Genomic DNA, 72089 nt, shown 5'->3' with positions numbered 1-72089 from the left:
TAAATAAATGAATAATAATGACAAATAGCCTGGTTATATGGCATATAGAAGTTACCTTTAAAATTAATTGGAAAAAAATAATGTAAAAGTGAAATATCTGGAGTGACAAGGCACTGCACAATATAATTCACATCAAATTGCCTTATTCCACTTACTTCTAAAGAATTTGTCAGCTCAAGTTGATCTAAGGGCATTACTAAATTTGAATTCAAATGTAGTTTAAGTTCTATAGCTTAAAATGAAGTCTTTGGGGTCTGAACTCATGATGTGGTTCTGTACTTAAAAATGGTGATCTAAACCAAACTGAGCTATATTGCTGTAAGATTTTTTATTTGGTGTCGCAGCAACTTCACATGGATACTGCTTGATTCACTAAAATCCAAGGAAATTCAAGTCCACAGGAAAATAAAAGAGTTGTTTTGCTAAACATGGCTGTGTATCACGCATGATACATTTGACATTGACCAGAGACACAGGTTTAATTTTACCCTGAAAAGGCTTACATAAAAACATTTTTAAATATAATATTAATTGGATTACATTCATATAAAGTACATATCAGTTAACTGGATCACATACTTAAAATAATAAAGATACAATTTATCCTGATTTACATACATAACACATATAAGTTAATTAGATCAAATATATATATACACATGTATATAGGTAAGTCCGTATATAGAGAATTGCTTTATAATATTTTTCTAATTATATTATAAACATTGAGCCTAATACAAAAGTGATTGAAAAAAATAAAATGCAACAAAGGAAATGGATTTTTATATAAAGGATACTTTTTAGAATCTGATTATAAAGCAACGAAATAACAATTTCTGCATGAATTTGGAATTTAATTATTTTTTAATTTTTATTTTATTTAATTAAAAGCATTTTGATTTACAAAGTCCTTTATAGTTGGGTTTCAGACATACAATAAATCAGGACCAATCCTACCACCAGAATTGACCTCTTTCCACCAATGTTCCCAGAGTGTATTGCATACCATTACTCTAGCCCTAGCCTGCCAGTATAACAGGCCCATTTAAAGTTTATATTGTTAAGAGTTTGAGTTTCTTGATTACATTTTTGTTGACTTTGGCTTGTATATTTAGTTCTGTCCTATTATTGTCTCCACCAATACACATGAGACTGCACCCTAGCCCCCAACTTTCATATTGCATTTTATTCCTCCTCCATTCAGTTTCTTTTTATTTATTTATTTTTTCCCATTCAGTTTCTTTCTTCCTCCTTGCTATACTCTGGAGCCAAGTGTGTTTGGAACAATCCCAAATTTTTTTTATTTTTGGTTTTGGGATACACCTGGTGATGCTCAGGGATTACTCCTGGCTATGTGCTCAGAAATTGCTCCTGGCTTGAGGGACTATATGGGGCGCCAGGGATCAAACTGTGATCTGTCCTAGGTCAGCCGCGTGCAAGGCAAACACCCTACCGCTGTGCCACCACTCTGGCCCCAAGACAACCCCAATTTATACCATTGCATTTCTTCATGCAGTTATTCAAAATACCACATACATGTGATATAATTCTGTATTTATCCTTTTTTCTTCTGGCTTACTTCATTTAACATAATACCTTCCAATTTATCCATGTTGCTGCAAACTGCATTATTACATCATGTATATATACACATTATATATGTATGTGTGTATGTATGTATTACATCTTCTTGGTCTAGTAGTCTATTGTTGGACTTCTATTTGTACTGAGTGATGCAATGAATAATGGTGTGCATACATCCTTTTCGATGAATGTTTTTCTGTCCTGGGGATAGCTACCCAAGAAGGATTTCTGGATCATATGACAGGTCAATTTTGAGAGTACTGAGAACATTCCATTCTGTTTTACATAGGGTTGAACCAGACAAGCATTTCCACCAGCAGGTTCCTTTCTCATCACATCCCCACCAACAGAGATTGTATTTTTTTTTCAAGTTGGACACTCAACTTGACCTTTATATATTTTTTTTACAGTTCTTTGTCTTTTTGTTCTTGTTTTGTTTTGTTTTAAGAAACATTTCCATCACCAATGTCCCAAGTGTCCCTCCTCCCCACCCCACAGTGGCCTGTACTCTAGACAGGCTTTCTACTTCCCTCATTCAGTCACATTTTGTTATGATAGTTCTCAGTGTAATTATTTCTGTGACTGCACCCATCACTCTTTATGGTGAGCTTCATGACATGAACTGGACCTTCTAGTCCTCTTCTATTTTGTCTCTGAGAGTCATTACACGAATGTCTTTTGTTTTTCTCAAAACCCAAAGATGAGTGAGACCATTCTGTTTTATCTCTCTCCCTCTGACTTACTTCACTCAGCATAATAGATTCCATATACATCCATGTATAGGATAACTTCATGACTTCATCTCTTCTGACGGTTGCATAATATTCCATAGTATATATGTATCACAGTTTCTTTAGCCATTCATCTGTTGAAGGGCATCTTGGTTGTTTCCAGAGTCTGACTATTGTAAATAGTTTGGCAATGAATATAGGTGTGAGGAAGAGATTTTTGTATTGTATTTTTGTGTTCCTGGGGTATATCCTTAAAAGTTGTATAGCTGGATCGTATGGGAACTCAACCTCCAGCTTTTGGAGGAATCTCCATATCGCTTTCCATAAAGGGTGGACTAGACAGCATTCCCACCAGCAGTGAAGAAGAGTTCCTTTCTCTCCACATGTAGATGTAGAGATTGTATTTTGATCTGTGGTATCCTCACTGGCATAAGAGGATATCTCATGATTGTCTTGATTTGGATTTTTCTAATGATAAGTGATGATGAGCATTTTTTTTCATGTGTCTGTTGGCCATTTGTTGGTCTTCCTCAGAGAAGTGTATGTTTATTTCCTCTCCCATTTTTTTGATTTTTTTTTATAGGTTTGGGTTTTGTTTGTTTGTTTTTGAGCCACACTCAGTGATGCTCAGGAGTTACTCCTGGCTATACACTCAGAAATCACTGCTGGCTTGGGGGACCATATAGGATGCTGGGGATAGAGACGAGGTTCGTCCAGGAGTCAGTCACAAAGCAACTGCCCTATCGCTGCGCTACTGCTCCAGCTGTGGTTTTTATAGGTTTTGTGGAGTTAACCTTTGTGAGTACTTTGTATGAACTAGATATCAAACCTTTATCTGATGTGTTCAGTGCAAAATTTTTTACCATTCAGTTAGGTATCTTCTAATTTTATCCCGTGTTTCTTTTGCCATACAGAAACTTTTTAGTTTGATGTAGTTAGTCCCATTTATTCAGTTTTGATGTTATAGCCCTTGCATTTGACATCCTATCATTGAAGTTTTTTTTGAGGTCTAAGTCTTAGAGTGTTTTGCCGATGTTTTCCTCAATAAACTTTATGGATTCGGGTCTAATCTCAAGATCTTTAATCCACTTTGAATTGACTTTTGTGTAAGGTGTGAGATATTGATCGATCTTTAATTTCTTACACGTGGATATACAATTGTTTCAACACCTGAATTTTAATTCCTAAAGCTTATTTAGAGTATAAAAACGAGTACAGTCATAGCAAAGAGTGTATCAAAAGAGAATCTGAAAACTTTGTTTTACAGATGCTGAAAATTTGATTTTTGATAAAAAAGAAGTTGTCTTTGGATTTTTGGTTAAATGTAGAATCCTAGGAGATCTATACAAGAATCTCACTTTGTTGGAAGGTGTAAGATGACACCCAGCCCTTAACCAAAACAAAGGCATTCCCTCAATTTTCTCTTTCCTTTAAACTTACCCCTTGATATGTAAAAGCCCACCTGGATAGGTACCCCCCCCTCAACATTCCCCCTCCTGTTGAATTTGTTTAATAATGTTTAATAATTTGGTTTAATAATGAAAGAGAACTTTGACTTTGACTGCAAGGAAACCACAAAGTGTAGACTGACTCCATTATTTTCTCCCAACTGGCTTGATTCATTAATTCTTTGCATCTACCCTGCTTCTTCAGACCCATCTGTGTGAAGGTGGAAATATGGCATGTGGGGTGATTTCACAACGTGGGTATATATTTTACAGAAAGTTTTTTAGGTGGTGTGGTGAAAAATGGGATCTGGTGATCAGGGAGCAGAGAAAAGAGGTAAGCTAGTAAGAAGTCTGGTAGGTGGACTATAAGCAGGGTTATAACAAACTGATTTGTATTACTTCTACTAATACAACACTTAAAATAAGAATATTGAAAAAAAAAGAAAATTGAAAAATAAGAGCAGGGGAGATGGCTGAAAGGGGTAGCAGGGTGTAAATCCTGACTTACTGGGTTGGATCTGAATTCTGCATGGTTCTCTGAGCACCAATGAGTGTGACCCCAGAGTCCACCATAACAAAATATTAACTGTTAGTATTTAAAGATAATCTTTGATTTTTGGCAGGTGTTTTTGTTTGGTTTGGTATAGGGTTTGGGGTCTTATTCAGCAGTGCTCAGGGCTTACCCCTGGCTCTACACTTAGGGATCACTCCTCGCAGGGCTTGGGAGACTATAGGAGTGCTAGGAAATTGATCCTGGGTCAGACATGTGCAAGACATACCCTGTTTTACATATCTGCTTTACTATTTTTCAGGCCCTGATCTTTGGCCACTTTAAGATTCCCTTGGGAGGAATTAGGGAGGTAGCTCAAAGGTAAGTAGACAGCCTGTGTTAACTAACTATAGCCTCAAGATCTATCCCAGATAGCCCACTAGGAGATGAACACTAATGCAACCACAAGGGAATTCACTCTAGCATGCTGGGGTTCCCTCTTGTTAAGCAATGCCCCTTACTGAGCTCTTAGGCTCCTTTTATTGACCATTGAGGGGATTTCCACCACACAGTTGTTGACCTTTAAGTTGATTGGCTATTGTCTAGGGTGTTTCTAAGGTGTTTTATCATGTCCTTTTATGACTAGATATCTAAAGTGGTATATTGTGTTGGGCCTTGGGGTCTGCATTGCTGTTGGGATAGAAACTTGGCATTTATATGGAAACAGCCTTGTTAGCCTTAAATGGAAACTTAACACTGGGTTAAAAAAATGGAGTCTTTTCTGCTTTGGCTTCACATTTCCTTCCAATTTCTAACATTCCCTTCTAGTTTTTTCCCCTTGTAGTTTTTAACATTCCCTTCTTCTTGTACATGTGGTCAATCTTGACCACACTCATACGTTTATTTCACTTAGAGATTGATATTGCTGCCTTAAGGTCAGAACTTGGACCATATTTATTCTATCTTTAACAAAATTCATTAACCTGTTCAACATTCAGGGTCCAAGGGTTAAAAATCAGGATAAATATGAATAGTGGTACTATTAAGGATGAGAGGAGGGTAGTCAACCAAGGGGAGATATTGAACCAGAACCTAACCATGACATTCTTGCTTTCTCTTTGCCAGCTCCTCTAACTTTGTCAAGAATTCCCTTACCACTCCTGATTAGAAGCAGCATTCTTTGCCTAAAGCGATGCAGAGCTCTCTTTGCAGATGAGATAAGGTCTAGCCCCCTCCTTTTCTGGAATACTACTTCTGTTCCTAAGGCTCTCTTCTATTCCACACTTTTTTTTTTTTTTTTTTTTTTGGTTTTTGGTTTTTGGGCCACACCCAGCGGTGCTCAGGGTTTACTCCTGGCTGTCTGCTCAGAAATAGCTCCTGACAGGCACGGGGGACCATATGGGACACCGGGATATGAACCAACCACCTTTGGTCCTGGATCGGCTGCTTGCAAGGCAAACACCGCTGTGCTATCTCTCCGGGCCCTCTATTCCACACTTAATAGCAGGGCTTACACCAGCACATTAGGGCTAGATGTTAAACTACTGGCTTCCCCTGCAATTTCTTTCCTGACACATTCCTATACCCTGCAGAGAAAGTCAGCCTCTGCTTCACATTTCAGCGTGCTTCCTTATGGACAAGCATAAAATGAGAATGCTAGGTCAAAGTTTAGGGGAGGATTTTTTGGGTGACAGTTTGACCCAAAAAACCCTCCATCTATAGTTTGGGTAGTCCACTAGCAAATTGGGTGTTTGTACTTGCCAGTCGTCCTGCAGTCACTGCTGTGAGCTGGAGCATCAGGATGATCTGCATTCTGCCCTGGAGAGAGAGCTGGTGGTCTTGGGCTGCGAAATCCAGCAGCAGAAAGGCATGTCCTGGGATCATGTGTGCTAGCAGTACTGGGAAGTGAGTGGTGATACTAGTGTCTGCAGTGCCCCAGAACTGTGTTGAGCTAATTCTTTGTGGTGGGGTCATAGCTGGGTTATGTCCCCAGCCTGTATGTGTCTGAAGTGGACCTAGAGTTGGGATTTGTTATTTTCAATCAAGAATCCAATTTAGCATACTTTCTAAATAAGATGGCAGTGCTTTCCAGAGCTTGTTAGATGGTTCTAGAAGGTAGCTGGTACACCAACAGCTGCAAAATAGGTAATCTTTGGGGAAGCCTGTCCTTAACTGATGGCGCAGCTTTAGAAGGCACACACTTGAGTCAGTGAACTTAGAAGATCAAACCTGCAACCTACCAGCCAGATTGGCCTCACATCTGAGTTGTTGAAATCTAATAGAAAGCCTCCAATGTCATCTGATTTTAACAAGAGCTGAAGCAAGTTTAAGTGAACAAGTGGTCATTTCCAAACTGATCTTGGATTTGGTTCTCATTTCTATAAATGATGCTTATTATTTCCTAGAAAATTGGTTGGGAGGAAAACAACCTATCCTCAAACAAACCTGTGGCCAGAGCAGGTAGGGCACTAGTTTGCATGTGGTTGACCCTGGTTTGATCCCCCAGGACCCCATATGATCTCTTAAACCTGCCAAGAGTGATCCCCAAGTACAGAGCCAGGAGTAATCCCTGAGGACAGCTGTGTGTAGCCTCCAAATAAAACAAAACAACCCTCAAATTCCTCCAAAAATCCGAAACTAAGCTTGACCCCTTTGTCTATGCAACTCAGTGGGTTCTTGTTCCATTTTTGTTTTATCTAAAGTCAGGTCAGCTTTCCTAGGTGGAATGTTCATGAAAGCAAAAGTCTTGGTTTTTAAGAACATTTTCTTTAAGGGCAGGGTAATTTACAGTCTGTGGAGAAGCTCCTAGAGATGTAGAATGTGATGTGGGATGTGACTGCAATCTACAATGCACTCTCATTATCCTTCCCTCCTATTAGAAATTGATTCTGGCACAGTTCCTTCAAGTGGAAAGAGACTCGGTCAGCATTTACTGTTTCTTTTTTTCACACTAAGGTGCCTCCTCCCAAAGTATTAAAGTCTTTTTAATGCTCCTTTAGAAAAGGTTAAATACAACTATCACCAACATTTAGAGTTTCATATCTGCCTGCTATATCTACTGGAATTTTCTGCTTGGGTTATTAGCAATCCCGTGAAGTGGAAGATCCTCCTGAAGCAGGAGCTTCCTCCAGTTACCTGGTTGCCAAGGGACCCTAAAGGAAAGCAGCCAAATCAGGTATTCAGCCCTGACCAATGACAATATCTGAGTTTTTTCTTTCTTTTTACCCCTTTGTACTTCATTAGTATTTTAGGAATAGAAAACTCCATCACCAAAACTATTTCTGATCCTTTGCTACTCAGCTCTTGACAAATTCAATGGGACAGTGGCCTCCCTCCACTAGAGATGCACCAAAGCTGATCAAGACTATGGTGAGTTCATCTTTGTATATGGCATCAGAGTTCCCATAATTTGGGGATCTGGAGTATCCTGGTGGTTAATTTTACATGTTTATATGAAGGGGTCTCATAGCATCCTATTATTTTGCTATTTTACTATTTCGAAGGGTGTCTGTGAGGTGTCTCCAGTTGAGGTTAGCTCTTGAATGAGATAGGATGAGTGAAGCAGATTTCTCTCCCCATTGAGGGTGACTGCTCATCGAATCAGTGGGTTCTGTTGATTCTCTGCTGTCCTTTATAAAACCAAGAGGAGGAAGGTGTAGAATTTTCACTCTGCCTAATTGATTGAACTGGAAATTTGTTTTTCTCCATTCTTCAGACTGGGACATTATATAATGTCCCTGGTTTCCAGACTTTTAAACTAAATCTGAGCTATATCGTAGTATTTTCTATGTATTGAGACAGTTTAGGGGACCTGATCATGGAACTTCTCAACATCTATAATTGCCTGAGCCGAGTTCTCTCTCTCTCTCTCTCTCTCTCTCTCTCTCTCTCTCTCTCTCTCTCTCTCTCTCTCACTCTCTCTCTCACTCTCACTCTCTCTCACTCTCACTCTCTCACTCTCTCTCTCTCTCTCTCTCTCTCTCTCTCTCTCTCTCTCTCTCTCTCTCTCTCTCTCTCTGGTTTTTGGGCCACACCCAGCGGTGCTCAGGGGTTACTCCTGGCTGTCTGCTCAGAAATAGCTCCTGGCAGGCACGGGGACCATATGGGACACCGGGATTCGAACCAACCACCTTTGGTCCTGGATCGGCTGCTTGCAAGGCAAACGCCGCTGTGCTATCTCTCCAGGCCCTTTCTCTTTCTCTTTCTCTCTCTCCGCTCTCTCTCTTTCTCTCTCATGCTATTTCTCTGATTAATCTTAACTTTATAATTAACACAGGTAGTGCCTCAAAATACTCATTTTGGTACTTATATCATGATTTTTATTCTGTTTAAATTCATGTTTTTGTTCATTAAAGAACTTCAACCACCACTCATATGAAGCATAGAACTTTTCATGGATCTGTAGGTATAGACATTAAGTATATGTGATTTTAAAGTTTCCAGATAAGGAATCAGATTATATATGCCTGGATACACAAATGAAGTCTATTTCCTGAGCTTTGTGTCAGTTTGTGTAGGAAAAGGCTCTTGACTAGCAGTCACAGATTATGGCAAATATGCCATGCTGGACTCAATAGCTATTTTGTCTATTTGTAAAATTGTCATCTGTAAAATCACTCCACATGCTGTATCTCCAACCCCAGGTTAATCAGTTTAAAGCAACAGAGTTGCTGCACAAAATAATCCAGACCAGGCTGAGGGTGAAACACGTGTAGTCTGGAATCTCCTACCTCTTATGAAGAGCTGCCTGCCAGAACTGTCATTTTTATTGAGTACAGAGACCAGCTCAAACTATCCTGAGCCTGTCCTGCCCAGGTTTATATATAAGACAATCTCTGTTTTGGGTGAAATCAAGTTGTAAACAAACAGACAAAGAAACCAGGTATGATCTTTGTTTTGGGTAAAACAAGGTATAATCTACTAGTAATCCACTTTAAACACTATTTTTCCAGATATCCCTTGCAACAGAGAAATAACCTTTTGATATAGTTACTGTATCAGAGATATGCAAGTAGAATATTCCTGTATTCTATTTGATTGGAGTTCTGAGAAAACCTTTGTTTTCTTAACAAAGAAGACAGATACAATTTACTCCTCTCATGTCTTCTTAATTGGGGAAACATTATAACTTCTAGTATCCAACTCATAGGCAGGAGTTACAGAGATATTTGAAATTAAGATAACCTAGTTTTTATGTCTCATTTTTTCTTTTATCCTTATTTTGCATATCTCCACTTTTTTATAGTCAACTATTCTATGATTTAATAATAACCCAGATTAAAATAAGCCAGTGAAGCATGGGGTCCTTTCTAGTCAGTGAGTAAATGAGGACGATGAAGGAAATAAATCTCTATATAGACTGAATTATTAAATTATTCAAGATGTTTCAAAATTTATAAATATCAATACTTGAGTTCTACTTCCAGAAAAATGAATAGATGTACTCCACCCACTTAGTATTTCTAAGTATAACAACAAGCTAAAAATACCAGGGTCCAAATGATAGTAGTAAACTCTCTGGCTCTCTTTTTGTACCATATGTCCCTGATTTGGAATTACAAAAGCCAGAAAACTAAAGGTCAATGAGCACAATCTCAAAATAAACCCAAATAAAGTCCTGTTCTCACTAACCAATAAACCAAGAAAGAAGATTCTAGAAGGACACACAAGCAGGTACACACACAGGTCCACCCTCACTAAGTTGTAGTAAAGTGTTCCAAACATCCCACTGGAAATATCAGAAAAGCCAAGTACATAGTTGGAAACTTCACCGCCATTGGATAATAAAGGTGTTCACCGCTCCACTAGTGGGAAACATGTAAGGAGCCTGGGCTGTAAACTTTGTCAGTAATGAATCAAACCTACCATACCAAATGCCCAAATTTTAGTTGAAAAATCACTCATTATGCCAAAGTGAGAAAGATTTCATACTGGATATAAAAGATATCAACAGTTCTAATACCTGAATTCCAGAAATGTTAAGCTGACTTGAAAAATTATTTTTAAGCAGCCTACACAAAAAACCTGTAAGCTATTATGAACACACTTGAGATAAGTTGTGGGAGAAATGAAAAACAAAGACCTCTTTCTGCCTTGTGGGAGAGGTGGGAGGGAAACCAGAGACAGTTCTAAAGCTACCATGACCATCAACTCCTAGAAAGTGGAAACATTAAGCAGAATGCAATCTCTATTTTTCTGCCAATACAGCATCTTCCTTCTTCCTGATCTTTCTCAAGGTTATGTTCAACTGCTCTCTGTTCTGTCCCCTCCTGATAAAGTCCTGGTGTGGTTAAGGTAACTGAACTGGTACAGTCATAGTACCAGAACCAGCCTACTGCTAATGTTTGCATTTGCTTGGTGTGTTCAGCTTATTCAGCAAGTTCTGATAGTCCAACTAATCTTGCTTATTGTTTTTTTAAGTAAACAACATTAAATCCATGTCTCTAGCCACTGGCCTTCTGCGTGCTTGCTTTGGAATTGGTAATCATTATTTTCAAGCTCTCATAGATCTGGATGAAAATTCCTAGGAAAGCAAAAATGAAAGTGTAAGCGAAGTAACAAAACATATAAAGAAGAAGCCATGTATCAGAGGCAAGTGAAGAAAGGGGAAAGAAATGGCTTGGGCCCAAGAGACAACTCAATAGATTCAGAGTATGCTTTCTATGTAGGAGCCTAAGATGGATTCTCAGTACTACCTACAATCCTCTCTGCGCCACTGAGAGTGACCTACCAAGAACAGAAGTGGAAGTAGTACTTGAGCACCTCTAGATATGGCTCAAAAGCATGATATAAATTAAAAAAAAATTAGCTATAAGATTTTTGCCTTGTATGTAGATGACCAAGGTTCAATTCCTGGTACCACATATGGTCCCCTGAATACCACCACTAGGAGTGATCCTTGAGTACAAATCTAAGTATAAACCCTGACAAATATGGCCAAAAGAAAAATAATAAATTTGGGCTATCTAGATAGTACAGCAGGTAAGGCACTTGCCTTGCATGTGGACGACCCTGGTTTGAATCAGCATGGCATGGATCATTCCTGAGCATATTGCTATAAATAGCCTGAATAAAAAATATAAATAATGAAAATAATTCATAAGAAAAAAGAAAGAAGAGACTCAAAAAGTATCTAAAAACAATGGCTGGAAACTCTAGAGTCGCAAAAACAAAACAAAACAAAAAACAAACGAAAAAAAAACAAAGTATAAATCAACAGGATGAAAAAATTGGGAGAATTTTAAATGATATCCAAAAGAAACCCATTTTAAAGAACTTTACTTGGGAGTCTCTGCCAGCATGGGGTTTGGCAGGCCTCCGCCATGCCAAAGGCCTTCTTAACCAAGCTTGGGGTGGGGGGGTGGGAGACTTGGGTGACCCCAGCATCCCTCTACTGCCTTGCTCCGGATCTCCAGGGCTTCCCCTGGGCCACATTCCTGGGCAAGCCAGCGAGGTGGGTCCCTTGGAGGACCTTGAAGGTTACCCTCGACTTGTGGGTGCTGAGAGTTGCTCTGTTGCACTAAAGCAGTCACTGGTAATTTCTTAACAGTCTATATGTTCAAAACCGCGTGGGGGCGCTAGCTCAAGATACATTAGTAGTACTCCCTATCCTTGAATTATGTTTTTGTGTATGCAGAATGTCCATTTTTTACTCTGCCCTTTCGCACACCCCTACAAAAGCTCATTTTTCTCTTTAACTCTCTCACCCCCTACCATCATTACTCCACATTTACTCTTTTTAACTTCAGTACTGCAGAGTTCTAAGTCACAGACCAAAGTGGTGCACTGGAGTTAAACCCCCCCCCCCCAACTATTTCAAAAGGCATAAAATGGACTCATATGTCTTTTCAATATTTTATGTGTGTTTTCTTTGACAGCTATAGCTCTTGCTGAATATTTTCTTATACAGTGACAATTTTCCCCAGTTTTTTTTTTTATCTTTTCTTCTCTTTGTGAACTGTTCAATAGGGAATTTGGTAAAAGAGTCCCTCAGTTTAATTCTTATGTTTGAACCAAGTCACGGGTTTTTTTGGACATGTTCTTACACCCCCATATACACCGATAATGCCACATGGCTTTATTTCTTGTTTGCATAGGCACATTAAAATGGGAAAATACTATACAGACAAATAAGTTCTTATCTAATAGAGATGGGAACACATAAATCTTGTAGTGCAATGGGACCTTACACCCTGAACATTGACATAATGACCTGGCACAGGCCTCAGAAGAATGGGCATTCTCCATTCATCCTTGATCTGGGGAAGCCATCTACGAAACATCCAAGGTTGTCTATAATATCGCCTGGAAGCAATCCTCTACCAGGGAAGACCCTACCACTGCTCTGACATCAACCCACTCAAAAGAGACTTCCCTTAACACTGAGAAGACTTAACAACAGCAAAGACCTGCTTACTGAATAGGGCTTTTTGCATTGCCCTTTAATTGTGAGGTGAAATGAGAGGATGCTCTAAACCAGCCTGACTTTAGTGTAGGATATGCAGATTCCAGGATCATTAATACAAAAACCTGATGCTAACAATAGAGACTGTGTGAAAAATAAAACTGTATTGGAACTACAGACAATGACTTGGATTGAACAAACTAGTTTGCCTGGAGCCTAGAGTTGGTCTTATGCCAGGAAACTTCAGGGGTAGGGTCTCCTTGTATTTAGGCCAAGGCTTTTCCTTTCCATGTCCCCCACATTTTGGTGGGCTTATGCAAACAATATTTGCCACTCTAACACCATTTTTACTGTGCTCCTTTGACTCTAAACCATAAAAAAAACCACTTAAACTTTTGATGTTAACTTAAACTAATATGCAAGTGCATGAAAAAGTAAAAAAAAAAATACTATGCCTTCATTGTTTAAGGAGTCACATAAATTTCATGGCCTTATATTGCTTTGTGTACTCCTAAGAAAAATTATAATGTACTACAATCTCGGGACTTGTGGACAAAGTAATTGTACATGGGTTCTATTTTATTTTTCTTAATGTTCCTGACTGTAAGTTCAAGATTTAGGCATCAGCAAGGGGATTTCTTCTAAGAACTCTGTTTATGGGTGATTGTCCTTCCACTGTAACTTTACCTTGTCCTCTTTCTTTGCATCATTGTTCTCATAATTAAAAATAAAAATTAAAATAAATTAAAAATAAATAAAATAATCAATTTTAAATACTTCAAAAAAACTTTATTTATATACTGTGGTTACAAGATTGTTTATAATATAGTTGTTTTATTTCCTACAATTACAAACTTGTTCATGACTGAGTTTCAGTCATACAATGTTCAAAACCCTTCACCAGCATACATTTCCTGCCACCAATGAAAAACCCTTTTTTTTTTGTTTTTGGGCCACACCCGGTGATGCTCAGGGGTTTCTCCTGGCTGTCTGCTCAGAAATAGCTCCTGGCAGGCACGGGGGACCATATGGGACACCGGGATTCGAACCAACCACCTTAGGTCCTGGATTGGCTGCTTGCAAGGCAAACACCGCTGTGCTATCTCTCCGGGCCCAAAAAACCCATTTTTATGCTTGAAATATTTTACTATGAGCATCACATGTTTGATTATTTAATGACTTTATATATAACATTACAATGACTTTATAAGAGTATAAGCATATAAATTGGTTATAGATAATTGAATCACCATGAGATAGTTATGAAGTTGTTCACAATTGAATTTAGTCATACAAGGTACAATAAATACCCAACACCCTTCACAAGTGTACATTTTCTGCCACCAATGTTCCAATTTCTCTCCCCTCACCCTTCGTCCTTTCTGGTATTTTCCTGCCTCTATGGCAGACCTCATTTTCTTCATGATTTTCTTCTTCACATCATCATCATCTTCTCTTCTTCCTCCTCTTCTTTCTTCTCCCCTTCCTTCTTTTCCTACTCCTCCTCCTTCTCCTCTTCCTCCTTCTACCTCTCTCCCCTTTCTTCCTTTTAAACACTTTTTAAAAATCTTCTTGAAGAAAGAACTGCAACCTAGAATTCCATATATAGCAAAAATTACCTTTAGGATTGAAAGTAAACTTTATCAGATGAAGAGAAATGTAGAATGTTTGTCACCAGCAAACCTGTGTTAAAATTATGACTTAGGGAAGTTTTCTAAACATAAAGTGAAGGCTAGGAGAAGGAAAATTGAAACACCAAGAAAGAAAATAAGGTGGAGGGCAGGAGATGGTACCAGGCATGGTTCAGCATATGCGTAACCAATGTTAGATTCCCAAAACCTCATGGTACACCGAAGTATTGCCATCTGTGGCTCCGGAGGTCTCCAGCATTGCTGAGGTGGCCTGGTTTTACCTCACACTATAGGATTCAAGCAGTTTCACCTCCCAAGGTCCTTGTCTAAATCATAGGCCTTACTAGTTGATAATTGCAAGTGGAAACACCTGACCACCCTTTGGGAGTCCCCCCCCCTCTGCAAAAGAGAATGAAAAAAGAACATAGTAAGCAATATCGGAGTAAATATAATAAGCTATTTGTGTCTTTAAAGTTTTCTATATTTTATTTGCTAATTAAAATCATACTATTGATATGGTGCTAAGTGAATGTGGGGTAAATATTTTAAGACAATTATATTATTGGTGGAAGAAAGTAAAAATACATAGAGGTGAATTTCTGCACTTCACTCAAACTGGAACTGTAATAGGATAAACTTATGCTAAGTATAGCATAATCTAAGACCAACCACAAAATACAACACCCAATACCCTTCACAATTCAAATAGACAATTTAAGAAAAAAAAAATCATACCACAAAAAAAACTTAAATACACTACAGATAAATTAAAATGGAACTTTGTAAAATTATAGAAATAGTCCATAGGATGGAAACAGAAGTGAAAAATAAAGGGTAAAACTATAACCAATGTTGGGGCCGGAGTGGTGGCACAAGTGGTAGGGCATTTGCCTTGCATGTGGCTAACCTAGGATGGACCACAATTCGTTCCCCCGGCGCCCCATATGGTCCCCCAAGTCAGTACGACTTCTGAGTGCATAGTCAGGAGTAACCCCCGAGCATCACCAGTGTGACCCTAAAACAAACAATATATATAACAAATGTAAATCTCCTTAGACCTTAAAAATATCGATTAAGACTGGAGAGTACAGGGGTTACAGAACTTGCTTTATACATGACTAATTCAGGTTCAATTTCTGGCACTGTATCTAGCTCCCTAAACCCCACCAGAAGTAATCTCTGAGCACAGAGCCAGTAAAGGAGGGGTTAAAAAAAATCAATTCAAAGACAAGGAGTGGTAAAGTAGAATAAACACTAATTCAAGTACAATAAACTTACTAATTTGAGTGATCATTATCCCTCAAATATAGCTAAAAGCTCTGTGAGATCTTGTAGAACCCATCAATAGCTGGGATATTCCTTCCCCAAACTCTCATGTTCATTAAGAATCCTTTGAAGGGGCCGGAGAGATAGCATGGAGGTAAGACATTTGCCTTGCATGCAGAAGGTTGGTGGTTTGAATCCCAGCATCCCATATGGTCCCCCCAGCCTGCCAGGAGCGATTTATGAACATAGAGCCAGGAGTAGCCCCTAAGCACTGCCAAGTGAGGACCCCCCCCCAAAAAAAAGAATCCTTTGAAATTTCTAATTTCAGAAACTATAAGCTTTAAGATGGTTCCATAATATAAGCATGTCCATTTACAAAAAGACCCAAGTCAAGCATGCAATAAGAAATATTTAACATGGGCTGGAGCAATAGCAGAGCAGGTAGGGTGTTTGCCTTGCATGTGGCTGACCCAAGTTTGCCCCCTGACATCCCATATGGTTCTTCAAGCCTGCCAGGAGTAATTTCTGAGTCCTGAGCCAGGAGTGCCACCAGAAGTGGCCCTGAAACCAATATATCCAAAACTATAGAACTTTGTTCATGTCATCAAATCCCCAAAGACAAGAAAGACAGGGACAGAGAACAGGGAAATGAGACAATTTAGAATTAAGTGGTATGCTCGCTTTGGCAGCACATATACTAAAATTGGAACGATACAGAGAAGATTAGTACAGACCCTGCACAAGAATTATGTGGGATTCTGAATCAGTCCCTTAAACAATTAAAAGCTCTTTCATAGTAGTTGGATTGTGGTAATGTGTGTTTTTGATAGAAATTCTCTTACAAAATAAAAAAATAAAATAAAATAAAAAGAAATAAAAAGAGAAAAAAAAGAAATTGATCCATTCCAATAAATTGGTTCTATTTATGACGTTGTTTGTGATGTACCTTTACTAATTTTGGTGTCTGCAGTCTCTAGTGCCTGTTCAGTTCTGGTTATAGTAATTTATGTTTCTGGTTTTTATTCTGTCATTTTATTGATCTTTTCGATGACACTCCACTTCTGCTTTTAATTCATTAATTTTTCTCTATTATTTTTCTGTTTTCAATTGTATTGATTCTGCTTTATTCTTGGTTATTTCTTCTTTTCTGTTTCCTCTTCTTTTTCCTGATTCTTAAAGAGGAAAATTGGATTATTGATAAGCATTCTTTTATTTTTTAATACACACCTATAATTCTATAAATTTTCCTGTCATTACTGCTTTAGCTGTGGCACAATTTTTGATAGGTTTCATTTTCATTTCATTCAATATATTTTATATCCCTTTATATTCCCTATGGTTCATTGATTTTTTTAATGTATATTGTTTAGGGGGCCAGAGTGGTGGAGCAAGCAATAAGTCATCTGCCTTGTATGCGCTAACCTAGAAGCTAATCTAAGATGGACTGCGGTTCAATATTCTGGGGTCCCATATGGTCCCCCAAGCCAGGAACGATTTCTGATCACATAGTCAAGAGTAACCCTTGAGCATCACCAGGTGTGGCCCCAAAACCAACACACACACAAACACACACACACACACACACACACAGTTTGGTTTTCAAGTGTTTTCAGATTTTCCTATAAACGTTTTTTGCTGATTTCTACTATGATACCTTCGTGGTTGGAGAAACATTATTTTTCAAGTTATTTTACATTGTTTTATTTATACCTTTATTCACAGTTTTATTTGGCATTTACTCCATTCCTTCTGGTAGGAATGGCACAAGAAGGAGCTCATTAAGCATAGCTTTTATTTTTCCAAAGTTCAAACACATTTGAAACTCTATTCTGCTAGGTGGTTAATCAGTTTGCAGGGTCTCTCCATCATCCTGATTGCATCTAAAGTTGGGAGCAGAATGTGATGAACATAGACCACATCAGTGGCATGCCCTTTCCATGTCACCTGATTGGTTTGTTTAGGAAAGAAACTAGGTACCTTTAGCTTGAATCTGTACAAAGCCTTCTCCTTGGAGTGAAGTGCCATCACCTCTACCAGACTGGATCTAACCCAGTTGGAAAGTCTCTCTCATATATATCACTAGAATTAACCTCTCCAGAGGTAGTATCTTCTAAGATCATTCTGTCAGCTCAATATTTTGTTGTTGTTACTCAACTTTTTATTCTTAGTGAACTATGTAATTCACAAAACATTTAAATTATCTAGTACAGACAACTTGCTTTGTCTGTGTGCACATACACACAAATGTACTAAGCACAGTGCATTGAGGTCCATGTTGTAAATATTAGTTGATGTTCTGCTGCTAACACAAGATCACTGCAGTGTAACATGTAATGAGAAGGTGGTGTAAAGTGAAGTTCAATAACGTGGGCTCAGGCATCTTGACAAGTTGTTGACCTTGACCAAGTTGTTTAAGCTCTTAGTTTGCATTTTTCTTGAATGCACTATGGGATAATGATAATACATCTCCCAGTACTGACAAGAGGATGGGAAGAAAATATATGCATTTATTTATATATAATATTAGGTATAAATTAGTGGGCTTGTCTATGACATGGGATGTAATTATGTCTACACATTACCAGAACCATAAGCCTTTCATTGATGACAGCTATTACCACTTCTAATGTCATGGGCTGGAAATCACTGAAAATACATCAACTCCATTCCATTCTATGGCCTCAAACAAATTTCTAGTGGCCGTTTGAGCACCTGAAAAAAAAGAGCTATGGGTGTCTCCATAGAAGATCCATCTTCATAAAATAGCAGCAGATCTATGAACTAAGTCAGGGATCTCAAACTCAATTTACCTGGGAGCCACAGGAGGCAAAGTCGGGGTGAGGCAGGGCCGCATAAGGGATTTCACAAAAAAAAAAAAGGTCCTCAAACGTCATTATGAACATGAATAGAACATTGAGAGAAGATCACGAACAGTTCTTATGAACATGGCATCTTTTGCCTAGTCCTTGCTGCCAGAGACATGACAGTGCTTCTTCTCACAAATCTGAACCACATTTGGCTTTAGAGAGGAAGCAGTTGAGGCCCTCAGTATGGCTTGAAGATGATCATCATTAAGTCTAGACCTGTGCTCCCAAAAAGGCACATGGCACGCTTGAACATTTGGGAAAGCTCAGGGAAGCTGGGGGTGGGGTGAGTTCTCTCAAAAATTGCACATGCATGTCTGCTTTTCCACTAATCTCCCTGAACTTGGCTTTGAGATCAGAGTGGCATTGGAGGTCAATGAGCTCCATTTGAAGCACAGGAGGGGCATCTTGCACATCAAAGGAAAAGGGGTCCACAAAAATTTGGAAAGTGGCTCTGTGCTTTTTGAAGTCTGCAAATCTGTGATCAAATTCCTTCTCTAGCTTAAAAATAGCATCCACATATTTCTCACCACTGAATTGTATGCCTGCATCCACAAGTTCCTTGCATGGCAAAGGTTTGTCTGAGAGAGCTGGGATTTCCATAACACAAGTTTTGTGGAGAATGCTCTCATGTTGTCATAGGCAGCACTGATAAGCTGCCCCGGGCCTTGTAACATCTTGTTTAGTACATTAAGCTCATGTGTGATGTCAACAAGAAAAGCTAAGTCCATGAGCCATTTGTGATCACTCAACTCGGAAACAGCATTCCCATCCTTCTCCATGAAGGCTTTCACTTTTTCTCTCAAATCAAAAAATCTTTTCAGGACATTTCCCCTGCTGAGCCAACGTACTTCGGTGAAATAGAGCACATCTCCATAGTCTGACTTCATTTTCTCTAAAAAAGCACAGAACCTCCTGTGCTTTAAGCCCCTGGATCTCTTTTGGTTGATGCATTTCACAACAACAGACATCACATTGTCACACTGCAGGCATTTACTGCAAAGGGCCTGCTGATGGATAATGCAGTGAAGAGCAATGGCCTTCTCTACACCCTCCTCTTCAAGTTTTTTTAAACAAGTGCCACCAGTCCATTTTTCCTCCCTGTCATCGATGGCACTCCATCGGTTATTATTCCAACAAGCCTCTTCCATGGCAAACCTGCATTCTCAATGGCATCACACAGATGCCGAAATATCTCATTAGCAGTGGTCTGGCCACGCATTGGAATTATTGTGAGCAGCTCCTCTGTCAATTCAAAATTGCAATCAACACCATGGACATAAATTGTGAGCTGTGCAGTGTCTGTTATATCTGTGCCCTCGTCAAGAGCAACTGAGTATGCATCAAAACATTTGGCTTTCTCACACAGTTGATGATAAATGTCACTTGACATGTCTGCCAACAGTATTGGCAGAAAGGCTGATTTTGCTAAACTGACCTTTCTTTTCCGGACAGATAATACTTGCAGCCTGTAACATGCATTTTTTTTTAACAAACTCTCCTTCTGTGAATGGTTTCTCTGATTTAGCAATCATCTCACTAACCATGTAACTAGCTTCAACTGATGCAACATTCTCTTTGGTTGCTTTCTTGAAGAAATCTTGTTGCCTCATTAGACATGCTTTAAGACTGGCAACCCGCTTGGCTCTCTCATTTTCTTGATATTTTGCACATTCCTCAGCATGTTTAGTTGAATAACGGCGTTTCAAGTTGTATTCCTTGTGCACTGCAACTTTCTCTGAGCAAATAAGACATGTGGGGATGTCCCTGTGCTCAACAAAGAAATACTGCATCTCCCACTTTTCCTGAAATTGTCTGTGCTCGTCATCAATCTTTCTCTTCACTGCAGGCTTTGATGAAGTCATGATGAAGGTATGACAAAATCTAATTCTGTAATAAACTTCTCTTCCTTCTCTCTCTTAGGCCTCCGATAATGCAAGGGATAGCGGGCAGGAGCAGCGAAAATGACGTCTGCACTAGGCGCAAAGTATTCGCGATTATTTGCTTACCGTATATTCGCAATAAAAATCGCATTAGTAAGAAAAAATTCACAAAAAGTCGCATTAAACATTTGCATATCCCGAACGGAACTGCTCGGGGTATGCTAATGTTTAATGCAATTTTTTTTTCTTACTAATGCGATTTTATTGCGATTATTAGGTAAGCTAATAATCGCGAATACTGTGATATTTGAAGGCCGGCCGCGGGCCACAAAATGTTGTAAGGAGGCCGCAAATGGCCCGCGGGCCGCGAGTTTGAGACCCCTGAACTAAGTCAATGTGTCATTGGCACGTGAAACCTGTGTAAAAATATATATTCCTTTTCCTTGGGCCGGAGAGATAGCACAGCGGTAGGGCGTTTGCCTTGCACGCAGCCGAAATAGGTCGGATGGTGGTTCGAATTCCGGCGTCCCATATGGTCCCCCGTGCCTGCCAGGAGCGATTTCTGAGCAGAGAGCCAGGAGTAACCCCTGAGCACCTCTGGGTATGACCCCAAAACAAAACAACAACAACAAAAAGTTCCTTTTCTTGCATCAAGAAGATAGAACAGAAATGTTAATTTAAAAGCTCACTAGGGTTCAATATGTGATATATACTCAACTTACACACACGCTAAACACATCTTTGCAGGGTAACCTCTAAAATCCGAGGGGAAACCAACAGTATATTTATTATTATAGGGCCTCAGTCGCTCCTGCATAAATACTTTCGGCCGCTAGGCGGTGCCTGGATTCTTTCCAGCTGCAGCATTGTAGCTCGTTAACACCAGGGAGTCAGCTCTAAAAAGTCTTTAAGTGAATTCTTCTCAGCCTACTGCAGAGCGTGCAAATCATTTCCTTTGCTGATTCTGTGTATTATGATGTACTGGGGAACTTGAGCACTCTCTCACCCTGTGGAGATTAATTACCTTGAAATATAATGGATTAAATGTATTTAAACATGCACCGGTTAAAACTCAGTGCTGCAAAAATGCCAAACTTGAGATATGTATTATGGGTATTAAAAATTTAGTTTGCATGAGAGAAAGAGAGAGAGAATTTAGTTTTTGACCTAAGGTGAGACTAATGTGGCCACACCAATCAAATAACTGATCTGAGAGACCTCCCAGCTAAATTCATCTTTATCTGTTACTCAAATTCCATGATCTTGGTAAAAATACTGACCTCCTAAGCCTCGTTTGCCCACTGTGAGGCAGACATTTTGCATGCCATTTAGAAGAGTGGTGGGTGTTGGATCTAAGACATGGAGGCACTCCTAGAAAACCAGACTCAGCTTTGCTTGTTTGTTTATATATTTATTTATTTGGGGGGTTACACCTGGCAGTGCTCAGGGGTTCCTCCTGGCTCTACGCTCAGAAATCGCTCCTGGCAGGCTCGGGGGATCATATGGGATGCCAGGATTTGAACCACCATCCTTCTTCATGCAAGGCAAACGCCTTACCTTCGTGCTATCTCTCCAGCCCCCAGCTTTTTATATTGCTTCCTTAGTGCTAGAGATGATTTTGGTAACGGCTCCAGCCCTGCCTTCCTTCCCAGGCCAAGGCACAAACACATACATTCAGCTGGGAAAAGTGGCAGCAATGAGCTGGGGTCTTGGATGCAGGAACCACACTGCCCTAATCTGTGACCAGGCACAACCAAGTAGCACCTTGGAAAAATTACTTGGAGACAGAGAATCCCAGCCTCTTCCTCTTTGATAGGAGTTAGCTCATTCCGGGAAGGTGGAGGAGGCTGCATATAATAATGCCCCAGGAGCAGGCTTGTATGTGGCTAGCACTGTCCTGGTACTGGTGAGTGTTATTTGTTCAAGTTCAACTCAGGCCTCACAGGCAAATGCAGTCTCTCACTGTCATGCCTGCTTGGAATATTAGCTAATGGCTGCCATAAAAGTGAGCAACCGCCCAGTTCATCAAGATGCTAGTGACTGGCTGTCTGCCCCAGGGAAGCCATTCTATATACTACTTTACCCTTGGATCCTGCAGCTAATCTCAAAAGCACTGTTGTCAGCCTCGGTTACATGCACTTGGACCTTTGGAAATGTGAAAGCAGAACCACAGTACAAAGAAGTACATGTAGAGTGGTAGGACTCCTTCCCCCTTGAGAGACTGGTGAGGCAATTGTTGGTGGCAGAGTAACCTCTCCATGACAGGAGACCAAAGATTGGCTTTTTCTCTTGTACACATGGCTATATTTGTTTTAGTTTTTAATTTTTAATTTTGACTTGTGAAAAGTTGCTAAAAAGACCCTCCAAGGCCCAGCTATCTTTGAATGCAAATGACACCCTCCAAACCCAGAGAGCGACAATCAAGCCATGATAACCAGGTCACAGCCTGGTTGCTATGACCATTGTGAAGGACATCAATTACCAGAAATTAAATTTAAGAACTAATTGTGCATCATCAGTTGTTCCACAAGTGTGGGCCTCCAATTGCATTCACTTGTCCTCTATTAGGTGATATTGTTTCCACCCTTTCTTGTTCCTGATGACTGGGGCACTTTTGAAGAAAGTAGTCAGTTCCATTGTGGGGTTGATGGATATTTTTCTCTATTAGATTGGAGTCATTTTGAAGGTAACACTACTTACCACATAAAATTAACAGGAAATAGTGCTAGAGTTTTAAGTATAAACTCTTAAGTCATAGATTCTTAAATCTAAAAACCAATGCCCCCAAAATAGGCTTATGAAATAAAAAATAAATAGAAAAAATTTTGGTAATCTTGAGTTTTATTTTTTAATTAGGAATTATAAAAAATTATAAAAAGCAGGAATTATAAAGCATTGATTTAGTTAGACTTCATCAAAAGAGACAGTGTATTTGAAAAATCACAGTTAAAGAAAACCAAACAGTAAACCACAGGTTGGAAAATATTTGCACAGCATTATCTAATATTTATCTAGATTGTTACCTGAACTATAAAAAAGAATAGCTATAATTAATTTAAGATAAACAATAAAATTGAAAAAATGGGACTGGAGAGATATAGTACAATGGGTAGGATGCTTCCTTTGCATCAGCAGACCTGGGTTTGATCCCTGGCACCACATGTGGTTTCTAAACTTTCCAGGAATAAGATGAGCACTGCTGACTGTGGCCAAATAAAGTTAAAAAAAATCTAATAAACAAACAACTTACATGGATATTATAAAGTGCACAGGGACAGGCAAACAAAAGAAAGACTCAAGGCCAGAGATATACAGTAAGTAGGGCATTTGCCTTGCATGTGACTTTCCTGGGTTCAATCCCTGGCATCTCATATGGACCCTGAAGTCTGCTACAAGTAATTTTTTTGTTTTGTTTTGTTTTTTGGGTCACACTCAGCTGCACTCGCTCAGAGGTTACTCCTGACTCTGTGCTCAGAAATCACCCCTGGCAGGCTCGGGGGACCATATGGGTTGCCAGGAATTGAACCTGGATCTGTCCCAGGTAGGCTGTGTGCAAGGCAAACGTACTATCCCTGTGCTATTGCTCCAGCCCCTAGAAGTAATTTCTGATAATAGAGCCAAGAATAACCCCTGAGAGCCACTGGGGATGGCCCCCAAACAAAATAAAAACAGAAGAAGAAAGGATCGAAACTAGTCAAAGGTATAATGAGGTCCCCAGTTCTCTCCTGTAAGAGCACTGATCTCAACCAGGGCCATTTCCAGGAGACTAATTATTTTCCCTCTTGGTTTCTTTCCTTTAACCTTCACTTTCACTTTTTCTCTTCACTTCCAGCAGTCAGCCAAAGAAAAACCACAATTTCATGTCAATAAAGTTCAAGCAGAGATGGGCAAGGAATGGAGTAGAGATGTCTGACTTAACTAATAAAGCCTTCTAAAGTCCCCAGAAGCATCTGCTTGAAGGATATCTGCCTCTGTTTGGCTTCTGAAAAAGCTGTAGACCCAACTGGACCCACATGTCTCTTAGTCAGATTTTTTTTTACATTGGTTCTACACGTTCCTTGGCAGCTGACAACCTGCATGACTTTGGGCAAGTCAACCTCCTTGTCAACATTCTTTTCTGGACATCTTCCTCCAAAAGAAGGATTTGGTCAGGTAATTACTCCAAGCTCTAAATCCAAATTATTCCTGACAAGACTGCAACCCAGAAGTGAAGAAATAGTCAGTGGTCAAAGCACTTGCTTCTTCCACATAGCCAACCCTGGTTCAATCCCCAGCACCAAATATGGTTCCCTGAGCACCTACATGAGTGACCTCTGAGCAGAGTCATGAATAAGTCCTAAGCACCCTCAAATGTAGTACAATTTCCATAAGAAAAGTAACAGAGAAGATAGCTCCAATGAGTATGGGGCCCATCTGGAAGAAAGGGGAACCCAGTTGGAGGAAGAGGTCTAGTTTCTTGAAAAGTTTGGTGATGACAGGATGATTCTTGTTTCCTTGCCTGCACAAGTCCCCACCTAATCAAATGTGTGAGGTAGGGGGGTGGGCCACTGTTTTCACTCAGCTCTTAAGATATGGTTCCTTAGAAGCCATCAGGAGAGATGAAGTCATGAAATTTTCCTGTACATGGATGTACATGGAATCTATTATGCTGAGTGAAGTAAGTCAGAGAGAGAAAGACACTGAATGGTCTCACTCATCTATGGGTTTTAAGAAAATTGAAAGACATTCTTGCAATAATTTTCAAAGACAAAAGACAGGAGGGCTGGAAGTTACAGCCCACTTCATGAACCTCACCACAAAAAGTGATGATTTTAGTTAGAGAAATAATTACATTGCAAACTATCCCAACAATGAGAATGTATGAGAGAAATAGAAAGCCTGTCTAGAGTACAGGCAGGGATGGGGTGGGGAGGAGGGATATTTGGGACATTGGTGATGGGGGATGTCCTCTTATATGACTGAAACCCAACCACAATCATGTTTTTAACCAAGGTGTCTAAATAAAATATTATTAAAAAATATGGTTCCTGGCGGCGGAAGGGCAGCCGGGCTGGAGAGAGCGAGGAGGCAGGCCCGCCGCGCACCGCCCAGTCCAACCATGATCAAAGCCATCCTCATCTTCAACAACCACGGCAAGCCGCGGCTCTCCAAGTTTTACCAGCCCTACATGAGTGGAATAGACTTGAATATTTAGAGCTGGACCCACAGGCTTATGAACTTTTTTTTTTTTTTTTTGATAAAGGAGCAAGAAACACAAATGGAACAAGGAAAGCCTCTTCAACAAGTGGTGGTTGGAAAACTGGTCAACACCATGCAAAAAAATGAACTAAGACATCTTAACACCATACAAAACCAAATGTAAAGTCAAAACGGATTAAAGACCTTGATATCAGACCTAAAACCATAAGGTACATAGAAGAAAACATGGTCAGAGCACTTCATAACATTGAAGCTAAAGGCATCTTCAAGAATGAAACAACACTGGCCAAGCAAGTGGAAGCAAAGACAAACAAATGGAATTACATTAAACTCAGAAACGTCTATTTCAAAGAAAATAATGACTAGGAAACAAAGTCTATCCATGGAACGGGAGAAACTTTTCACCTAATAACTATCAGATAAAGTATCTAAGATATACAAAGCAGATTGTTTACAAGAGAAAAAAAAAAACATCTAACCTCATCCAAAAATGGGGAGAAGATATGACAGACATTTTCTCAAAGAAATACAGATAGCCAAAAGGCATGGAAAAAATGTTCCTCATCACTAATCAGGGAGATGCAAATCAAAAGAACAATGAGATATCACCTCACACCACAGAGATTGGCATACATCACAGAGAACAAGAACAACCAGTGCTGTTGTGAATGTAGGGAAAAAGGGACTCTTTCATTGCTGGAGGAATGCAGCAGTGGTCCAGCCTTTTTAGAAAATATGGATGTTCCTCAAAAAGCTAGAAATTGAGATTCCATATGACCCAGCAAAACCACTCCTAGGAAATATACCCCAGGAACACAAAAGCACAAAGCCAAGATGCCTGTTGCACTCGTTGTTCATTGCAGCACTGTTTACAATAGCCAGAATCAAGCAACCTTGGTGCTTGACAACAGACGAGCGACTAAAAAAAACTGGTACATCTACACAATGGAATACTATGCAGCTGTTGGGAAAAATGAAGTCATGAAATTTGCTTACACCTGGATAGGCAGAGACACAATTATGCTGAGTGAAATGAGCCAGAGGAAAAGGAATAAAGAATAATCTCACTCATGAATGGGATGTAAGAAAGAGAAGAGGAGCCTGAGTGGCAGCACAGTGGGGAGGGTATTGCCTTGCACATGGCCAGCCTGTTTTGATCCCCAGCACCCACATGGTTCTAGAACCAGCCAGGAGTGATTCCTGAGTGCAGAGCCAGAGAATTGACCCCTCAGGGTCCCTGGGTGGGGTCCAAAAGCAAAGCAGAACAAAAAAGAGATAGTGTGGTAATACCCAAATACTACAGAGACAAAAGTCAGGAGGTCCAAACCAGGGAAGAAAGCTGGCCACAAATAGAGAGTGAAGATACACAACAGCAAATCATCAGGGAGACATTCCACTTGGTATCTAAGAGAGATGAAAATGTTTGTAATTTCCTTGAAGGAGGATTATTAATTGGAGGATCTGACAACAAACTAATTTATAGACATTATGCAACATTATATTTTTGTCTTCTGTGTGGATTCTTCAGAAAGTGAACTTGGCATTTTAGACTTAATTCAAGTATTTGTGGAAACCCTGGACAAGTGTTTTGAAAATGTTTGTGAATTGGATTTAATTTTCCATGTAGATAAGGTTCACAATATCCTTGCAGAAATGGTGATGGGAGGAATGGTTTTGGAGACCAACATGAATAAAATTGTCACACAAATTGATGCACAAAACAAACTGGAGAAATCTGAGGCTGGCTTAGCAGGAGCTCCAGCCCATGCTGTATCAGCTGTAAAGAATATGAATCTTCCTGAGATCCCAAGAAATATTAACATTGGTGACATCAGTATAAAAGTGCCAAACCTGCCCTCTTCTAAATAAACAATTAAAAAGGCCACTCCCAGGTAAAACTCCAGGGGGGGGGTAGAAGTCATCTAAGTTTACCATGCAGTTGTTTACCAAAAATAAAGGAGAGGAGAGTCTTAAAAAATATATGGTTCCTGTGTTATCTAAATCAAGGACACAATCCTCACTTCTCAGACACAACTGACTCATCAATGGTTTCTAATGACAGTGGCATTGGACCGTTTTCCATAGTCTTCCATTTCTGGTTCTCCAGTGGATTCCCATCAGGCTTTGCCAGCAGGGTTGTCAAACAAACAACTAACTTCTCAGTTTGCCTCCTCTTGGCAGGGGGCACCAGGTATCTTGAGACATATTTGCTGAGTGGAGTCCCTTGTGGCCTCAGTGCCTTGCTCATCTCCATTCCTCATGACAAGTTAGACATCTCATAGGGGAATAAACTGCTGTTCAGGAAACACACCAGATCATGGTTTACCTGACAGGCACACTCACTAGATTAGGTGGAGGGAACAGCACTAGAGCGAAAAGGGTGATGGGAAGAATTTGGTCCCTGGGGAGGCAGAAAGCTGACTGAGGAAAGAAGCCAGAAAGAAGAGAGGAGAGAAGAAAAAAAGAAAGGTAAAGATGGCTGGAGGTAGAGAGCATATATGCCTGTTTTTATTTCTTGTTTGATTTTTGGGGATCCACATAAAACTGTTTTCAGGCTTACCATTGACTCTGCATTCAGAGATTACTCCTGGCAGGACTCAGGGGATAAATATGGGGTGCCAGGGATCAAAACTGGGTCAGCTGAAACCAAGGCAATTGTCTTAACTGGTGTATTATCTCTCTAGTCCCCATACTAACCTTTTGAGTGAGGAAAGATTTCAGAGTGAATGGAGGATTAAACAAAATGGAAGATGAAAAAAGGAAGGTTTCCAAGGAATTTCTCTCTCTCTCTCTCTCTCTCTCTCTCTCTCTCTCTCTCTCTCTCTCTCTCTCTCTCTCTCTCTATTGTGTGTAGGGGGGTCTAGGAATTGGATTTACCTTGGTATCTTGCCCCATAGTTCTAGTGAACAGAACTGAGTTCTAGAGCAAGAGTAAATTTGAACCACTAGCTCACTCTTCTAGAATTTCTTATGAAAGGACCACAAAGTTCAAACTGGTTTCCCCTTTACTTCCTAGAGTAAATATCCAGCAGCAGTCAGTCAAGGAAAGACTACAGTTTCATGCTAATAAAGTCCAAGAAGAGATGGGCAAGGGATGGAGCAGAGGATGTTTGACTTGACTAGTAAAGCCTTCTAAAATCCCCAGAAACAGCTACTCTGGTGGGAAAAATGGCAGGTGGGGAGAATTCTGAGAATACCTGAGGTGAAAGGAGTCAAGGCAGGTCTGCCAGTCAAACTCAGTGAGGACTTCAGATATGGAAGGAAGGCATGCCCTGTACACAATCTGGGACATATCTGTACTGAACTAATTGGTTGTTTTCCTGAAATTCACATATAGCCCAGAAGCTTTTGTCTTAATATTATTTTGGTTTAATCTAGAAACACACACACACACACACACACACACACACACACACACACACACACACACACACACACACCACCCCAGCTTCCACAATTCAGTAAGATTCTCCTTTATCTTGTACTCACAGCACTTATTACAGTGAAGAATCTTGGATCACTCCAGACTGTAGAGTTTGAAGAAGACAGCAGGACTGGTGTGGAGGGAACAGGAGTCATAGAAGAGTTTTGTCAAAGCTATACTTCTGGTATAATGCGAAAACTAAAATGAAGTATGGAAGCAACTGATATAGGGATGGCAAAGGATAGATGAAATGCCCAGCCTAGAAGAAAGCCTCTTCTAAAGAATGTTCTAAAAGAAAATTCCCTCTGGCTGTTGTGAGACAGCTGTTTTTGTCCATTTGGCTGTTCACCCACTTTTTATAGCAATGAAAGAAAAAGTAAAAGGCCTGAGATCTTTGATTAACTTGCTACTGGTGGGAATTCATGCTTAAGGAAAAAATCAAAGCAGAGCTCTCAACAAACAAAAGTGCTGGATGTTCAGGGATTGCTGTCCTATTGCTGTTTATAATAAGCAAAAAAAGATCTATAAAGTCAGAAATTCGTGGCATAGAGGAGGAAGTTCATGGTGACATACCATGCAGTGTTGAGAATGAAGATGGAGAGCTATATTTTCGCAGTAAAAATAATTAGTTTATGCAGCAATGTTCCAAGAAAAGAAAACTCCATTAAATGCTGATCTGCTTGTTTGTCATTAGGTTTTAATTATGCTGGGAAAAGTGAGCAAGACAGTATATTCCCAACATCTTGTCAATGAAGATTTCTGTAGGGCAAGATGACTCCTTTTCACCTGCTCTGTACTCCTGCATATTGAATTGGTTTTTGCTTCTCCATCTTATATGTACTGATATTATGAAACTCAAGAGATATTTGTCCTCTTGAAAAAATTAGAGAAAGCAAGATAGAAGAGAGAAAAAGGAAGACTGGATGGAAGAAAGAGAAAAGGAAGGAAAGAATGAAAACAACCAAAGAAACAATAAGGAAGGAATAAACAAGAAAAAAGAAAAGAAGGAAGGGAGGAAGAAAGAAAGAAAGGAAAAGAAAGAAAGAAAGAAAGAAAGAAAGAAGGAAGGAAGGAAGGAAGGAAGGAAGGAAGGAAGAAGGAAGGAAGAAAGAAGGAAGGAAGGAAGGAAGAAAAAAAGAAAGAAAGAAAGAAAGAAAAAGAAGAAAAGGAAGAAATGAAGGAAGAAACGAAAAGGAAGGAAGGAAGGAAGGAAGGAAGGAAGGAAGGAAGGAAGGAAGGAAGGAAGGAAGGAAGGAAGGAAGCAAAATGCTTACTCTTTTTTCTCCAAGTTCAGAGGTTTTTAAAGGCTTCTGAGGCACTCTGGAAGGGACAGACCAGGCACTATGAGACTAAGACAGTCCCTTCCCCCTCCAATGAAAAGCCAAACACGTCTTCTGCCCTGGGGACAGGCTCTGTCCTGAGAGGTATCAGCTACAGCTGATGGACCCGGAGCTACCAAAGACCAGCTGGGCTGGCAGCTGTTGGGCCATTGGGGTTGTGGTAGATAGATTGTTTTGGATGTAAAATGTGACTATAGAAGAGTAAGAAGAACCCAGCAACTTATCATCCTGAAAATCGTGGGTCATTATTTCCCCTCTCTTGCCTCAATTTCCCTGTCCACAAGATGGAGTTAATGGAACCCATGCAATAGGGCTGTTGTCAAGATATGATTCAACAATATATGTGAAAAGTACTCAGCAAATATTTGTTTCTTCTTCAACGTGTTTCCGTCGTGCAGTTAAAATGAGATTTTTCATTTTATTGATGACTGAACCCTGGGTGGAGGGCATGTTTATTTGGAAATGTTGGCTCAGGGAGAAATGTTTCTTCATCTACTGGTCTAGATCCAAACTTTAAATTTTCAACACACTTTATAATTTCACTCTGGATGGCAGTCTTAGAACTCAATTATTTGTTTCCAGAACTTGATTTCCCTGTATGTTATCTTATTTGAAATGTGGGAAACAAGAGAATTTGACTGTAATTTATCTGAATAAAACATGATTAAACAGTTGTCAGGAAAGCAGAAGAAATGGCAAGATTTGGAACCCAAAAGGCTCGCAATCAGCCAAGGGAAGGTTGGGGTGAGGCCTCTCATCTGGGATGGAAATCAGGTTTTCATTTCACCTGACCCAAACCCACGCTGGGTTTTGAGTTCTGCCTCTTTGGATTTCAGCTCAATTAAACAGCAAAATCAAAAAGTCTGCAGTGCTGGGCTAAAATACCATCTGAGCACACTGACTTCCACTTTATTCAGATCAGCAATTTGGTTTAAAAAAGAAACAATAATCAAAATGAGTTTGCCTGCCCTGCCTGTTTGCTTTGGAGGGGGAGACTGTCCTAGGGTAGGGCAAGAAAAACATTCTTTCTATAATCAGCTTCATGCTGGCACTCAGCAAAACGGAATTGCTTACTGCATCAGGGTTTTTGAACCATGTTGGAAGCAAAAAAATAAAATAAAATTTTGGAAAACGAGTCTATCAAAGCAGTGAGCTCAAATTGCCGGATTCCTGTTCAGGCAGTAAACGGGGCTGCCACCAGAGCCAGGATTAATCAGAGCGAACAGTGCATCTACACACAAGCCAAGCAATTCCTCCCTCAAATGGCAGCATTTTGGATATTCTCTGAGATTAATGTTTAGAGCAGATGGCTCTACAGGGCACGCTGGACCAGGGACTTCAGAATTTTATAAAGCATGAAAAACTGAGTTAAGGTCCCTTCCATAGGGAAACGCCACCTCTGGGCGAAGGGTGTGAGAGGAAATCTGTCCACAAGGCACTGGAAGGCATCAGATCCCATTAATATCCTCAGTTTTAGGGAGGATAAGGGAGCCTCTAGTAGTAGATGCTATTGGGGCTTGGGACGTGAAGATGCTGCTGAAAGAAGGCTAATCATTGAGACTGTGTAGTAAGACAGCCCTTAGGATGGGCTTGGATGGAGGTGGACGGTGATGGAGGAACCTTTCTCTGCCATCCCAGGACACGTGGCTTTGCAACCCCCTTCAGCCGGCGGGTATCTGGGTTCAGGAGGACAAGGGTAGAAATCTCACTTGCAAGCAGGCTTCAGGAAGTATCAGCTTTATTCACGCCCTATCCACCACATGTGTGGTCTATCTTAACCATTTACGCATGCTATCCTTAGCTTGCCCTGCGTCTTAGCCTTTTCCATCCATGTCTCCTCCCGTTACCTCTCTATGCTGGCAAAGTCCTTAATTCCCTTTTGCCCCTTAGGCAAAACCTTTTATAACCTTCCAAGACCCCTCCCAGAAATGGGAGGTTTAACAGGTAAAGTTACACGTAGCAAGGCCCCTCCCAGGAATGGGTCTTGCTAGTAAGATCAAGTTACACAGGAAGGATGGGGGGATGGGGCCACAACTGAGCTCTACCTAATTCATGGCTTCAACCCTCATGGGATTAGGAATTTGATTAGTGTCCCCAGTGGTTGTATGTATTTGTGTGAGTGTGATTTACCTGGTCTTTTTGTGTGTGCGTGCGCACAAGCACATGTCCACCCACACACCAAGTAGAACGAGAAAGCAGAAATAAAAGGCTTCAAACAATTAATTGCCCAATTAGCTGTCCTCACCATTATGGGAATGTAACATTTAACTGAAATTTCAGATTGTTTTAATTCAGTTGGCCATTTGGAGAGTGGCCTCCTGACTCAGTCACCATGCCAACTGAGTCTTACAGGGGTGCCAGTGCCTTTGAAAAATGGGCACAATAGTCTGCCTTCTTCTCACCTCTATCATGAACAAAACTGAGGGATGGGAAGGGACAAGGTTGGTACTGTAATCTGGGGGTGAGTTTGTTTTTCTCTCCTGTGAAGACTAGGACAGAGTGGGGGTGGCTTAGCTTCTGCACTGCAGAGAAAAGCAAGGCAGGGTTATGGCTGGCACAGACCCAGTCAAAGTTCTCTTGTCAAAAAGGGTAAGGCAGACTGGCATTGAATGGAAGCAAAGAACAGAAGTTCAACATGGAAAACCATGTTGACTTCTTACAGCTCCCTACCTGCTGTGGCATTCAGCCATCCAAAGCAGGGCCTGAACCTGACCAGTTCTTCTCTTTCTTCTTGCCAAGTATCTGGTCTCATCTTCTGGCCTGCTCATCCCCCAAGCCCTATTACTAAGACTGCCAAGAACCTTGGCCATTCTGCTTTCTGATAGCTGCCCACACAAGACCAGATTTGATCAGTCCCATCCCTGAGCTCAGAATAAGGGGTTGGGGGAAGAAATGTGAAAGAGGCTGGGATCTGCCTAGGGATAGTTCAAAGCTGAGTCTGGGAGCACTTGATAGTATTCAGGGAGTCACTCCTGATGATCATGTAGGGTTAAGGAGGGAAACCAGAGTTCTTGCATGTAGAACACATGTTCCAGTCCTCTGACCCCTTTATAAGATACAGAGCCCAAGCACAGGGACTAGACATGCAGAGAGCTTTGGAAGCAACAGGGGGTTCTCCAGGGGTTCTTCATGACAGGATGTGGGGCTCACAGCACTTCGACAATAAATATGCACTTGCGGAGGAGTGGAGGGAGCCTGGAAATGGGGCTCTGCAGTTGGGCAACTTGGACATAGACCTGGAGCAGCAAGAAGCTGTGGGTGCAAACTGGGGGTTAAAAATGGTGACTACATAGGCATCTGCATTACCAAATCTATTGCAGCACTATTTCCATTAGTCAGAATCTTGAAACCACTCAAGTGCCTGATAATAGACAAATAGCTAAAGAAACTATAGTATACCTACACAATGGAATACCATGCAGCTAAATGTAAAAATGAAGTTATGAAATATGTTTACACATGAAAGTGAATGGAGAGTATTATACTGAATGAAATGAGTAAGAGGGACAGAGAATGAGCAAACTTATTTGTAGAATATAAAAAATAGTATGATAATAATACTTAAAGACAACAGAGATAAAGGCCAAGAGGAACGGTCCATGATAGGAAGCTTGCCACAAACAATGGGGAGTGCAGTTAGGGAAGGGACCATTATGACAATAATAGTGGGGAATGATCATTCTGGACAAAAATTGGGTGCTGAAAGCAAGTGAAGTAATATATCATGATACACTTTAGTAACAACATTGCAAACCAGTGTCTAAAAGTAAAAGGGATTGGGGAGGAGAGAGAAAAAAGAGACAAAGAAAGAGAGAAGAAGAAGAAACGCATATGCCATGGAGGCAGGCTGGTGTGGGGGTGGCTCAGGAAGGAAACGAGGACACTGATAGCAGGAAATGTGCACTGGTGAAGGGATAGGTGTTAGTATGACTGAAACGCAATCATGAACAACTTTGTAACTGTGTATCTCATGTTAATTCAATTAAAATTATGTTTAAAAATCCTGAGTGCCTCTATAGATGCTTAAATCAGCAAGGAAGGACAATAGCCTCATCCTCCAACTGCTGGCTGTCTTTAAGTTGATGAGTGCACACTGCCTCTCTCTAGGGGTCTATTATTTCTTCCAGAGGATGGCTCAGCATCCAGGGGACTACAGAGAGGATCTACAGAGAGGATTGCATAAAGCAATCCCTGGACCATGGAGGCAGGAGCATTGGCCAGCAGGGTATCCATTAGGGATATCCATTAGAACCTTTCTTTTTTGTTTGTTGGGTTTTTTATATATTGCATGTGTGGTAGTTATATCATGACAAAAAAGGGTATCATGACAAATAAAACCCAAGTCCACCCACATGCAAGGCTATTAAGTTATATCTAAATCCTGGTCCCAAAACATTACAGCTGAACTTCCTTTTCCTCTCTGCAGTGTCAGGGATTGATTTTCAGGTCCCACATATACTCATCTGATGGTCACTAGCCCCACATGCAATTAAAAAAGAAAAAGGAATCCTATGGTACAAGGATAGAACTCAGGGTCTCCAATACTGAGTTAAGTCGAAACTTTGCAGCAAAGAAGCTATGGGCATATCTCTTGTCATCTACATAGCCCTGAGTGACTGCTACTGACCACAGGACAGAGGCATGACTGGCCTCTGGTTCATCTGAGTGACAGAGTCCTAGAAAGCCTACACAGAGCCCAGCAGAATAGACACCAACAAGGACATTGGTTACCACAGCATTCTGTGGCTTGGAAGGGCACGGAGCTGGGACCAAGTTTCTGTCCAGATCTGGGAAAAGCTCAATCATAGAATGGAAACAGAGATTCTGGGTTAGAACTTCTAGCCCTAAAACAGCCCTGGAGGCAGGACAGATCCCTATACAACTAGACCTGAGAGATCCCCAGGTTCCTGGGGTTAAGGGGCAGTGGGATCTCCCTTTCCCACCACTGGCTAAGCTTTCACTGGCATTGGCACTACAGATGGCTGAGAAAATGTCTTTGTCACATCAGTGAAGGTGCTTTCATAGAGCTAAAGTTAGAGAATAACATGCTAGTTAGGTTTGTGAGAAAGAGTAGAGCAGATACAAAAATGATTTCTCAATTAAGAAGGATATAAATATTGGTGGAGGGAGATGGAATCTGGTGGTGGGATTAGCTGATTCACTGTATGTCTATGATTTCTCAATTAAGAAGGATATAAATATTGGTGGAGGGAGATGGAATCTGGTGGTGGGATTAGCTAGCTGATTCACTGTATGTCTGAAAACCAAATATGAAGGACTTTGTAAATCACAATGTTTTAATAAAATAAAATAATATTTAAAAAGAAGGATATAGGGGCCAGAGAGACAGCATGGTGGTAGGGCATTTGCCTTGTATGCAGAAGAACTGTGGTTTGAATCCCGGCATCCCATATGGTCCCCAGAGCCTTCCAGGAGTGATTTCTGAGCATAGAGTCAGGAGTGTGACCCAAAAACCAAAAAAAAAAGGGGGGGGAGGGGGAGTATAAAGAACTGCATTAAGGAAAAACCAAATGCTCAAAGGCCACAGAACCTAAAACCTGGTTTGCAGAAATAAGCTTAACACAGATTGGGGAAAGGGAATTGAGGAGGGGGACACTGAGACCATATTGAGGGCAATAGACACTCTGGGGAAGGGTGTGGGTTTGGGATGTTGCAGGCACAAATTACCATCATGAACAGTATTGTAAATTACAGTGCTTCAAATAAAATCCTTTTAAACACAATTTAGTCATGGGAGAAAAGTGGGCTTAGGAAAGAGGGGAATTTGCCATCCCCCAGCCCAGAGGGCCAGATTAGGTGGTTCATGCATTTCTCTCAGATTCCCCTAACATACATGGCCTGGCCCCTGGGACTGAGTCCTCTCCAGCCTCACCCCAGGCCTTTGCCTGTCCCTGTCACCAGCTTAGCTTTGACCTCCAGGCCCTACTTTTCTGGTTTTCTCATGCCATCTCTGTAGGATTTTTGCCCAAAGTGATATCCCATAATGAGTCAGCCCAGGCTCAGTGTGACAGGCAGGGGACAGGAACAGGGGAGTGAGACAGGACAGAGAAGTTGGACCAGATCCTGCACTGCAGGGACCAGATCTGACCAGATTCTGCATCTGACAAGTTCTTTGTGCCTAAAGTCACTCTCCCCGCCCCTCCCCCCCCCCCCGCCCCATGCACAAGGACAAGGCAGAACATAGTCCAGAGAAGATGAGTTATGCCAGGATGTCACTCTGCTAACCTCAGGATCGGGGAGATGGGGGAGCAGAAGTAGGCTCAGAGCCAGGACTTCCATAAAGCTGGCTTCCTAAGTGGCTAGAGCCCACCCATTGGCATGTGTGGCTTCACCTTTGCTCCTGAGGAGTGGGATTAGGGGCTGGACTATTGTTAAAATGGGAGCACCAGTGTCAAGAACCAGCCAGTTCAGCTCCTGCCTCCTAGGAGCCAGCAAGAACTATGAGATGCCTTCAGGATATTATCAGATACCATCAGACCTTCTCCCTCCTTTCTGGGGCTCTGTTTCCTATTCTGAGTGGAATCCTTCGAACTCAGCAGGGAACTCTGCACTTATCCTGTCCCTTTGGTGGTAATAGGGCTGCAATAAATGTGAGTCCTGAGGAATGGGGAGCAGGGATAGTTCTGGAAGACAGGGGTGAAAGGTGGCCTAGTGGCAGCTCTGCCAAAACAACTGGGCTGCCCTGGGGAGACCAAATAAACCCTGTGGGTTGCAACACTACCTGCCTTTGCTTTCTGGTCCTTATGAAAATTACACATGAGGTCACTGGAGCGATAGTACAATATAGAGGACATTGCATGTGGTTGACCTGCATCCTACATAGTTCCTTAAGCATCACAGGAATAATTCCTGAGTGGAAAGTCAGGGTTAACGCCCGAGCCCTGCTGGGTGTGACCCCTAAACAAACAAACAAAAATGTTACACATTATCATCAGTAAGAAAATGCCATGTAAAATAGAAAACTGCTTTGTAAATGTGAAGGTGGTCCTTTCACTGACACACCCTTCCCCAAAGCAGATGCTGTGCTTGTAATTCCTCTCACTTGCCATTTGGAATAAACAGAGGCAGCATAAATTTTGCCAAGGGACACCTTTCCTGACCCCAGGAAGACAGGCAAGAATCTGAGCGACTCCCTGATTCTTTCCCTCTGAGCCATCTAAATAAGAGCATAATTTCTTTATCTTCTGGGGTGTGTATGTGTGTGACAGAGGAAGAGAGAAATGGAGAGAGAGAAAGAGGGAGAGAGAGGGAGAGAGAGAGAGAGAGAGAGAGGGAGAGAGAGAGAGAGAGAGAGAGAGAGAGAGAGAGAGCACGCGCATCTCTCCAGACTCCATTTCTGTGTCTTGTCTTGAGTTCATTATTTCAGTACTCATCAGATTTCCATGTGAATCTTCACAATTTAAATTTAAAATAAAGAGGGGTGCATGGATAGAGAGGTAGCACAAAGGGCTGGAATGCACAGTTGGCTATGTAGGTGCGTAGGAACTGAGGTTCAATCCCCAAACACTGCTAGAAAGAGCTCTGGTGGATTCCAGAACTGCTGGTCATTCCCTTCAGAGAGAGCCTTCATTGAGGTAAAACAACTAGGGAACCCAGGCCAGGGAATGAGCTAGACTCTCCTGCAGCCTTGGGACTTGAGAAAGAAAACTCTCTCCATTCCAGCAGATGCATCTGCTGGATCACTTGATCAGAAAGTGGACAGGAGTTCTTAGCACAAGGCCATTGTGCTTGAAATCCTTCTTCTCTGACCACATTTACATCACACGGCACAGATTTCCAGGGTGCCCCTTGCTGGCAACACATGAACATCCCCTAAAGGCCAAAAGTGAGTTAAAAAGGGGCCTCAACGCCTACTATTAGGAGAAGGAACTCAGAGAGGGCCATCCTAAGAGAAACATTCACTCCCTTTGCATTGCTTTCATATTCCCTACGAGCCAGAAAGACCAAGGGGCTTGGGATGAATTTGACAGTGGGACTCCCCAGAGCCTGTCTTGCAGAAACCCCAGCAACTGAACAGGAAGATGAGAGATAGGTTTCCAGCAGACTGATCCTCTGAATGGGCCACCAGAAGTCTCCTGAAGTCTGGGAGGTCAGCAATCCGAAAATTTTGAGGGATTTAAAAAAAATGAAACATCTGAGTCAAAGCTAATCAAGTGGCTACTACCGGCTTGGCACTGTGTGCTGGGTGCAGCCAAGAGGATCGCTTTTATTGCAGTATCTGGATGCCAAGCCCCACTTCTTTCTTTACTTTAGCATGAGCAATCCATAAATAAGCAGGGGAGGTTTTCCCATTTCCTTAATTTCCAGGCTGTGCTCCAGCAAGCAGGAGGGGGCAGTGTAGGGCAGCACAAGAAAGGCCTGGGGGTCCTCTCCATCTGGAAGGGTGTGCTTTGGAGCTGTCCATGACTCACTTATAACTTGCTTTTGGGCATTCCTGCCTCATGAGCCTGTGAGGCTTTGAACAAAGTCTGTGTTTGGTTTCCCTCAGTCCCCTCACAGTCCAATCACTGGGCTGGATCATGGCAGGTGATCAACAAGACTGAATGATGAAGCGGAGGAAGAACAATGTGTAGCATTTGCTAGAGGCATAAGCACTGACACACAGTCAATAAATATTTGCAAATTGTGAGTGCAGGCACCGATATGGTGGGAACAGCACAGGAATCACCCATGAACATCTGTAGACTGACTCTTAATGAGGATGAAAAATCACTGAAGAGTTTGGAGTATGGAGAAAATCTCAAAGGACAAGTTCTGAGTCCCCCATGCTCACATTCAGACTCTCTCTCTCTCTCTCTCTCTCTCTCTCTCTCTCTCTCTCTCTCTCCCTCTCTCTCTCTCCCTTCCTTTCTCTCCCTCCCTCTCTCTCTCCCTCTCCCTCTCTCCCTCTCTCTCTCCCTCCTTCTCTCTCTCTCCCTCCCTTTCTCTCTCACTCCCTCTCCCTCTCTCTCTCCCTCCCTCTCTCTCTCCCTCCCTCTCTCTCCCTCTCCCTCTCTCTCTCCCTCCCTCTCTCTCTCCCTCCCTCTCTCTCTCCCTCCCTCTCTCTCTCCTCTCCCTCTCTCTCTCCCTCCCTCTCTCTTTCTCTCTCTCTCTCTCTCTCTCTCTCACACACACACACACACACACACACACACACACACACACACACACACACACGGAAAGATGTCCAGTCACACATAGTCAAGCTGAAACTCTCCCCACCAACCCTTTCAGCAGCCCAGCCTGCAGGAGTGTGGTTAGTCAAGGCGCTGGCCTCTGAGACATTTTAAAGAGGTTTTTCTCGCATTTGAAGCTTCCATCAATGAATATTAATGAAAGAAAAACATTTCCATTGAGTTTTTCAATACTTATTATAGGAGTTCAAAATAACTCAGGCTAATAAAATAGTCTGGTTGTACCCAATTTGATAAGCACTTTCTTTGAATAATTTAATTTTCTTTAAGATTGGGATTAAGGTTTGTCTGCATTTGGGAAAAGGTCACATTTTCCCAAAGACTGAGGGTAAATCAGCATCATGTACTGAGTTTCCAAAGAGGCCTGACCTGTGACTACGCCAGTGTCCTGGCTATCACCCTAGGAATCTCTTGCCTTTCAACCCTGCCCAACCTGCTCCTCTTGTTTCAGTCACAGAGGGTACCGTTATTCTAAGTTGTGCTGAGGGCTGAGCTGATATACAGACAGCATTGTCAACTGACTTTTTACAAGAAAGCTCAATTGGTGAGAACCCGGTGATTTTGTGCTTTGTAAGAAAAATTTGGAGGGGTAGAATTCAAGCCAGAGCCTGTGGATGTGGTACTGCTTGAGCAGAGTCTGGATATCTGAGTCTGGCCAAGTAGTGTTGGAGGTCTTAGGATTGCATCAAGAATTCTTGAGAAAGAGATACCATAGGATTATTTCCTGGTCCTGCAAGAAATATTTTATAGGAATGTTTTCATCACTCAGATGACCAAATTTATTTTTCTCATATGCATTTGATATTCATGCCCAGTTTCTGGTCAATCCCCCACATCTATGACCAAGTCTCTAAAGTTCTAAAAATGTGGCTTCTTTCTATTTCACCTTCTGGCTTCTCATTGGATCCACTGGCTTTACAAGAACAATCAGTAAGCAAGAATGAAATCTCCCCCACCTTTGTCCTCTGAATCAATCATGAATCATCAGCAAAAAGACCCTTTTCAAGAAGGAAAAAGCAGGATTAGGGATGACAGTCTCTGCAAAAAGGCAATACCCAAATCCTCAATCATGGAGGGGAGGATGCTAAGGAGTCACTTCCAATGACATGCTCTCTGCAGCAGAATTAGTTTTGAAAGGAACTTAAAGTGTAAACTTATTTAAGGAAAATAGAGCCTGATTTCAAATGATTTGGAAGATATGGTGTGGGAAGTTTACTGGGCAGGAGTGGGAGTGGGAGAAAAGACTGGAAAAGGGATAGGAAGCCTCCTGGGTGGGATTGGACATCCAGGGTCTAGTCACCACCTTGTCCTGCAGCATGGACACTTGCAGGGAGTGCGTGTGGCTCAGGAACAGACTTCACAACTTCCTGGATTCTCAGACAGAGAAGGTATTTAACAGGTCAGCACCGGCTCTTTGAACAGGGTTTAAGTGTCTGTGGCATCCTTGCTCTGTATTGGCTGCTCTAGTTAGCCTTGCAGAGACCTTCCTGGGTCTGGTGGTGCATGTGATGTCCCCAAGAAAATCCCTGGTGCAGCCCAGAAGCTGCATCCCTTATCAATCAAGATGCAGTTGACATCTCTTTTTCTGCACCAGCTCCTGGTGATGGTGGTGGGGTCTCTTTCCTAGTTACCCAGTGGCCCATTCTCCCTTTCTCTGCCTTCTTATTTCCTACCCCAATCCCTCCTATTCTTGCCTCCTGTTTTCTTTCTTTCCCTTCCTCACCCATCTCCCTCTTCTCTATCTCCTCTTCTCTTTTCCTTCTGTTTCCCCTCTTCTTCCCTTTTCTTTCCCCTCTCCTCCTTCCCTTTTCAAAAGTGGCTGCATTATTTCCTCAGAAAGGTCTATGATTGCTCGACCCAGGCCTCCTTCCCTCCCCAGTCAGCAGAGCCTGGCAGTTTCCAGAAGGGGGAAACTTGCCTGGAGGGGAGCAGTGGACAAGGGGGAGAGCCCAAGCTAGCCTTGTTAATTAGTAATGTCACCATGAACAAGTCCTGCTGAAGGTCATTTTTCTCTTCTCCCCAGATTCACAGCTCTCTGTTGAGATCCCCTCCTAGGGAATCCATGCAGTTACTGCCTGAAAAGGCTCTTCGAGAACCTTCATTCTCCCTTCTCCCTGCCTTTCCCTGATACACCAGAAATGACATGACCCCATTCAAGAGCCGAATAGTTCTCTCTCTGCCACTTGTGCTGCCTTTTTCCTGGACCATGACTGACCATGAGTCACAGCCCTGCTCTCTGTTCTGCTGGTTCTTAGGGTCCTCAGTTTCTAGTAGGGATGTATTTCTCAGCATCTCTGAAGTTCATTTGATCATAGATTTTTTATTTTATTTTATTATAGGAGTCTAATTCCCCCCAGAATACAAGTATATAATGTAAAGCTTCAAATAAATATTTCCCTCTTCACAAGTGAAAATAAACTTTACACGAGTCTTTCTAGAGACATGATCTTTTTCACTAGGGTTTTCTTGGGGGACAAAGAAGCAGCAGTTGAGGTTGTGATAGGCATGACTGTGGGGCTATCCATAGGAGGACATGGGACTCTTGGAGAAGCTCTGGGGACTTCATGAGTCCTATTTGGTTTCTAGTTTCTCCCAGGGGGCCCCTTCCCCCAGGTTCCCATGAGATGATACACCCCTAAGCCCCTACTTCCCTTTCTCCTGTCTCCAGGCAGCATGAACTCCAGGAAGATGCTTTCATGTCTTTTTTGCTGCATATACATGGCCTGGTTGCTGAGGAGTACAGCTCACCAGTAGAACCTGGGCCATGTGACCAGACTGAAACTTCTCTACCCACCCCCAATTCCACTCATGATACTGAGATTCAAATGTCTGTTGATGGTTCCGAAGGCATCAGAGCACACTAGTACCCTTGGTGATCTTTCTTGGCATGAACTTGTTTTTTTAAGTCTATACCTGCTTGGTGAGGTCATGACTTTGCTACCCCAGGAATTAAGGAGATAGCTTTGACCATTAAAGTCTTCATGGGACCCCATGAGTGAATGACACACCATGAAAGCACCTATTAAGATTCTGCCTTTCCAGGCACATATTTCATTTGAGTGTCCAGCAGGAAAACAGGATGTTGCACACAGTAATTGATGAAATGTTGTGGAAGAATCAGGAGTACTTAGAAAAGCCAGCCTAGTGCTCCTAGTTTTGGAGGAAGTATCTCCCCAAAATAAACAGGGTGAGCAGAAACCCCTGTTCTTAGCATGGTGCATGTGCTGAGTTGCTTAGTCTCACAGTGGTCTATGGAGAAGACGTCATTTTTGTCTTTTTCATTTGACAAAAGAGGAAATAAAAGAACAGAGAGGACAAAAGAAATGTTCGAGGTCATCTAGCTAGAAGTGCAGCAACAGGACATGAAATCAGACCATAAAAGGTGTTCAGTGGTCCTGCTGACAAAGTGCTGATCTGTCTAGGGAAGAAGGGCACAAGATTGGCTTGGCTAACATGCCAAGTGGTAACATGGGTCATGTTGCTTTGAAAAGGCATCAAGATCTTACAACAGACTTTTAGGAATGTAAGTGGATGTGCTAGCCAAAATAATGGATTGTAGATGGACAAGTTCCCAGAATTAGTGAGGAGCAGCAAGGCCTCTTGTTGCTACAAGAGGTCAAAGGCAATGCAACAGAAGAAATTATGCATACAACTGAACTTGGAGGGAGGTTGAAATGGAGGAGTATTGAGGTCCTTGAGGAAAGGAGATGGTAGGAGTGTGGTGCTGAAATTGCATGCATGGGGAACCATCATTAACAGATTAACAGTATTATAAATCACAATATATTACTCAATTTTTTTAAATACAAAGAATTTGGGTCAGAATGATAGTACAGTGGTAGGGCCTTGCATGTGGCTTGCCCAGGATGAACCCGAGTTTGATCTCTGGCATCTCACATGATTCCCTGAGCCTGCCAGGAGTGTTTTTTTGCACAGAGGCAGAAGTAACCCCTAAGTGCCACCAGATGTGGCAAAAAAACCTAAATAAATAAATAAATGTTAAAATAAAAATTCTAAAAATAATAATAAAATAAAATGCAAAAAATTAAATTAGGGGATGTTATAATGATTAGAAAACTTACTTTTGATTTGTTTTGGCCTAGGGGTCTCACCTAGAGGTGCTCAGGAGTTACTCCTGTCTCTATGCTCAGAAATCACTCCTGGCATGCTTGGGGTACCATATTGAATGCTGGGGATCAAACTAGGATCAGCCACGTGCAAGGCAAACACCCTATCACTGTACTATCACTTCAGTCCCAGAAAACTTTTTAAGGTAAAATAACTTCTGAAACAAACACAAAAATGAGAACGTAAGAAAGAAAAAAGAAAAGAAAGAAAGAAGGAAGAAAGAAAGAAAGAAAGAAAGAGAAAGAGAAAGAGAGAGAAAGAGTGAGAAAGAGAGAAAGAGAAAAAAGGAAAGAAAGAAGAAAAAGAAAGGAAGAAAAAAGGAAGGGAGGGAGGAAGAGATAAAGAAGAGAGGAAAGAAGGAAGAAAGAAGGAAAAAGGAAAAAGGAAAAAGAAAGAAGGAATGAAGGAAGAAAAGGAAAGAGAAAGAAATAAAAACTATACAGGTAACTCCCTCTTCTGCTTGTGGATAAAACAGAAGTGGGGAGGGGTCAAGAGTATCAAAATATAAGAGTGGTTTTTATTGATTTTTATTCAACTCTCAATTTCAAAGATGTGAGTTCATGCTGGTCTCTGTTACACACTTGACTTAGTAACTGCCCATCCAGGTGGTGTTAGTGGGCTGTCAGAAGTGGGGCAGGGGGATTCCAGGAGAGGGATTTTAGGGGGAACATGGGAATACATTCAGGCTGGCTCATTCGGGGTTCTCACTTCTTTTTGAACACTTGACGGCATACCTGGTCACAGCATGTCAGCTCCTGCAACATCAGAAAGCAGGTGAGTGGTTGAAAAGCCAGGACTTTCTCCTCCCTGGCTCTTGGACTGGCCCTCTCTGAGTATGATGGGGGATGGAGGGCAGGCCCAAACAAAGAGGACATTTAGTCATTCTGGGCAAAGTGCACCTCACAGACCCAATCAACTGGCATGCCCTGCAGGTAGCAGTAATTTGATTTTGACACTTGAACAACTATAAAAATGAAACATGCTAAGAAATAATCCTCTTGGGTAGGATTTCTTACTCTCATGATTAAAACAACATTGCCTAATTTACAAAATGCAGAAAGGTCATGAGCCAGGGAGGGTTCGAGAAGGGGAGTAGGTAAGGGCTATGTGACTACTGAGCTGTCCCTCTGCATTACAAACCTTCTGAAGGTCTCTGCATTAAAGAGGGGGTGTCCAAGCAACCACATGGTGTGAGTGTGCGCTCCTAGAGGGGTCCCCTAGGCCTGCTTGTCACAGAAGATGTAGATCTTCATTAAATAGCAGCCCCTCCTACCTTATTTGTATCTTATAACCTTCTAACAGAGGTGTGAAAAACTCAAAGGTGGAGACAATCAGATCATTGCAAGTGGAAATGACCCCACAGGTCTCCATTGCAGGTCCTGTTGGGGACTAGCCTGCAATTAAAAAAATCCATCATCTACCCTGAGCAGGTAGGGAGCACCATGGGTGGAACACATGATGCCTGCCGCCATTTATCACTGGTTGACATTGCCTCAGAAATCTAGCTCTCAGGCTTGCAAAGCAGAGCTGGCTTTGCAGCATGCTAGGTATCCCAAAGAGGGGACAGAGGTGACAATACAGAACATCAGAGCCTGGTCACCTGCCTGTGTCTTTTGCTGGATGAATAGATGCACAAAGAAATGACAGTGTGAAAAGCTATTCACTCACAACATGAATGAGCAAGTGCTTGAAGGCACATGTGCACATATTGTGATTTGAAATCACAGATTTCACACAGATTGTCTTGAATGTTGACGAGTGACATATTTATCTCCCTCACCAGATCTCATATCTCAGACCATCAACAGTGTCTCCTGCCCCTTCATTCTAATTCCAAACAAACCTATATTATTTAGGGGATTGGGTGGACTTATCTTGGAAGGCAAGCCTGCTTTTATGCATTTCGACTCTCTATCTTGATTTCTCCCTAGCTGGTCTTTAAAAGGTTCCCTGCATTTCTCTTTCAGATCTCAGCTTCCTAACTCAGCAATCTGAACTTTCATTTTAATTGCCAGTGTTGAGGACACGGCCATCTAGATTCTTCCATGGTCCCCTGAGCTGGGTGGAATGGAGGCTGAAATGGTTTTTGGCAATGTGACCACTGGCCCTTGGCAAAAGCCCTAGGGAAGAGTTAAGGACCATTTATCTTGCCTCAGTGCTAAATGAGATAAAAACAGGCAGTATGGCCACAGAAGTGGGGGTGAGGGAGCAGAGTCCAGGACTTACCAGGTATAGTTTGTCTCCCTCAACCCACTGCTTCCAGCCACGGTTTGCCTTCTCTCCCTTCTGAACACACGTGAGAACATTTCCTTCCCAGGTGACCAGTGACTGCAATGACAAAATCCAGGTAGATCAGAGGGGATATCCCCATTGGAACCTAACTAATCTTATCCCTTAGCTGTGGTCCGTGTGACCGTGCTGGATTCATGTTGTCTCCTCACCCCTCAAACCCCTTCCTTCCTGTTCAAGCCAAATCGACTTTGGCAGCTGGTTCAGTTAAGAAGCTTCCTCTTGTGTTCTGCCAGATGGCAAAGACAGCATCCCCAGCCTGTGGGGGGAAAGATGATGAATTTGATGACATAATGATGTAAATTTCTAGAAGGGGAAAATACCTTCACAGCAACAGATATATAGATACCTGTCAAACTCTAATAGCAAATTGCGGTCAGTATTGACAAAAACCTGATTTCCGTCTTTGTAAAGGTCTCCCATATATCAATAAGAAACAGATCATTACCCTAATAGGAAATTCAACAAAGAATGAACCAACAACTAGAAGGAAGGGGTAAAAACAATAACAACCCAGCAGATGGCCTTTGAACATAAAAAAAAAAGATATTCAACTCAGGCTGGTTTATTTTTCAGATACGATTCATCATACGGTACAAAATCAGAAAGTGTAATTATACTCTAATTTGAGGGTAGCAAGAAGGCAGATACTCCCATACTTGCTGATGGGTATAGAAGTCAGCAGGAATCTTTTTACAACTTTACATTACCTTTCAAAATACATAACATCTACTAGCAAAGAGTAACTTTTGGGAGTTCTCCCTCCAGGAAACATGGATGAGCATTGTAGTTTGTAAAAAGCAAAGGCACTGAAGCCATCTAACTAGCAGAGTGCTCCAGAGGCAACAGGGTGAAGCTTTTTCAGGTCCTGGTTCCCAGGCAGCAAGCTGGACTCACCCCATGAAGGTCCCGTGGTAGCATAAGGATGCAGACCTCATGCTGAACAGGTTGAGCTCTGTGTCTTGTAAACCCAGTGGTGATAAGTGGATCTGGTTTTTTTTGTTGGGTTTTGGGCCACATCCCATAGTGCTCAGGGGCTACTCCTGGCAGTGTTAGGGGAACCATATGGGATGTAGGGAGTTTATGAAAGACCTTATGGGGTAGCAGGGATTTGAACCACGATTGTGGCTAAAACATGCAAGGCAAGTGCCATATGTTCAGGGTTATCTTTCTGCCTCCCCTTATTTTGTTTGTTTTTGAATCACTTGCATTTTCAGGCCAGTGTTTTGTCACAGAACTGTTTTCTACACATTGTTAAGTTTATCTGTTTCTAAAATAATATTTGACCTTGATCATAGTATATAGTTTATGTACAGTCTTATTCCTCCTCACATTACTCCTTGACACTCCTTGACATCACTGTGTTGTTGGTTCCAGTAAAGGGCTGGAAGCCTCATAAATTCCATCAGTGGGAGGCTGGTTAAATACACCATTGGGCATCCCTGCAACCTCTGAAGGAGGTAATATTTTACCCTAACAGATGAGAGCTGGCTCCATGGGGGGTATTTTCCCCTTAAAAAAGCTGGGGCTGGGGGATGAGTACTAGTGTGTTCAACCTTGACAGCATTTACCCTTCAGGGAGCACCATATATGACCTTGGAGATCATAGAACACCTCTGGGGGAATCCTGACCATACGCACATGGTCCAAGCATTGGACTGTTCAACATAATTAGTCAAGTTTCACCCAGACTGCAAGACCATTGCTTGGAAACTCCCTCTTCCCCAACTCTATAAAGAATAAAAAGAAAGAACTGGATTCTGTATATCAAACAATAGCAGTATGTCTGCAAATATTCCTGTAACTGCAAGGAGGAAAAGAGTAGACTGTCAGAGGAGCTTGCAGGACTAGCTCTAGGCTGCTAAGAAAATTCCTCTTTCCATCCTTAAGTGGCATTTTTGAGGGGTTAAGGTCTGGGGCTGAGAATGACCCCTGTGGTGGGTGGGGGCACTCTATATGGTACCAGGATCAGGCCTTGGGTACTATCTCTCCAGTTTTGAAAAAAAAATTTTGTTTTGGGGGGAATATCTAGTGGCACTCAGGGGTTACTCCTGACTCTGAGCCCAGAAATCACTCCTGGCAGGCTCAGGGGACCATATGGGATGTCATAGTTTGAACCCGGGTCTGTCCCAGGTCAGCCATGTACAAGGTAAACGCCCTACCACTGCTATTGCTCTGGCCCAGTTTTGAATATTTTTTTAAAATAAAAAGCTTCTGCTTGGATTAATATCTCCTAACGAATTAAAAATAAAACCCTACATGTTTCCTAAAGTGAATTAAAAACTCTCCCTCGGATCCACCTAATATCACTGAATACCTTTGCAAAGCTTAATTCACCGTGGCACTCTTGGGAGGGAAATGTCTGGAATATTCATGTGTTATTGCAATAAGGTCCTATTAGTCTTGGACTCTGAGTCAGTTATCAGATAGATGAGATGAAATTTTATCTTCTATTTGACCTTCTGACCCTTCTAATTCCACTGACCCTTTCTATACTTAAACAGACAAGACAGCTTTGTTCAGATGTTGCGTCTGTACAGGAGAGATTTTATGAAGAGTTTGGAGGTAAATGCCCTAAAGGAAGTTCAGAGGATAAGTGTTACTCAAAGAAGATTAGGTTGCACAGCCTGAGCATAGACATACATCAATCTGGCACCAGCAGGTAATTGTCCATATGTGCATCTGCTTGCTCACGTGGCCATGGTCTCTCAGGAAAGGCAAGGAGAGAATTCCTCCTTAAAAACTCAGAGCAGACCCAGGGGAGAGGAACTGACTTAGGGTAAGTGGGAAGTTGGAGAGGCCAAAGTCAAGTGGGTGTGAGCAATGGGTGACTCCTTCCAGGGCAGGAAAGAATGGCTAAATTGTTTCCAGAAGTGAGAGCTGATAAAGTTGACAGGAAAACAAGGGGCACCGGCTTTCTGCTGCCTGGGACCCTGCCTAGGGCAACATCATAAAACTGAACTGTTTCGGTCTGAGCTGCAGGAGGTTGCAAAATTTCAATTTCTCTATTGATTCTTGCACCTGATGACTTGGCCTTTGAGCCCCACCATTTTGAAAAGAATTGTCAGTATATCCAACATTTGAGATGGGTTCTCCCTCTGGTACCTTTCAGGACTATAAGCTTAGGGTCTCCTTAGAGATGGCTTAGGTGGGTGGATGCATTTGGAATATTTCCCTTCCTACTGGGCTTTTGACCTGAATGAGATTCCACCCCTTACTTGAAGGCTGGTATGCAGAAACGAGATCAAGGTGACTGAGAAATATAATGTGTCCAGCACCCTGGGCTTCAAGGTCAAGGCCAAGGATAACCTGGTTCCCTTTCCCTCATTCTGGCTCTCTTGGCCAGCCTAGGAGAGAGACCATGGGACCTGCTGGCTTAGAGAGGTTGCTTTGGGAAAGTGTCAAGATCTCTGATTTTGAAAGTCTCTTGGTCCAGAGAAGACACCTGAGGGTATAGGGCATTCAGTGTGCTTTGTCCCGACGTAGTATGTGGAAATGCTGCCCTAGTGCAGCAGATGAGGCCACAGACCCCTGGGAGTGGAATTTTCTACCCAAACTCCCTAAGTGTGGGGGCCAGGGCAGAGGCACTGGTGGGTGAGCACTGCACAGAGGCAATGGGTGCGAGGAAATTTCTCACCACCCATTTTGTCTATACTGCTTGAACCTGGACATCCAAGCTTAGAAACCTTCTAAGTTTCCTAGATAGCGTCATTCCCCTGGGGTTAGTTTGGGAGTAGGAGAACCCTAAAATATCACTGAGGTTGCTGGTGTCCCCATTCATGCTTGTACACACCAAGCAGGCATTATCAGATCTGGAAAACTCAAGATGGGCACTAGGAGCTGAGTTTTAAGAGGGAGAAGACAAGAAGTCACTGGGCTGTGACACTGTGACAAGGAGGGGGTTGCTTTCTCAGCCTTCCCCCAAGACCTGCTTTATATGAATGTGTGGGTGCAAACAGATGTGACATAATGCTATTGTATGCCTATGAGAGAGAGAATGTGACCATGCCATGTTACTGCAAAAACAACAACAACAACATTGTTTTAAATAATAGTAAAATGAAGATATAAAAATATCTGCACACATCTTGAAAAGTAAAGCAAATTAGCCAAATGAGGCTTTGCCTTGCCTGGGCCTTACTGGACAGAGCTGAGTAAGGCACCCTTGAAGAAGCTGAGTGCCCCTCCAGCTCGCTGCAGGCTCCCCTATCTCAGTCCTTCCTCCTGTTGCCTTCCAACCTAGGCACTGACCCACCCTGCTGCCACTTAACTCCCCTTTGCTTCTTAGCAGAATCTGGCCTCCGACTTCTGGACTTACAAGATTCCTCATCACCAATTTCCTGAAGTCCCTTTTGGCCCCCAGTGACCAGGGTTACTTCCTGGTAATCAGGCAAGCAGCTGAAACTCCATCTTGCTGTTGCATACGCCTCTTGGCTTTTGTCCTATCCCTCGAACTTCAGAGATGTCCACGTGCTCTGTGTGCTGGGTGCTGAAGCAGGTACAGGTGAGGATGAAGGAGGGAGAGGAAGTACAGCGCTTGAGAAGGCTCCTGTACTTGTTCCTATCCTGCCTGATAGAGAAGAGTCGGCCACAATCCTTAGAAGCCAAGAGTCCTTGGAAGGACTATTCAAGGTCATCCTTCCTGAAGGAGAATTCTGGCCTGACCCCGGTCACTAGGAACAAATACCAACCTCCATTAACCACTGACATCAACTTGAATAGCCTTGAGATGGGACTCTCTACCACCATCGGCCCACAACCAACAATTTATTCTTTTTTCCCCAACTAGCCCTAAAAGACCCCTCAATCTAAGAGCAAGATGGCTTTGTGGGGGACAAGAGTCTGCCACCTTCTCTGGTCACTTGAGCTAGAATAAACTTCTTTTCCTCCCATCAACCTACCTCTCAGGTAACTGACCAAACTTGGTTCAGTGACAATTCTGGGCCTCTCTTATAATGAAACCAGAGACATGGAACATGTGTGAGGGATGAGGTCAGCCCCAGTACATACCTTCACTGTCCGGTTGTCCAGGCCCTTTGTGTGCTCTTCAAACTCCACCCCTACCGTGAAATCCAGGTCATAGTTGCGAAAGGTACTGTTGGTCTTGGTCTTGAAGACATCACCGTCCTGACTGATGATCTTTGTCTGATTCAAGCGGACTGCGATCTTGCGGGTGGCAAAATCAATATCTGTTGGTGAAGGGAGTTGTATATGTTATGATGTATGTGTTCAGCTAGACTCATTCATTTCTTTAACAAGGCCAACTACTTGGGATCAGGCAGATCACAAGCTGCCACATTTCTCAGCTCAACAGGAAACAAGTGTATACTTATACTTGGCTAGTTGGGTGCTGTGGCTTATTTCTGAGAAACTGGGAGTCCTCAGTTATCTTCTGATGCCTGATGGGGAGAGGATTATAGTAGGCAGGATACACACATATATATGCATGCATCCACACAGGCACACACAGCACACATATTCATATACACATGGTACATACAAATTCATGCAGAGAAATGCATTGACACACACAAACACACACACTCACATACACAGACACACACACACACACCTTCCACCACAGGAACTTCTAACTCTCAATTTGACATATTCAGTTTACTCCTGAGTTTACTCAACAGACTTCATGGTCTAAAGAAAAAAATAACTAGGGGTCAGCAGTTGAGTTCTGATGAGACTTTTGTCAATGTCTTTAGCAGGATAGTGTGTGAACTTTTTTTTTAAAAGGCACTATAGTTTAAGTAGTTGCAATAGTGTTAAAGTTTGTAGCACTCATGTGAAAAATATTTAGCCCTCAATACCACGAAAATACCCAAGACTTTCCATAATGGTCTCACTGTAGCCCCCTAGTCTGGTGTGCCCCACCCCCACTATTTGGATCAGTTTTGTTATCTAATACCAAAGGTTTGTCATTGTTTGCTACTATCTAGTGTCTCATCTTGCCTCTCTATATTCCACAGATGGGTGGGGCCATCTGGTATTTGTCCTTTTTCCTCTGACTTGTTCCATTGAATATGACAACCTTCAGTTCCAGCCATTGCAATGAACTGCATGATTTCGCCTTTTCTTACAACTGTATAATATTTTAGTGAACTTCCATTTTTAAAGGAAACAGATGGGGTTGCGGTATAAGCTTACTTAGCAAGGCTATTCTGCCTCCACCATTGCTATTTTTTAAGTAAAGCTAAACCATCTTCTGCATTTTTATTATTACAAATCTCAAACAATCCAAAGAAGAGAGGAGAGTATGCTTACACAGCACATAGATTTCACCACTATCAAGATCTCCCACATTTTATATCTACATCTTTGTTTTGTTTTGCTATTTGAAATATTACTCATTTCTTAAAAACTGTTAGCAAGAAAAAAGGAAGCTATCTCTTCCCCATAAGAGTTTCATATCCTGGGGCCAGAGCAAAAGCACAGTGATAGGGCATTTGCCTTGTACGTAGCCAACCCTGTATGGACAGCAGTTTAATTCCAGGCATCCCATATCCCCAAGCCTGCCAGGAGCGATTTCTGAGCACAAATAAAGAGAGAAAAAGGGAGTTTAATTTCCTAAGCTTTGCATCTTCCAATCTGTAGCAAAGTCTTTCACTGACCTAGGGGTGTGCCCAGCTCTGTCTTATGGAATGGTCTAGAAACAGAGGAAGTTGAGTTCTGTGAATATTATTACTCTCATGATCTATAACTAGGTCATAGTGAAATTCTGGTTTTCCCCTTAAAGACCTAAAAAATTGCTGTATTTTGCTATAGGCCAGTCTTAATTATTGTTTTATTAAAAAGTCCCCATGGTCCTACATGTGACATGGCCATTACTTCTGGTCTTCATCTACCCCAGTATATTAACATCTCTGGGTCTAACTTCAGGTCCACCGTGGATGCTGAATATCTGAAAGCAAAGGAGGAGACAGAAAAGAAAACCAAACTATGGTGATGAATCTGCACAGTAAAGCAAAGTGAGTGGCAGGGAGAGATTACAAGCAAAATGGCATAGAAATCCCGGGTCTTCCTGGGAATAGAAGAAGTCAGTGTTGAACTTTATTCTATAGTGGGGAAACCAAGGCCCAGAGAAATAAATAGTAGGGTTGGAGCAACCCAGTAGACAAGCGTTCCCACACTTCCATTCCATTTCTAACTTACAACCAAGAGTCTCTCACAGAAAGAACTGCTTGTCATTGGCCACCTGGTTAGGTCAATCATAGCTCCAAGGGCCTAAGCCTAAGACTATTGAGTTCTTGCTTCATTGCAAATCAGTCTTTCTCTCACAGAAAGAACTGCTTGTCATTGGCCACCTGGTTAGGTCAATCATAGCTCCAAGGGCCTAAGCCTAAGACTATTGAGTTCTTGCTTCATTGCAAGTCAGTCTTTCTATCTGGGCTTGGGAGGATGCTATTAGAGATACCATGCAAATAGGGCTGAAAATAGCATGGCTTCCTGGCCACCCTTCAACATTTTCACAAACCAGTTAATCGCGTCACCTCTGTTCCACCTAGGTAAAGGGACCCAAACACTGGTGGCAGGCAGCGATGGTTCTAGTCATAGGAGTGGCGGGGTTGCAGCTGAGGGAAACACATTAAGCACTCACAGATAAGAACAATTTTTTTTCTTGGACTCTGCAGAGGAAGTGATGTTCCTGGTACAGTATTTGCACAGCAGGGTTATCAAGGGTGGTTTCCCTGCTTTTCTGGATTAAAGGTATTGCTGAGACTGACTTATAGCAGGTGAAATGAATTTCTATCTGAGAGGAAAAGGTCTGAAGGTAAGCTATTTCTGAATAATATATATGGCTTGTAGCTGCTGCGGAAGGAACAAACATGTATGCACACACAGCACTAAAGGCACTTTATTAAAGCATACTTTTCACAAGTGCATTTTGAACAATGCAAGCAGTAAAGTTGAAATATGAGCATACTACTCTGCATTAAAAGGCTCTGTAATGTGCTTAGGGGTGGATAAAACTTGCTAAAGCTGTGGATAAAAGGGCAGGCACCCTTGATTAGTTAAAGAGCAGAGAGGTGCGCAGGACTTCATCATATGAAACGTGAGCCCCCTTCACTGTGACAGCTTCCAGAGCCCTCGAAATCTGGATTCCCGAATTCTCAAACCATTAACATGCTTAAGCAATAGTGAGAGACAGAGAGAAAAGGGCAGGTTGCTCCCTTTTCCCCAAGCCATTTCCAACCACATCTACCAGGCAGAGAGGGAGCCAGCTATCAGCCTCTGTCTTCTCCTCCCTCATACCCATCTGCAAAGGTCTGTGGGCTGCACTGGCTGCCCTTCTTGCTCCCCATTTACCAGATGACTCCCCACAGTCTAGTTCCCACAACAGGTGCTTTTTTGTGCCCCCCACATGTTTCCAGTTTCAAAGTCTCACCAGATCATGTGTGGCTAGCGAGGTGATATCACTGGTTCGTGTGTGTCTTCAGGGATCCATACTTGTGTATTCCCCAAGTCCTTCCCTCCCTCCTTCTTTCATTCATTTTTGCCCAGTGAGTAACTCACATCCAGCTTCTCCCCAGGTCCTCTTATTTACTTTCTTCTATTTCTCTGGTTTCCTCCTGTCTACTTTTAACACTCCATGCTAACAAAACTCCCTCAGGAGGAACTCCCCACCTCCCACGTTAGCCCCTTGAGCCCTAGGTGGGAAGAACTAAGGAATGAGAGGCAGAAAGACTGGGAATCCATGGGAGAAGCAACAACCAATTCTGAAAAGTCCCCTTTTTATGGGCTGCAGATTTTTTACCCCATAGCATGATAAGGTTTGCCCCAGCTCCCTCTCTGAGGATTTCCCGAGCTCTACCCTTTTTATTGGTACATCCACCTTAATCCTGTCCTGGGATGCATCTCTTGGCTTCTGGAAACAAAACGGGTCAAGCTGAATCTTTTCTGCTTTCACACCCATGCAGAATCACCTTGTCTTCTTCATTCCAGTAATTCAGAGTCTCTGCCTTCCCCGTGATCCAGGACTAAAGCCAGCCCCAATTCCATTCCTTTCACCCCATAGTCATCTGCCAGCTTCTATGAACTTCATCCCTATATGCACAAGGACCTTATCCTATCCTTCCCAGATCTGGAACATGGCCCTTACCCCCAGGTCCTTCTTTTATAACTTAGGTAACCTCATATTCCCCATAACATGCCCCTGCTGTCCAGACTTGTCTTCCTGCAATTCCTTTCCACCACAGTCCTCAAGACCTCTAGAGAATAGAGAGATGGGGACAGTCCTCCACTCATGGATGGCCCTCCCTCTTGTTCTCGACATCCCAAAGTACCAGCTTTTCTGTTTTTTCAAATACATGCAGGGCCTTCATGCTGTCCCCATGCCAAAAACCATATTTCTTAGCACACAGACGCCTGATCCCTTGTGGATTTCTTTTTATGTTCTTTACAGCTTTTACTCCTACATATCATCTCCAGTGTTTGTTCTCTCTCTACACACACCTGGGGCAGGGTCTTTGTCACCTCTTTTCTATAGTGTTCGAGGTTCCACCCCACATAATAGAAATGGAAAAAATCTAGTGGAAAACATGCTTATAGACTTCAGCATATCATTTGCAGGGAGCTTGCTCTCTATATGCACAAACGCTCCTCTCTGGGTCTGAGGCTGTACTGGGATCTCTGAATGGTTGGAGAGGGGATTCAAACAATACAGGCAATCAGGTAATACTGCCTGGTGGGGGCCACTCAAGTACTAGTTGCCTGGTTTCAGCCTCTCACATATACCTATTTCACACATACAATACTATGTGGTTATTTTTGTTTCTTTGCTATGTAGAGATTCCCACTCCAGGGAAACTGCTGATTTAAATTTAAATATAAAAAGCAGTCCTTGGCCTTCAGAGCCAGGCCTGGTAACTCCGACCTTGGGGGGATGGAAGGGGAGAGAAACTCCTCCCCTATGTATATACAAACTACAGAGGCAGGGCTGGGCTCAGAAGACTCCACATGCCAGGACTTCTGTATCTCTTCGACTGGTATATTGGGGACTCTGGGAAGGACAGCTAGCCATAGCCCCCTGTGCTGATCACTTAGTCCAGGGAACTGAGATCCTCCCATGCCAGACTGGTCTTCAGGGCCAGGCCTGGTAACTCGGGCCCTGGGGGGAGGATGAGGGAGAGAAATTCCTCCCCTATGCATACACAAACTACAGAGGCAAGGGGTGGGCTCAGAAGACTCCACATGCCAGGACTTCTGTGCCTCTTTGGTATGTTGGGGGCTCTGTGTAGGACAGCTAGCCATAGGTCCCCTTGGCTGACCACTTAGTCCTGGGGACGGAAATCCCCCCATGCCAGACTGGCCTTAATGGCCAGGCCTGGTAAATCGGGCCCTGGGGAGAATGTGGGGAAGAGAAACTCCTACTTTATGCATACACAAACTACAGAGGCATTGACTGGGCTCAGAACACTCCACATGCCAGGACTTCTATGTTTCTTTGACTGGTATGTTGGGGGCTCTGGGCAGGACAGCTAACCATAGGCCCCCTGCACTGACCACTTAGTCCAGGGGACTGAGATCCTCCCACACCAGACTGGCCTTTAGAGTTAGGCCTGGTAACTCGGGCCCTGGAGGTTAGGTGGGGGAGAGAAAATCCTCCCCTATGTACATACAAACTACAGAGGCAGGGACTAGGGTCAGAAGATTCCACATGCCAGGACTTCTGTGCTTCTTTGACTGGTATGTTGGGGGCTCTGGGCTGGACAGCTAGCCATAGGCCCCCTGGGCTGACCACTTAGTTCAGGGGACTGAGATCCCCCCACGCCAGACTGTCCTTCACGGTCAGGCCTGATAACTCAGGCCCTGGGGGGAGGGGGGAGGAGAGAATTTCCTCCCTATGCATACTGGACCCCAGTCAGGTTTTCTTTTCTCACTAGTGTTCATTTTTTAAATTGCGCATTAGTGCTCATGCGCCAAATACTTTTTAACATCACCCCAAAATGTTCTTAATTCTTGACTGGTTCTAGGAAAGGAAATCTAATGCCATAAATTTGGAGGATAACATTCAAATTGAAATCTAAAATCAGTGTATATGTAGCTGTGACTACATATACAGTGGTCCTCTCTGACTGCCAAGCCTAATCCATAAACAATTCATCTATATAATGTATATAGCCCCTCTAATATATTGCCCATACCCCACATACAGCCCCTTCTACTCCCTCATATCCCATCCCGGATTCCTTGTCTTCTCCTTAATTAACCCTCTTTATCCTCAGTTCTTAACTTGTTAGGCACCAAGACTGATCTCCTGCCCCAACAGACCACCATCCAGCTCAATGACAAACACCCTCTCGATCCCCCATCTCGTTTCTTGCCAAGAAACTACAACTAACATTGCCTGCTGAATCAATCTTTGTGGCCCCTCTCACCCCCATCAAATCGTGGACTGTTGCATGATACCGAAACCACCTTCAGCAACACCTTTAGCTCAAGGACACTACATGATCCTGTAATGCCACAAATCATATCTCAATCTCAAGACCAAGGTCTGTGATACGAAAAAGTGCCTTGGCTTTCACTTCCCACAAGAATATCTCAAAAGACTTTATTGGGAGGCCTATATTGCCTTTGTAAGTTTAATACCTATATAATAATGCATCTTTTTTGTTTTTGTTTTTGTTTTTTTGGTTTTTTTTGGGCCACACCATTTGATGCTCAGGGGTTACTCCTGGCTAAGCGTTCAGAAATTGGCCCTGGCTTGGGGGGACCATATGGGACGCTGGGGGATTGAACTGCGGTCCGTTCCTTGGCTAGCGCTTGCAAGGCAGACACCTTACCTCTAGCACCACCTCGCCGGCCCCATAATAATGCATCTTAAGATGTGTATTCCTAAACATACAAGTAGCCTCCTCCATCACTTGTTTTCTTCAAATACTTTTTTTTCTTTTTTTTTAGCTTAGTTTTATATATTCGTTATATTTTTTATATATACATATTTTCTCTATCTTCACCAGTTATGGTGCTGCTTGGTACAAAAACCAAGAAAATGTCTTGCCTGGGATAAAAGCTCAGATCAAAACCAAAGCCCAGTATCTGTGATCTGTCATCCTTACCCAGAATAGCACCAGCAATACAATATGACACCATACATTTTTGTATAGGCACAGTAAAAAAAGGGGAAATCATAGACACAGAAACTACATCTTATCTTCTAAGGATAAGAACTCACACTTTTTATAACACAAGGGTTCCTCCCATCCTGGACATATGCCATGTGGATACAACTCAGTTTCCATGAGATTGAACAGTGTTAATTCAATCTCAACCCCCAGATCCCACACATAGAACTGATACAGCTTCCTGCAATAACACCAGGAACTAAGCTCCATTGGGAAATTTTTAACATCGCTCTGACACCAACTTGTGCCAGTGTTGATATAACAACGAGAACAACGTGGAAATGACAACTTGACCTAAGACCAGGTGGTCCTATCTCATCACCTAACACTAAGTGGAAATCAGATGATGTATCATCTTTGAACTGTGAAGAATAAGAGCACTAACTACAGAAAACTGACTTTGACAACCATGACTGGGCAAAGCTTACCTTGGGACCAATAAGGAAAACCCTACCCTAGGCTGTAGCCCAGGACTCTTACAAAAATCAAGATTTCCTAGTAGAGAGGCCCAACTTTGACAACAGAGACTGAGCAGAACCTTTGGAATCATAATATCCTAGGGACTGAGCAAAAACAGGGAGCACAAGATACAGAAGACTGAACACAACAACAAAGATGGAACAGAACCTCTAGAACTGTAAAGACTCTATCTTGTCCTATGACCTGTTCAGTTACCAAGATTGTTAGCTACAGTGGCCTGATTTTCTCACCCACAACTGAGAGGAAAGTTTCCTGGTACCACAAAAAAAAAAAAAAAACCTTTGGGATATGGTAATGAGTATATATGGAGCCAGTGGTTGTTCCCATGAAAGTATGCTTCAAGAGGGGAGAAACTCTAAATCTCTTAGGCCACGGGAATTCCCTTTATTCCCCAATACTTACTGTGCCTATGCAAAAAAAAAAAAAAAAAAAAAAGGGTGGGGGGTAACACCAAACTCTGCCACTCCAGCACTCCTTTTTTCCTATTTTGTTTTGTCTGTTTTTAATATTATTTTCCTTCTCTTTTTCTTCCACTTTTTTCTTTCTTTTTCACTCGTGTGGATATTATTTGGTGTTTTTGTGTGTGTGTGTGTGTGTGTGTGTGTGTGTGTGTGTGTGTGTTTTTGGCTGGGTGTATTTTTCTTTTCTTTCTTTCTTTTTTTCTCTCTCTTTTTTCTTTTTTGGTAGTTGCTACCAAATTTTTCTTCTCTTTTCCTTATTCTTTTTATTTCCAACAGAATCACATAACTTGAATCATTCAGCCTCATAAATTGAGGGGGGAAAATGATACCAGGACCAGTCATATGAACATGTAGTAAAAATAAAAAATGATCAGACTTGAACACAAAACCCAAAGTCAATGACAACAGAATAAATACCCAATATACAACAAGCTGTAAAGTGGAGATCAGTTACACTAGTATTCTTGGGGGTAAAGGAAGGAGATATGGGATACATGGGGAACAGGGGTGGAGGGAGGACAATACTGGTAGTGGGAATGCCCTTCATTCATTGTCATTATGTACATAAATAATTCTGTGAAAGACTTGTAATACATTTTGATCACAATAAAAATTTATTTAAAAAAAATCTTTAGAGAAGATGACCTATTCTACAGCGAATGATATCCAAATATCTATGATCAATGAACTAAAGATCTAATCCATGTCTGAACTTGACACAGAGTCATTCCAGGCTATAACCTCCATCCCATGTCCCCACTTGCCTGATTAAATTTGTTTGTTGGTGCCAATTTTCCAGGCTCACCTTCAGCCTGGTCATCCAAGTCACCTTGGCTAGTCTCTCTCCTGCTCTGCCCACCTTGTCTATATATACCTCTGGCAGCTGTTCCCGGGTCTGCCCGAAGCCAGGGCAGGCACCTCCCAGGTTTCTGTTGCCCGAGTTCCCTCCTTTCACCTCCCCATTGCCCAGCCCATCTGCAGGATTGCACTGGCCTCTCTCTGCAGGTAATTCCTGCCCTGCAGGATGAGATGCACAAAAGCTTCCCCCGCCCTTCTTGCATGCTCTCCTCCAAGAATTGCTTTTGCTCTCTAGGCTTGGCCCTTCTCTCCCAGCCAATCTAGACTCATCTCTCCTTCCTCCTCAGCCCTCCCCACAAGCCCTCAGATGCCTTCAGTGACCTGCTACATGTATCACTCACAACTGAGGCTGCTCTGCTCCATGTGATGTCATCATGTGAACCAAGACACTCTTTGATCATATCGTCCCAGATGGGAACAACAGCCGTCCCATCCCAATGTCCACAAAGTCACAACGGGACTTTAGCCTTTCCCTCCAGGGAGTGGTGTTTAGACAGACACCCACCCTCAAATATAGGTGTCCCTCCCCTATCCCAGGGCAGCATGGAAACCAAGGGAGGTGGCTCTGAGCCCAGCACACAGGGGTGGGAGCTTCACAGTCTTCTTGGGTACTGCCAACTTGCAGGGTAGACAGACCGTGAGTGCTGGGGCCACTCTGAGCAGCTCTGGCCACTGCTAGTTTCCTCCTCTGGCTACAAGAGAAACCTCCAAGGAAGAACTCAGGGTCCCCCATGCAGGAGAGAGAAGAAGGGGGGGGGGGTTTGTCACCTGTGTGCAATCTCTTCCTTCCTGCTGGCCCTTCAAGCTCCTCCAGGGCAGGGGCCACTTCGATGCCTGAGAGCTCAGCCTAGGTTCCCCCAGAGTCTGCAGGAGAAATCCAAGTTGCTGGCCTCCTTCCTGGACTTTCACCCCAATACTATCACATTTTAGAGACCTCACTCTGGCCCCCACAGGCTCTCCTTGAAATGCTGCCTTAATCCCTTGGTCCAATCTAATGGCAGTTCTCAGGATGGGGCACATTCCTGTTGCTCTTTCCTGTCTGGCCCAGAAAGGATCTTGGCATGCCCCCAAGACACACTAGATGTCTCAAAAGCCAAGAAAGAGGCTACCTTTGGCACTTTGGGGCACACCCTAAGCTTTGGCAGTGCCCTATCAACTTTGCTGAGTCAGGAGGGAGGGCCATGTGGGAAGTGAGTCAAGGCTGGGGACAGAGCCAGCTGGAATCTGTCCTGACACAGGAGCAGCCTGCTGAGGAAGGTCCCTTCCAGTGTGGAGAATGAAAAGAAAAAAACATCTGGAAGGAGGTTTGCTGGGGGTGTAGACACATCAGGGATTCTCAAGATAGTCACTGAGGTTCAATTGACCAGGTTGCCCTGATGGGGAAGACAAGGCAGGCATCCCTCACTGATTTGTTGGGTGGGGAAAGCACTAAGAGGTGAGAGCTGACTGGATAGTCTCTGTGCCTGCCTGCTGCCAGCAATCCTAATTCATGTCCAAGTATTCCTCAGGATCTAAATCAACCCCACAGAACCTGTGGTTGCTGTTCCTGAGGAGACCTGCTGTCATGATACCTAAATTAGGGGCTCTGGTCCCACCTGCGGTCATATTTCTTTTGCTGTGCTTGGGGAAGTTTTGGCTGGAAAATCCTTAATGGGAAAGCTTCAAGTCTGGGAAAGGTGAGCGCAGTCTTGACAGATAGTCAGAGGTCCTTGCAAAATGCCAGGTCCATGAAAAACCACCTGCAAAGCAGAGACCCTTGCACACACCTCCTCTCTGGTTGTGTGAAGGGCTCACAGGCAACATGATGGAGGTCTGCATTTCCTGGTGGCTCCACAAGACATCCTCCCATGGGAGGTAGGAGATTTTCCACCACCTACACATCCAACCCCCATCTCATGGATGGAGACTTAACCTAGACCCGGCTCAGAAGTCAGTTGAGTTGTAAGCTGCTTATGCCATGATCTTTGGTGAGTCTCATTTCCCAGACTCAGAGTCTTATTGTTCTACTCCTTTCCTGCTGTCCCTAGACAAGGCTAACAAAAGAACAATTCAGGGAAGATGGTCCTTGGTGGAAAGATGCAGTCTACCCAGTTCTGTGAGAGAGGATCTCAATGACATGCTGCTGCCTTAGCCAAAATGTGCCTGGGTAGTGGAGATGTGCAGTCACCAGCCAGCTATCTAAGCCACCTGTGAGTTAGGTACCATCTAAGGGCATTCTAGACATAGCAGATGAAGGAGCGGAGCATCAGAGATCATGCCTGATATTGCATATGCAGCTGATGGGGAGAGAAAAGATGTCTCAGGTCTGAAGAGCTCTCAACAATGGTGCTATCTGGAGGGCCTTAACAGTTCTTTAAGTTTTCAAAATTCTTTCCTTCTCCTCTCAAGCTCCCCACACCTTACCCAGAGCCTTCATGTAGCCTTCAAAGTTATCATTGCTTTCCATCTCCCAGGTTCCATTCTGGTCCTTGGACATTGTGGTGGTCTCTGGTTGGATGTGGGTGTGCAGTAGAGGACAAGCAGCAGCTGTAGGGAGAAGGTGTTGGAAAAGTCTCCTTTTATAGCCTGACACACTAACTTTATGGACTCTGAGATAACAGGATCAAAGGTCCCAAGCACAACCCAAAGGAAATTTCCTTTCCTTTGCAAAGTTCAGTGTTGGACTCTAGGGAATCCATGCTCCAGAAGCTGACATGGCCCAGGGCCCACCCAGGCGGGAATCTGCAGCATCTGTCTTTTGACTGGCTGAGTTCTCACAAATTGCCTAGCCCCATAATAAACATCCCATCCTTTATTTGAGAAAAAGAAGCACTGTGTGTCCACTCTCTGTGCCCTGCAGACCACTAGCTCCCAGCCCCAAATCTGGAACTGTCTAGTCAATAGCCAGACCTTGGACCTGCTTGGGGAAGGAGGATGATAGAATCCACATCAGTGGGGCTCCACTTGGCTCTGTCCTGGGAAGGTGGTGTACGTAGTTCAATGTTCTTGATACTAAAGTTTAGTCTTAAACAGTTTGATTTTGCAGAAAGAAAGGTTCATGGGGTTGGGGCCAGAGTGATAGTATAGCAAGTGGACATTTACCTTGCAAATTCTGGTTAGATCCCTAGCTTCCCATTTGAGCCCCTGTGCTCCACCAGAAGTGATTTCTGATCCCAGATCGAGGAGTCACCCCTGAATACCCAAGGCTGTGGCCCAAGGCTGCTATTCAAGCCGAAGCCTGTCTGGCTCCAAAGTCCTTCCACTATTGGGTGTGCTAAGGTCAACCTGAAACATAAGTTGGAGGCTGACTTTGGATTCTGCCTCCCCCTCACCACTTAGGGAAGGTGCCATGAGGGCTCTGAGCGGCAAGGTTCAAACAGCAAAGCAAGTTCTAGAAATGTGAACGGGTTAAAGTCAGGTCTAATCTGGGAGGGCTGCTTCATTCTCTGAGGAGCAAACTGCAGACCACTTAAAGGGGAGGAATCTGGACAAGGACAATGTCTCAGGCTGTAGTTCAGACTGTGCCAGTGAGCCAGCAAACAGGTTGGTGTCCTGTTCTGACTCATGGTTTTGGGAGATAGGGACTACAGGAACTATAAAGTATGATTTGAGATGTGCAAACCTTCCCAAAAGCAAGGACAGTTTGGATGAAGGCACTTTGGAACTTTAGTGTAAGTCTTATTGTGCTGTGAAACAAAAACAAATGGTTCAAACAAATGTGTGGCTTGGAAGGACAGAAAACAGCGTGTTATTTTTTCTAGTCCACATACAAGAGGCAGGAAGGCACAGAGTCAAAAATGGTCAAGGTGTTGTATCAAAAAGCCAACTTGGGCTAAGAGGGGCACAAAGCAAAGAACTATGTTCCTGCTGAGAAGACAGCTGAGAAGAGGCTGCTGAAGTGGACTCAGAGGATATGTGAGTTTTGTGCCTTGAGGTCCTTTGTGCTAATGGCAATGTGAGTCTAAGTGTTCAACCTTTGATGGAGGTGCAGATATGCCCTTCAGGTTCAGACTCAAGGTTTCCCTACAGGCCCCTATTGGCTTCCCACAAGTAAAAAAAAAAAAGTCACCTGCTAGGAATTGGGGGAAAAAATAAGTAAGATTGGTGATGGAACATTAAATTCCCAAAATAGTTGTATTATGAATAACTTTATAAGCTAAACTGTTTAAATAAAGTTTTTTTTTAAAAAATAATGTGGCTGTAAATTGCAATAAATGAATTTAAATAGTGGTTATCTTTGCCTTTTCTAAGACAGGAAGTCAAAAAGAGGTACTTGCCTAGAGTACACAGAGTACACAGGAAGAGTATGAAGTCAGCCAAAGGACAACAAGAAAATCTGTGTGTTTTCCCTAGGATCTGTGTGAATTACAAGTTCTTCTCTCACTGATTTGTGGCTTGAATTTTATCCTTTTGGCATCAAAATGTGTGGAGTCCTGACTTGTTGTACCTTAAGGCCACAGGAAAGAAGTAAATGTAGAACTGTCTGTTGAGACACTCCTTCTTGCCACGTTATCCTGAGTTCCCAGTAATAAAGTCATATCAAATGTAAGCCCCAAATTGTAAAACATACATAAAATAATCTACCATAAAACAAGCATCAGCAGAAACACACAATCAGATTAGACTTCAAAGAACTTCAGATAATAAAATGATCAGGTACAAACTACGAGAGAAAAATTTTCAGCATACAAGAATATACAAGGAAAAATAGGCAGGGGGTGTTCTTTTTTATAACTGAAATCTAATTATATACATGTTTATAATCATGGTGCTTAAAGATATTTTAAAAAATAATTTACAAATATGTAAAATTAAAATTACTTAAAATAATTATTAAATTATTTAAAAATTTAAATTAAAAATAATCATACTATTCCTACTAAAATAGAAATTAGAGTCAAGGAGATAATCTAGAATGTATGTAACACAGAATATAGTGCTGGAAACATACAGTATCAAGGCCTAAACATGCTTGAACTATGATGCTTAAATAAAAAAATTATTTTAAAAAACAAAGACCTAAAGTCTTTTGGAGGAACAAAACAACCATATAGGTTACCTGGAAGAAATAATACAATAATCAAACAATATATCAATCAACAATATAATTATCAAATTGATATCAGTTTATTATTATTATTATTATTATTATTATATTCTCATGAAAGACAAGAAAGGAACAATTTATAATGCTGCTGCTGCTATTACTGCTGAGTAACAATTCAAACCAAAGCCAGTTTCATGCAGATGGGAAGGTATGATGACTGCTAAATCATGCAGAAGATAATAGCATGCATATGGTCATGAGTTCAACTCCCCAGTATCTCTCAAATGCAGAGCATGGTAATAGAAGCTCTGCTGTCTATTATCCCAGGAGGCTGGAGAAATCCCCAGCAATTCAGTATTATTGCCCATACCTTCCCCTGGAGTTTCATCTTCTACATTTCACTATATCACTGCAGCCTGCTTTAAAGTAATATTGACAAACTTTTTCACATAATGGTTACATAAAATCTGTGATGTGGATGTGATGAAACATGGCATCTTAAAAGTAGGAACAGAGGAGGCTAGAGCAATAATATAGTGGTTAGAGCATTTTACTTTGCAGTCGACCTGGATTTGATCCCTTACATCCCAGATGTCCCCCATACCCACCAGGAAAAATTCCTCAGTGAAGATCCAGGAGTAAAACATGAGCACAGCTATGTGCTCCTTTCCCCACAAAAAATAATAAGCAAATAAAAATGACAGCAGAATCCTTGTTTCAAAAATTTTGCCCTATGACCCATTCATGCTCACAGATCACTTCCCTGAAAGTTCTTCTCATTTTTTCAGTTGCCAGAGTGACTCCTCTCTAATCTCTCTCCCACTAGACTCTACTAGTCTTTGTGCTCATAGACATGCAGTTATTTACATAATTCTTTGTAGAATCTCTCGAAAAAACACATCAACTATCTTTCCAGATTGCATGATGCAATGCTTTCTGCAAGCAACCCACCAAACATACAAGTGGGGTCCCCTAGAAGAGGTGTCTGAGATTAATGTCTGCTGAGAACCAGTACAGCCAAGATGCATAGGTATTTACCTACTTTCTTCCAGAGTGCTGGTGGGTTGAATCTCTCCTTCTTGCCTTTCTGGTCTCGCACTCTGGAGTCAAAGTCTTTCTGGCCCTGGCCTGCCAGGTTCTGCCACCCTGTCTCTTCCCTGGAAGTGGAGCTGAGTTTCCCTGCGGGCCAATGCAGCAACTGCCTGCTTTCTGGTTTCCCCACTGGCCCTTCCCTCCAGTTGAGCAATGCTCCTGTGGCTTACCTGTCATGGCAGATTGTACTTGCTGCTTGCGGAACTGTGACAGGCCACCAGCTTTAGCTTCTTCTGGAAGTTCCTTCTACCACCAAGTAGCACAGGCTTCTGCTCCCACAAATCTGGCCATGAACCTTTACCCCAACACGCTTGCAGCTCAGTGATAACTCAGGCCCAAGATGGGGTCTGTTAGTTGTGAACTTTTCAGTACTTCCCCTCTAAACTAACTTTTGGGAGAGGTCATCCCAGATAACTTCTTCCAATGGACTCTGTCTCTGCCTCCTCAAGCAAGGATTTTGTGGGCTGCTGTTTCCCATTGACCTGCCTTTAATCAGCTCTAAGGAATGTAGCACGGGCTTCCTCCAAAAGATCCAGGTGAGGTTTTCCCCCAAATATCTTAAGACTTTTTTTTTTTTAAATACTTGTCACTTTGCCATATAGTACTAGAGTTAAAGAGAATCTGTAACCCCAGGAGAAACTACTACTTTTACCTGCAGAAAGCAGCTGATCTAGATTTGGGTTGATTCCAGAAACAGTCTTTTCATCACAAAAGTGTATTTTTTTTTTGTTTGTTTTATTTTGGGGTCATACCTAGTGATGCTCAGAGGTTACTGTGGTGGAAAGAAGCTGAGAAGTAAGGGGATTTCTGAAAACTAGTGTTGTGCCATAATTAGGAATTTCTATATTAGATCTATTCAGGTCTGCGTACCACCCTAGCCAGGTGAATTGTTTTACTGTTAATCTGTGCTTTGTTTGTGAACATTCTCTCATAGCTGTGACTGGCATTTTGCCTCAAATATATCTGTCCCCCACATTAAAAAAATTAGAAAATTGTTCACCCACATAGATTTGTGTGGTCTCTTACCTCTTCAAATTTCACCATTTGTGTCATTCACTCTCTTTGAGGAAACACAAAGAAGTTCTCTAACACAACTCGACCCAGAAGTAGCCCGCGGCATCCTGGCCTTGAATATAAAAGAATGTCTCTGTTTAGAAACTTGTGCTCCCTGCAGTTATGAATGCAGGATGAACTGAAGAGAAGGTCATCCAAGTCAAAACAACCTGTCCTTACAAACTATATAGGTCAATAGTTATATAAGCATTGCACCTGCTATCTTTGCATACCATCTGAATTAATGATGCCATCTATCTTGTGACCACTGTCTCCACATACCATCTTGTGGCTCTAATGCCTACACAATGTAAAGCTGTATTATCCACATTCTGCTTCCCGCCTGAGGTTTGCCTTTAAAAATCCTGTCCCTGCCTTCAATAAAGTCTATGGCTCTGACAATGCTTCCCTGTGAGCCGTCTGTGTCTCTCACTCTTCCCTCCTTTTCCCAAGTCCAGCCTCAAAAGCTACAGGCTGAAAGAGACCCTTGCTTACCCTTGCATTGACCTAGTCAGCCCCCTGCCCATCAGAGTCAGGCAGTTTCTCTTGGCTCTGCACTCAGGAATTATTCTGAAGAGTGCTCTGGGGACTATATGTGATGCCAGAGATTGAACCCAGGTTGGCTACTTGCAAGGTAAATATCCTACCTACGGTGCTATCTCTCTGGCCCACAGAAGTGTATTTTAAGGCAGTACAAAATGATGAAGAAGCAAGGTTTGATCCTAGGTAGTCGTCCCCTCTGTCCTCTCTCTTTAAGACTCCAGAAGCTCTAGCATAGAATGTAATTCTCTGTCCCATTTGCTTGAGTATGCTATTAAACCTGGTCTTCTCATATGTCTAATTTTGGGGGGTGGAGAAGGCTTTAGTACCACACTAGGTGTGCTTAAGGCTAACTCTTGGCTCTGTGCTCAAGAGTCAATCCTGGCAGTGCTTAGGAGACCATATGCATTGTTGTAAATTGAACCCAGGTAGACTGTGTGCAAAGCAGAAGTCTTAACTGCTGGACTACATCTCTCCAACCCTCATTCTCCTATTAATTTGTTTGTCCAGCCTCAGACACGACAAATGGGGAGTGTAGGGAGAAGCCTTTCTCTGCACCTACACAGGAATATCCTTTTAAACAGTGCCCACATTGGTTAGAATCTGTTTACTTTTTGTCTTTCTACTGAAATGGGGGGTGATTTTCTGTTTGATTTACTTAATTTCCCTAGAGGCTAGCATATATTAAAGAAGGAATAGGCAGACATCTGTGGAGTGAAGACAGATTGTCTGGAGTGAGAGGGGGAGCAGAGATCTCCAGTTTTCTGCATATTCTAGGTAAGGATAGGACTTTAGCTGCCCGAATTCCCAGAGAGACAAGTAATCTTTTTTTTTTTTTTAAGACTCAAAATTAAATGAAAGCATAGGGGAGTTTATCAATAAGATACCAGTCCACCTACTGTTCTACTTTTTGGTCAAGTGCCATCAGATGTGTTAAAATCAATGATTATGAGACCCATTTATGAGCTTTTATCCCAGAGGGTCTTGTTCCTAGAGAGTGATCTGACCTGTGATTGAAATAACAAGTAAGACCTTTTGTTGAATGTTATCTAGCATGTGTCCTGGCTTGAACCATGACCTCTGACAGCAGCTGCTGCCTGGGAGGACTCAGCCCTGACTAAGAAAGTGAAGAGAAGGTCAGAGGGTCAAAGACCACAGAATGAAAAAGTGGATTCAGGGGCCGGCATGGTGGCACTAGAGGTAAGGTGTCTGCCTTGCCAGCGCTAGCCTAGGACAGACCTCGGTTCGATCCCTTGGTGTCCCATATGGTCTCCCAAGCCAGGAGCTACTTCTGAGCGCATAGCCAGGAGTAACCCCTGAGCGTCACCGGGTGTGGCCCAAAAACAAAAAACAAAACAAAACAAAACAAAAATGGATTCAAACTCAGACACTTTTCCTTCCAGCCCTCAAAGCCTTGCTCTAGTACTTCCCTTGAAGGCAGTGCTGAGGGTTAGAGAGGATGATATTTGGGGAGAGTTTAGTGCAGCAATTCTCCAACCTCTGCTCTTCCACAATCACATGGCAAGCTTGGCCACACGTTCTTGCTGAACTTGACCTGTGACTTTGACAGGAACAAAATCTGCTTGTACCTTCTTTGCCAAACATCCTGTGTTGTTTATAAGTTTTCTCTTTCTCTTACCTCTCTATGTTTTCTCTTTCCTCTCTTTCTCTTTTCCTCCCTTCCTCTTTTTTTCTTTCTCTTTTTTCCTCTTAATTTACTAGATACCACAGACACACAGACCAGACACACAGACACACACACATACACAAACACACCTGGAAAATCTCAATCAAGCTTGCAGTTCAAATTTTCCCACATCTCCCACATCTCTGCTTCTGACTGACCTTCCTCTTTGCCTCCTAAACAGAACCTGTCATTTTTATTGGACAGGGCTGAAAAACCATTTCAACTCTGTACTGTGACCCATTTCAGTCTTATTTATCTTTACATAGCTTACCGCACCTGCTTTCAAATTCAAATAATAAGAAAGAAAATAGTATGAAAAATTCAATTCACCTATATTCCATTTTCACTGCTATTACTGCCAAACAAGAAACTATTTGTATTCATTGCTTAGGAACTTCTAGAGCTTCTTTGTGCATATATAGTCAGATGTGAAGGTAAGTTCTCCCTTTTGCATTCATATTTAAACACACAGAGATGAGCTAGAGACAGTGTGGTACAGATAGTTAGACCTAGCATGTATGTCACACTAATTCCACACGTTCTTCTCAGCATTACCCAGTAAATCCCTGGAGTCCCCCTGAGCACTGCTAGGGTGATCCAGGCATCATGTTCAAGGGTCCTTGCATTGAACCAGTGGTTCCAATTGGTTGAAATTGCTGGTGAGTTCTCAGGTCTCTGGAACACTGTTTGGGACTCTCCTCAGAAGAAAAGGAGGCTGGAGAGACAACACAATGGTAAGGTGTTTACCTTGCAAGCAGCCAATTCAGGATGAACCGTAGTTTGAATCCCAGCATATCATCCTATATGGTTCCCTGTGCCTGCCAGGAGCAATTTCTGAGCACAGAGCCAGGAGTAACCGCTGGGCACCACTGGGGATGACCCAAAAACAGCAGCAGCAGCAGGAGAAGAAGAAGAAGAAGAAGAAGAAGAAGAAGAAGAAGAAGAAGAAGAAGAAGAAGAAGAAGAAGAAGAAGAAGAAGAAGAAGAAGAAGAAGAAGAAGAAAAAGAAGAAGAAGAAGAAAAGAAGAAAAGAAGAAGAAGAAAGAAGAAGAAAAGAAGAAGAGAAGAAGAAAAGAAGAAGAAAAGAAGAAAAGAAGAAGAAAGAAGAAAAGAAGAAGAGAAGAAGAAGAAGGAGAAGAAGAAGAAGAAGAAGAAGAAGAAGAAGAAGAAGAAGAAGAAGAAGAAGAAGAAGAAGAAGAAGAAGAAGAAGAAGAAGAAGAAGAAGAAGAGTGAAAATACAAGAATTATGGCACTTGCTTTGTATGTGGTCAACCCTGGTTTATTCCCTGGCACTGCACAGGTCCCCTAAGAACTGCCAGGAAAGATCCTTGAGTGCAGTCAGGAGTAAACCATGAGCAGAACTGTATGTAGTAAAGGAAGGAAGTAGAAAAGAAAGAACTAAAAAAAAAGAGGGAGAAAAAAGAGATAAGGAAGTGTGGATCTAAACTAGTTTCTTTTTGGGCCACACCCAGCTGTGCTCAGGACTTATTCCTAGAGCTGTGTTCAGGGATTAGTACTGGTGGTCTCAGGAGAGCATATGGAGTGCTGGAGATTGAATTTAGGACAGCTACCTGCAAGGCAAACACCCTACCTGCTGTACTCTGCCCTCCCAAAACTCTTTTTTATTTTTAATTAATTAATGTTATTTATTTTTATAAGTATATCACATATTTTATACATACAGATATACATGAATTCATGGAAGTTGTGAGAATAATAGAGCAAGAACATGAGCTCATCTGCGATCAGATCTAGGCATTGATATATACAGGTCATCTACTCTACAAATTGAACCACATCCTTCTTTTCTTTTCTTTTCTTTTCTTTTCTTTTCTTTTCTTTTCTTTTCTTTTTGTTTTTGAGCCACACCCAGTGATGCTCAGGAGTTACTCCTGGCTATGCACTCAGAAATCGCTCCTAGCTTGGGGAGGGGAGAGGCATATGGGATGCAGGGGGATCGAACTGAGGTCCGTCCTGGGTCAGCCACATGCAAGGCAAGTTGCCCTACTACTTCGCTACTGCTCTGGTCCCTCCTTCTCTTTTCTGGTCTTCTTTTTCCTTCTATTCTTTTTCTTCCTCTTCCTACTCTTCTTCTTCCTCCTCTTTTTCTTCTTTCTCTTCTTCCCCTTCTTACTCTTCTTCGCCTTCTTCCTCTTCTTCCTCCTATTCTTCTTTTTCTTCTTCCTCTTCCTCTTCATCTTCCTCTTTTTTGCCTTATTCTTACTCTTCTTCGTTGCTGTATTCTTCTTACTCTTCTTCTTCCTCCTCTTTCTCTTCTCACTCTTCCTCCAACTACTCTTATTATTATTTTCTTCCTGGGTCTCTGAGACTTCAATGATTCCTATGTGGTTTCTGTTGAGTTTATCAAAGAATTCTATTTTCATCTGTTCATATTCTTTGAGTAGTTTATCCATTGTCTGATCATTTTCTTTAAGGTTCTCTTCTAATCTCTTCTGCTGTATGGAGTTGTTCTGCATCTCATCCTTCGGCTCACTGACCCTATTTGCAGCCACTATTACTCCAGTGGAGAGGCTTTCCTTTGAGGTTTTCAATCCATAAATCGAGTTTTTCAGATCTGTAATTTAAGTATGAAGTTTTCTAAGTTCAATCTTCATATCCTCTTATTTGTGTTCCATTCAAGTCTATCTATGCTTTCTTTGAGCTCCATGAACACCCTCCGTAATTCTTCTCTAAATACCTTATCTGAAAGGATACCTAGGTGTTTGGTACTTTTCAGGTTATCAGAGCAGCCATCTTCATTCTTTATACATGGGTTTGTCCTGCACTGTTTCTCCATTTTGACGCTTGTAGTGTGATTTTTACTATGTGCTGAGATGGGATTTAGAAGCTAAAAGATAGGTAGGGCCACACTCCTCTGGCT

The 72089-nt window shown here is 42.4% G+C and overlaps 1 protein-coding gene, 1 non-coding gene and 1 pseudogene across 2 annotated transcripts; 2 read left to right on the top strand and 1 right to left on the bottom strand.

Moving 5' to 3' along the window:
- Nucleotides 1-16227: 16227 nt before the first annotated feature.
- LOC126012405 (U6 spliceosomal RNA) lies at nt 16228-16335 on the top strand. The gene has a single exon (XR_007496891.1). It is a non-coding gene; the product is annotated as a U6 spliceosomal RNA (small nuclear RNA).
- A 9064-nt stretch (nt 16336-25399) lies between these two features.
- On the top strand, nt 25400-27425 carry LOC126011834 (AP-3 complex subunit sigma-1-like; annotated as a pseudogene).
- A 16705-nt stretch (nt 27426-44130) lies between these two features.
- Nucleotides 44131-62331, bottom strand: RBP2 (retinol binding protein 2). The gene is made up of 4 exons (XM_049775915.1): nt 62214-62331; nt 50885-51063; nt 45812-45913; nt 44131-44340 (listed from the first exon to the last, which is right to left on the bottom strand). The coding sequence occupies exons 1-4, from the start codon at nt 62284-62286 to the stop codon at nt 44290-44292; spliced, it is 405 nt and encodes a 134-aa protein (XP_049631872.1). The 5' UTR covers nt 62287-62331; the 3' UTR covers nt 44131-44289.
- Nucleotides 62332-72089: the final 9758 nt, after the last annotated feature.

Source organism: Suncus etruscus, chromosome 6, assembly GCF_024139225.1.
Source record: "Suncus etruscus isolate mSunEtr1 chromosome 6, mSunEtr1.pri.cur, whole genome shotgun sequence".
Lineage (NCBI taxonomy): Eukaryota > Metazoa > Chordata > Mammalia > Eulipotyphla > Soricidae > Suncus > Suncus etruscus.
The sequence above is the reverse complement of the archived record's forward strand: the minus strand, read 5'-3'. Positions and strand labels throughout refer to the sequence as shown.

What these genes read in the sequence shown, in the direction of transcription:
- RBP2 (XM_049775915.1), bottom strand. Translation starts at nt 62,286, where the DNA reads ATGTCCAAGGACCAGAATGGAACCTGGGAGATGGAAAGCAATGATAAC. An exon ending in AGGCTACATGAAGGCTCTGG is followed by an intron (nt 51,064 to 62,213) that starts GTAAGGTGTGGG and finishes CTTCACCAACAG; the next exon opens with ATATTGATTTTGCCACCCGC. An exon ending in AGGGAGACAAACTATACCTG is followed by an intron (nt 44,341 to 45,811) that starts GTAAGTCCTGGA and finishes CTGATGTTGCAG; the next exon opens with GAGCTGACATGCTGTGACCA.